We start from the raw sequence: 59,436 nt of genomic DNA, 5'->3' as shown, positions 1-59,436 counted from the left end.
CAAGAGCTGACGAAGAGCTTGGGTCAGAAGTTTTAAAGTTCCAGCATATGACTGGATAAAGGGAATGCACATGCATGAGATGAAAGGTAAGTGGTAAAGGATTATGCAGAGTCACAAGATTTTCAGATTCAATGAAGTTATGAGTATTCCCTGGATCTATGTTTTGCTTGATTGACTTGTTAAGGCTCGTCATGATGATGAATTCTAAAGTTTTTCAGAATTTTGAAAATGAATACATGCATATGGGTGATTGGAGATGGCGTTCTGGGATTTAAAAGAAATTTTGCAGGTACCGGTTGTTACGACTCACGTAGAGTGGGCTAAACTCACCGGAACTAAGGTTTGATGGCACAATTGTAGCTTATTCCGTGATTTTTGATGCAACGACTGGGGCCAAACTTATTACGTTTTTATATAAATAGAAATCGTCAACTCCAATGACCCGTATGTTAGATTAAAATGTTTACTTAAAGAAAGAAATTAACGAGCAAGCATTCGTTTGATTACGCAAAACATAGTACGCGAGAATACAAGAATACAATGAAGTATGATCAAGAAAAGTATGTATGAATTTATGATAAGTCTACTATGGGAATCCTATGGGAATTCAAGATTTCTCATAAACAAGTTTATGTATGATAAGTGTATGTTATGAGGTGAACTCAACTAGTGAGAAAGTAAGGTCTATTCCCAAGTAAAGTAATATGGTAATTCGACAAGTCTACCGCGAGATCCAATCTTGCAAGGTATTGTGAGGTGCATGTTTATGGCAAAGTTCGCCACATGAAAGGTTTTGAGGAAGAGTTCAAGAAGATGATACTCATATGTGAAGTTTTAGTTGTCTTAATGGATTATAGTATTGGTTAAGGCCAACTGGTGGGAATCAGAGTGGCGCAACGAAAGTTAAATTGACATAGTTGTTAATAGTAATCATGGAACATGGACTAAGATAGTAAAAGCCTTCGTTAGAGCATTATGGGACAAGCGAGAAGTTCTCGAAATGTTAAGTAAGAAAGGAGACTTATGTAGTCAGTCATGAAAAGGGTTAAGGTATGTGGATGTGTCTTCATCTAAGTAAGATAGGAAAGGCTAGAGTCACCATAAATGAAGAGTATGTGCTATGATAAGAGAAATACATGTAAAAGTCGAGAGGTTTCTTTTTGTGACTCAAAGTAATGATTGAATTATCAAGTGTGAAGCTGGTATTTAAAGAAGAAGTGTTATGTAGGATAAGGTAACAATATGTGATCGTAACCGGACACGATGTTTTGAATATTCAAGTTTATTGTTCTTAGAACGAGGAAATGAGATAATGTTATGAGGGTCAAGGATCCTATATGATTTATGTTATGCAAGTATGTGAGTCTCCAAGGTATGTATGTAAGTCAAGAAAGAATAATATAGGAGTTACTTTTGAAGTTCAAGAATTTCATTATGGATGGAGATATAAACCATGAGTTATGCACGAGGAAGTGCATACTCTCCTATGTCAAACTTGTTAAATGATCACGATACTTGCTATGAAGATTTTGAACTATGATTTATAACTTTTAAAGTTAAAACGGGTAGTAAGGGACTTTGGGGCGATGATTATTTTAAAAACATGATTTCATATTTTCTTTTGAGTTATACAATTATTCGTTCCAAGGACCCAAATACTCAAGGTTTAGAAAATTTCCTTAATCAAGATGTTAGAACAAGTATTGCTATTATCTAACAAGGTGCGACACTTGAGAGTATGTAGGACACTATGTAAGGTAAGATTTGATGAAGTAAACAACAGTTTTTTTTTGAAAAGTCTTATGAGACGCACGAGTATATGCTAAGAGTATTCGAATGTAAGTGGCCTAAGTCGGAAATTTTGAGAACATACGAGCAACAATACTGGTTGTCAGATGAGAGATGTATCGGAGTGTATAAATTATGCTTCTCTATGACAAGTTATATGAGTTACCATGAATTCGAATGCTAAGAGAATGGTTATGAGATCAGAAGGTTTAATAAGACTCTAAAAAGAGACAAGAGATTCGTGGAATCGTCAAGATAAGTAATGTGTAAAAGAGGAGTATGTCTCAAGGTGCTATGAGGAGAATTATGTTTTAACTATGTATATGTATAATAAGATGTTTTATGTTGCAATAAGCACTACAAGGCAAACCTGGTATCCGATAGGATTCCAGTTAAAAAAAGCAAATCCTGAGTGTTTATGTTAAGATACCTTTATGAATGGTTTATGTTAAGTGGGTAAGTTCCAAGTCATGATATACAAAGAAAGCTTTAAGTTTGAGTGATAATAAGATCAAGAAGGCTATGTTCAGTTATATGCGGGTTAAGAAACATTATGAGGACATGATGCGATGAACCCTTTGGTTATGTATGAATGGAAAATGTTTGGCTCAGACCATAGATGGTAAGTTTTTGTCATGACGATTAGTAGTCGATCTCTAAATTTCGAGGACGAAATTTTTTTAAGGGGGGTAGAATGTAATATCCCGCTCGTCAGCTAATGGAATTTTATCGGCTAAATGTATCAGAACGTTATCAGTCGATCGTGCCAGAGGATTAATGTTGCGGAAATAAAGTTTGAAGGAAACATTAATTAAGAGATGTCAGTTTAATACGACTTATGCATTAGTGTCAAGCTAGACGCGATTAAGACTAAGGGTATTATGGACTTTTGAGTTTGAGGAGTATATAAGTAAATTTGGACCCAAAATCTTCATTATTTCCTTTGTCTTTCTCACTCTAGGTTAGAACAATTTTCTTGTGCTCTCTCCTCTCTCTAAGAACCGATCCTCCTTCTTCTTTGGGAGTAAACCAAAGTTCAAAATCTTACAAGCAAGAGAACAAGCAAGCTTTGGGTGTGTAGGAACAAGTCTCATCATCTTGTTTTTCCTTTTCTTCAATAGTAGAGATTTTAGGGTTTGGTGTAGAGCTTGAGGAAACTTGAAGTTCACTTCATTTGTGCAAGGTGAGTTCCATAGATAGATATTCTACCCTTGGGTTTACTCAATCTTGTGTAGTAAAACATGATTTAATGTGAGTTTAGCTTATATGAAAATTTAGTACCCCAAAGTAAATCTTGTTGATTATATGTTAATATTGCCATGAGATGTCTTAAATTAAGTCCATACATGTTGTTGGATGAGTTTGGTGCATTACAGGGTCTAATTGGACGAATTTTGGGTCGAAAATGGCGAAAACCCGCAGCCGAAACATTCGAAAACTCAAGCTTCGGAGCGCTGCGCCTGTACAAGGGCGCTAGGTGCCCACACACAGGGAGCTAGCGTTAGGCGCCCTACTCCTGGCGCCAGGCGCCCCAGACAGGACAACGTTCGCGTTGTTCTGCGTTCGGGTGCTTGGGGGCAGTCGTGTGGGGGTCCGTAGCGATCGTTTCGACGTGTTCTTTTGCTGTTTTCACTTATCTTTCTACTGGAACAAGTTTGGCTTTATCAAATCATGGAATTTATAAACGGCTTGAAACTTGGGTTTATGGCATTTTCGGTCTTTAGAAATTATTGAAAATTTGCACACATCGTCAATTGATCCTTGCATCATTAATCGTGGGAATCTTAGCATGTAACATAAGGATGGCTCAAGAGAGTTTAAGCATGATGGGGTAGCAATGAACTAAGAAAGGGAATGTATGTAGAGCCTCGGCTTAGCTAGTCGAGAACTAGAAAATAGCAAGAATCCCTAGAATGATAAGACGCGAAGTGTAATCTCTTCGCACATGAGCTAGAATGGCTTAGCAAATATGTAAGTTGTGGATTGATAGGTTAGACCCCTCCACTATGTTAAGTATGAATAAGTATAAGTTATCGCCAATCGAATCGACTAAGGTTCCGAGGTAAATAGGCGAATATGTATATGTTTAACTTATATGCACAACAAGACCATGATTTAATATGTGTAGGTGACATGTCTCTTGATATCCACATCAAGGGGATACAAGGGGTTCTCGTAATGAGAACGATTTAAGCTGCAAGGGACCCGCATGTCACTGAGTAACAAGACGTAGGTGCTCGTGTCTCTTGTTATCCACGCCAGTGGGATACGGGAGGTTCTCGACCTAAGGGGAACGGTTTAAGCCGCAAGGGACCCGCACGACACCGAGGGAGTCCGATGTACGTACATCGGTCATGTATGGGATTGATCTCGGGGTTACTCCACCCGGGACTATCCATAAAAATGAATCAAGATAATAACTGTTTGTTCAACGCTAACCAATTAATGAACTTAGACACGATTATGTTTATTATGATTATGATTATGTTATGTTTATGCTCATGATCGAGCCCATGTATGATTATGTATAAGAACAAGAACAAGAGCATGATATGCTATTAGACGAGAGCTAGATATGTATAGGACAAGTAAAGAAAGATATGCCGTGACGACCTTAGGTTTCCCCAATCGTCCGGTTTAGAATCATGTCATGAATATGCTATGTTATTTATGTTTAGGCCATGTTACGTAAAGCGTATGCTTGGCAATGCGGTTTAGGTTCCCTTAACCGCCATGACATGTATAGATGAGAAACCTATAACAAGTTAAGATATGATTATGACGGCTCTAGTATGCACTACCGTCTAAGCATGCAAGTCCCCACACACGTATAATCAACCGTCAGGTTGTAATGTAGACACGTGGTGACCGTAGGTTTCCCCTTGAGGTTGCCTATAGCCTAGGATTTAGGGGAACTCACTGAGACATTATGTCTCATCCCAATCCTTATTTGTTTCAGATAAGCAGGATGTTTATGCATGTTCGGAGCCGGATGGATATTACTTCAAGGGTTCGTTCGTAAAGCTGCAGGACGTTATGGACATCAAGGATGTATTTTTATGTATGGATGAGTTGTGTTGTATTATTATTCATACGAACGTAACTTGATGTAAATATTATTCATTTGAAGTTTTTAATTGTTGTATATTTTAATGTATCCAGTACTAATATTAACGCACGTGCTAGACTTTCTAGACACGTCTGGTATGGGTGTTACAATGGCAGTTCAAGAGGAAGGCAACTCTGAAGCTTCAGAAGAGTTTCTATCTTTTTCTTGATTTTCTAGGGTATGTTTTTATCTTTAGTAATTTGTTTTTAGTTACCATGTGTAACTAATTCTTTTTAGGTTAGAGCTCTAAGATGAACCTCTATTTTTATTTTTTTTTGTTGGATATTTATTTATTTTAATGTCGTTTTTTATTTTATTTATCTTTTGTTCGCTACTAAGTTTTATTAGGAAATTCCTTAGTTTATTTCTGTAGTTGGTGCAACCCTAGATTAGATACTTAGGTTGTGACAGAGCCTAATATTGATATTACTATTTTGATGCTTATATCTTGATTTTTATTTCTTGCTACTAATATTTATCTATTTAGGAAGTAATTAGTTAGTAACTAGCGAAAGATACCGAAAGCGAGTTGACCATAGTAGTAAGTACTTAGGAGGTGACATTACTAATACTGAGTAAAATCTGCTGAACCTAGAAGGTAACTAGTTAGTGATTAAGGAAACAAGTACCTACTTGAAGGAAATAATTCATAGCCTAATAGAACCTCTTAAATCCTTAGTAAGGCGAGACAGGGTTTCCCGTTTGTAGAACTACTAATTAGTGCGAGAGATAGTGTGCTATGAGTGTCTTAAGATTCATAGATGGATAGACCTATAAGAACCTTGGCCTTTATTGCCTTGGGAAATCTTGTAAAGCCAATATAAAGTCTATGCTTTCAATTACCTTAGAGACGGTAAGACCCCACACGTAAGGATCACCGTGTGATCAACAAGTTTAATCAGACTTCGGAGGGATAGACCTAGATAACCGAGATTTATAGACCCCACACATAAGGATCACTGTGTGATCAACATGTGCAATTTCCAACCTTCTAGATTAGCCACGTCCCAACAGCCTCATCACTTGTATAGTCTACCTAAGATAAATAAACGTGACATCACTGTTATTTAATATCCAACAATATAAATAGAGGGGATTCGAAGAATCCTAACCGCTGCTTACTTTTTTTGCAACCAAAAACAGGTAAACTTGCTCTGTTGCAAACAGATAAAAATTTCAACTCTCTAAACCTTAACTTTTATTATATCTCCAACTTAAAAATAACTAACACGATTTGTTTGGACTAAACGACAGTCCCTGTGGATACGATACTCTACTTATCACTTTATTACTTGGTAAACGATTTGATACACTTGCCTAATCCGCACATCACCTAGCATTGGTATTAACGTGTTGATGTCGTAAAACAATGATGAAATATTATGAGTATGATTGTAAAAGATGACCAACGATGCTAAGACTTTTGTATCTATTCATTTATTCAAATTTAATGTCATGATGAATATTCTCATCCCTTTGCTGTTGTGTTTTATGGTGACTGTACTCTTGCGGTACAAATACTCAGGTTGAAGAAGACTAGTTATGGGACGACTTAGAAGGTGGCGATGAAAATATTTTCCGTCTATTCCCTTTTATATTAGTAGATGAATAAACATGCATACAAAACGATGCTCTGGTATGTAACACTAAGGTTGGTCTTTAACATTGAAATTTATTTCCTTTTGAGTTAGAATCTTATGGAACTCTTGTTATTTTATCATTGATGTTGAAGACATGAATATTCTATTGTTGAATCTTATGTTGATTAATTTCAACAAGGCAACAACGTTAATTGTTAAGATCAAAAACTTGATACATAATTAGCAAGTGTACTAATCAATATCGGAGTAATAAATAATTCGTATCCTCAGGGACTGTTTTGATTTCTACTAAACAAGAACGTCTATGTTAAGATGTGATTAAATAAGGGGGTTGCCCTAGGCAGTTGGATTTTTAAGTGCAATTTGTAATTTAAAACGAAAGAATATAAAATTGGTTCTTAAAATGTTTAAAGAGATGACTAGGTCAATCGAATCATCTATACATCACCCATTAAGTAACCTGTAATCTTTACTTTACGAATTTCACAAAGTCAACGACAAATTAACAATTTAACTTAGGTCAATCCCTTGATCCTAAGTCCTCTTATCTAATTATAATTCCCTAATCCCTTAGGTGAACCTATAATCGTCAAAGGCTAATTGATTCGTTAATTTCAATGATCACGGTCTAACAACGCTCTATCCCTAGATTGTCCGTTAGAAAGAACAGCATAAATATTTCCGAGATAAACGCTATTGTCAGTAGTCATAAAATCTCTTAAATCAATTATATCTGGTCAGGATCATAAAAGCAAGGAGAACAACATATGCTGAATAAACTAGATTGAAATTCATAAATGTAAAAGTTTCAGGTTACATCAAATGAGCTAGTACAGAGTCATCTCATGACCTAATCACAATAGATCTAGCTACTCATAGCTAAAGCACAAATCACAAATGAAAAAGAAGAATTCATTACATTCAATTGATGACTGACTATGAGTTTTGATGGTTTCCCACCGTCGGCTCAATGCTTCAGACTCCAATTCAAGCTTTTCTCCGTAAAAATTCCGAACCCTTTGCAAAGAGAACATTCTGGCTTTTATAGAAAAATTGTAACACGCCAAAATCGTACTACGATGCTGGTAGATCGTAGTACGATGCCTCATTAAACCCAGATCATCAATCAACGCTCCTTGATATCGTAGTACGATGAAAACACATCGCACTACGATTTTTCCAGTAACTTCAGCCTTCCAAAATGCCTTCAAATCGTAGTACGATGCTACAGATCGTAGTACGATGGTTTATGTACTTGTGCACTTAAATTTTCACCTCTCTGTGGCTCATAACTCATGCAAATCACCTGAACTTAACTGAAAGTACATAGAAATCAAAGCAAAAGTGCTATATGACCTAGTGTCATCACAACCCCAAACTTGCATCGTTACTTGTCCTCAAGGAACTTACTTTATAAATGGATTTTAACAGTAAAATAGCACCTACCTCATCAATGGTAAATCAAAAGTTCATCTTCCAGTCAGCAATAGTGGGCTAACTTGCTTGCCAAATCCTTCACTCCACAACTTCACGCAACATCATTGAAAGGGTTCACACAGTCGACAAACTAATCACTATATTACCGAAACTTGGAAACCTTCTGAACATCAATCAAAGTCACATTGCCATACACACATTTAAGGACTTTTAGGGTGTAACGGGGCTAAGGTCAAAGGTGGGATAATTTGGGAAGTAGGCTTAAACATGACGCTTTGGAGTTAGACACTTCCTACTTATTTTGACTGTTCACCCCCACTTCAACACCATATGCACAAATTTAAGGGTTAGAGAACACCATATGATTCAAATCACTACATTTACAAGAAACGTCTCAATTTATTTTACAAAAGAACTTCTCTTTTTTTTTGAGTTGATTTTTTGTATCAACTTGATTGACATTTTTTTTTTTGTATATATATGAGAGACATTAAATTTGAAACATTTGTGATCATAAACTCATGTTCTCTGTAACCCTCACCCCAAACTTAAATTGTTGCTATCCCATGAGCAACCCCAAACTTAGAATCAAAACCACATCACAATTTGCCTAACTCCAACATAACATTGGGATAAAATCCTATGGTCTCTAGGCTTAAAAACATGGTTCGTCACCGAAACAACGGGGTCTAACCTACTGGCTCAAAATTGGCTTAAAAATGGGAAAAATTACATTCAACAGGTAGGCTTGAAAGGCTCAAGGTACAAACACTTTGACTTAGTGTGTAAGCAACATTATCCAATCGACATAAAGAACATCCGCAAGTCTCAGAAATAGCATCAGTATGGAACACTCATATTTGGTGAAAATTGAAAAATAAAAGTTTTGGCTGTGGAACTTACTGGTTGAGGTTTATGGAAGTTGTTTCACATTGCCGTACACTTCAACCGAGACCTTCGTGCAAGCTCTTCCTCCTTGAACTTTTGATATACCATGGATGAATAAATGCTACTAAACTGGTAAAATTCAAAAACAAAGCAAATTCGTTAATAACAAACAAACGCAGATGCAATTACAAAAGAGGGTATACAGAATTAATACACTAGCAGTAGTCACAACACACAGTTTTTTATTGTGCAAAAACAACGAAAACAAAAATGTAAAGCTAATAAACTACTGCTTTGTGAGTCTGGAGTCAACCCTCCTCCTCATCCATCTGGTCTTGCTGATCGTCTCCAGACAAGTCGGGAGGGTCGGTACTTAACATGTTTGCAATCTCCACATTCTCTCCGTACTCAAAGTCTTCTCTAATATCCTTCTCAAGCTGAACTGCCCTGTTTCTAGTAGCCTCAAAATAACCCTCCATGCGATCTTTAGAGCCACCAAACCTCTTATAAGAACCCGTCGGTTTCCTCTTGTACTGAAGTGCCATCGCAGCAAATTGTTCCGAGAACCGGGGAGGCTCAAGTAACAGCTGAGATGATGCTTCCTCCTGCCAATTTGCTGATGTGTAGATATACTCCGCCAATGCAGGGTGCATAGGTGGGTACTCAGCCTCAGGTGCGCCCTGCACTTCTGGTTGCTCTCCTTGTTCATTCTGGATACCTCCGCCTTCTCGCATCTTCTTCTCATACCCCTCCAATGTGGTGTCCGTAATAGGGTTCTGAGATTTAACAAACACATCCAATGGCTCAGTTTGGACCCCAGCCTTTTCACATAAAAGATTTATCAAACAGCTGTGACCCAATGTCGAACTCTTCGTTCTCACCATTTCCTTAATACTGCGAGAAATCAGCCTTCCAACATTCATCTGCTCATGTTCTGAGAGGAGAACTAACAATATAAACACTCGATTCAATATCATTTGAGCAGCAGCAGAAGTACCTTCAATTGTAGAATTGATGAAAGATGCCCATGCTCTATAGGTTGGCAACAAGTGTGCTGTGTTAATCCTTTGAGGATTGCTGGATGGGGTCTTCCTCCTCCACCCTTGTCCTTCTTTCATTATCCCGACCAGTAGTTCATCCCATTCTTCCTGGGTCTTGGGCCAGTTTGCAGTGGAAATTCGCCGTACCACATCACAGCTTACCGGAACAGGCAACCCCAAGGCAGCGTTGATGTTACCTGCGTCATACACTACCTTCTTCCCCCTCACAATTGCAAGATTTCTATTCTCCTCTTTCGCATAAGCATTTGCGAAAAATTCTAAAGCAATGGACTTATTGCTTGTCTTTGTCACCATGCCAGTCAAGCCTTCCCAACCTTTTTCCCTCAGTGTTGCTTCAAAAGTGGGATGTCCGGTGAGATTGATAACATCAAATGCTCGTTCTCCAACAAACTCCCTCTCCTTAATCTCTTGGTATCTTTCCTCTGCCTTTTCCGTTTTAAAACGTTGGTAAGTGGTTGATTGTGTTGGTTGTGTTTGAGTTGGGGGTTGATTTGGTGGTGGAGGGTTTGATGAGGATGCTTTGGATTGGTTTCGGGTACGTTTTCGTGGTTGAATTTCGGTGTTTTCTGAAGTTCTAGCCATTTGTGTGGGTTGGGGGAAAGAAATTGACTTGTACGGAAGGTGTTTGATGAAATGTGTGAGAGAAGTGTTGAGATTGTTGTGGGTTGTTGATGGTTTGTTTGATGAAGATGATGATTTGTTGGTGGATTAGTGAGAAGAGATGAGAATTTGGTGTAGATTGGGTTTGGTTTAAGGTATTAAGAGCATTTGGGAAAAAATGTGACAGAGCTTCGCTAGGTTGGGGCGAAAATGGAATGACAAGGTGCGGCTTCAGGTTTTATAGGAGAATAGAATCGTAGTACGATGGTTAATATCGTAGTACGATGTGTTTTGTAACCGTTAGGAACACAGAAAATTTTTTGGATCGTAGTACGATGTCCCTGTATCGTACTGCGATATTTCCAGAGACGAGCAGTTTTCTAAAGTTTAAATATCGTAGTACGATATATGATATCGTAGTACGATTTTTATTGCTCGTTTGACTTTTCTTGACTTCACTATCGTAGTACGATTTCTGGATATCGTACTACGATTTTTCCAGAAGGAACCACTTTTGTTGGCTTCTCACATCGTAGTACGATGTGAAATATCGTAGTACGATTCTTTGCTCTGAAAATTTTTCTAAAGCCTCTTTGAAAATATTTGCAGTTGTTCCTTCTGTATCACATTGAAAACATTTTTTTTTATCATGTATATCTACACAGAAAATGAAAAATTACCTGAAACATAATTCAGTGGGTTGCCTCCCACTCAGCGCTCGTTTTCCGTCATTAGCTTGACTTCTGACGACCTTTTAAAGGTCGGTGAGTACCAGGCCCACTCTTTCCTTGGGCAAGTCACCTCCATGATAGGGCTTCAGCCTTTGCCCGTTCACCTTAAAGCTTCTTTCACCATCCGGTGTCATCACCTCCACAGCTCCATTTTGGGACACGTTCTTCACAATAAACGGTCCGGACCACTTGGACTTCAACTTTCCTGGAAACAAATTTAACCTGGAATTGAACAACAACACTGGTTGCCCAGCATAAAACTCCCTAGAAACAAGGTTGCGATCATGATATTTTTTTGTTCTTTCTTTATAAATCGACGCATTCTCATACGCCTGCAACCTCATTTCTTCCAATGCATTTAGTTTAAGAAGTCTTTCCTTACCAGCCAATGTGTGATCAAAGTTTAAAAATTTAATCGCCCAATAGGCCTTGTGTTCCAATTCAACTGGTAAATGACAAGACTTCCCATAAACTAACTGAAATGGTGAGAAACCAATGGAAGTTTTAAACGCAGTTCTGTAAGCCCACAATGCATCATCAAGTTTCTTAGACCAATCTTTTCTAGATGATGCAACCGTTTTCTCTAGGATTTGTTTCAATTGTCTATTAGACACTTCTACCTGCCCACTAGTTTGAGGATGATAGGGAGTAGCAACTTTATGCTTCACATTATATTTCGCAAGAACACTTTCTAAGTATTTATTGCAAAAGTGCTTCCCCCCATCACTGATCAAAACTCTAGGGGTCCCAAACCTAGGAAAAATGTTTTTCTTAAGAAAATTAACGACCGTATGGGCATCATTAGCTATGCATGCTACAGCTTCTACCCACTTGGTCACATAATCCACACAAACAAGGATATAGAGATTAGAGTAGGAGGACGGGAATGGACCCATGAAATCGATGCCCCAACAATCAAATGGTTCAATCTCAAGGATTCCCTTGAGGGGCATCTCATTCCTCCTAGAAATTTTACCTGTTCTCTGACACTTATCGCATTGTTTGACAAACTCGTGGCAATCCTTAAATAAGGTTGGCCACCAAAACCCGCTTTGCAATATCATGGCTGCGGTCCTTTCACCGCTGTGGTGGCCTCCATAAACTGAGCTATGGCAGTGCCACATGATACTGTTCACCTCATCACCTGCAACACATCTACGCAACAAACCATCAGCATTAGTTCTAAATAAGTATGGGTCATCCCACACATAAAAATTTGCCTCCTTGAAGAATTTCTTCTTCTGCTGATATGTAAAATCCTCGGGGATCAAGTTCCTCTGCAAACCATGGCCTTTCAGCTACCACAAATAACTGTTCGTCAGGAAACTCGGCCTGAATGGCCTTCTCTTTCTTAGTAACCGCCTCATTTTCCAAACGGGAGAGGTGGTCAGCCACCACATTCTCCACTCCCTTCTTATCACGGATTTCCAAATCAAACTCTTGTAATAAGAGTATCCATCTCAGCAACCTGGGTTTAGAGTCCCCCTTTGTAAGCAAAAATTACAGGGCTGCATGATCTGTGAAAATAACAACTTTGGATCCAATGAGATACGAGCGAAATTTTTCCAAAGCAAAAATTATAGCAAGCAGTTCTTTTTCAGTAGTTGCATAATTGACTTGATTTTCATTCAGAACTTTACTTGCATAATAGATGGCATGGAAAAATTTCTCATGGCGTTGGCCAAGCAATGCTCCAACCGCGTAATCACTTGCATCACACATGAGTTCAAATGGGAGGTCCCAATTTGGTGCAATGATTACCGACGCAGTGACCAACTTTTTCTTAATTAATGAAAATGACTCCAAACATTCAGCATCAAAAACAAAATCATTTTCTTTAACAAGGAGGTTACAGAGGGGCTTAGCAATTTTTGAAAAATCTTTTATAAATCGCCTATAAAATCCAGCATGCCCCAAAAAACTCCTCACCCCCTTCACATTGATGGGAGGAGGAAGTTTCTCTATAACCTCAATTTTTGCTTGATCAACTTGGATGCCTTTCCCAGAGATTTTATGGCCCAAAACTATACCTTCCGTCACCATAAAGTGACATTTTTCCCAGTTTAAAACAAGGTTAGTTTCAATGCATCTCTTAAGAACAACATCCAAGTGATGTAAACAATCATCAAAAGACTTACCGAAAACAGAAAAATCATCCATAAATACCTCTATGTTCTTCTCCAGCAAGTCTGCAAAGATGGCCAGCATGCACCTTTGGAAAGTGGCTGGTGCATTGCACAATCCAAAGGGCATTCTTCGATAGGCGAACACACCAAATGGGCATGTGAACGCTGTCTTCTCCTGATCTTCCGGCGACACCGCAATCTGGTTGTACCCCGAATATCCATCCAAGAAACAATAGAAGGCCTGTCCAGCCAACCTCTCCAACATCTGGTCCATGAAAGGTAACGGAAAATGGTCCTTCCTAGTAGCCTGATTCAGCCTTCGGTAGTCGATGCACATCCTCCAACCTGTCACCGTCCGAGTGGGAATCAACTCATTCTTTTCGTTTGCCACCACGGTCATCCCTCCTTTCTTGGGTACCACATGCACCGGACTCACCCATGCACTATCTGAAATTGGGTAAATCATGCCTGCATCCAACAACTTAAGGACTTCTTTCTTGACCACCTCTTTCATTGTGGGGTTAAGGCGCCTTTGGGGTTGGACCACCGGTTTATATTCAGCCTCCAAATGAATTTTATGCATACAATAGGCTGGACTGATTCCCTTTAAATCTGATATGTGCCACCCAAGAGCTGCCTTGTTTTCTTTAAGAACTCTCATCAACTTTTCTTCTTCAAGAGAGGATAAGGTGCTACTTATGATAGCTGGATGGCTGGCATCTTCACTTAAAAACACATACTTCAAATGGGATGGGAGTTCCTTCAATTCTGGTGCAGTTGTTTTCTCCTCACATTTTGCTGCTAAAACTTCAAATTTTCTGCTTGAGGATTCAACTTTCAATGCCTTCAATTGCTGCACACACTCATCAACTTCATCATTAGTATTCCTCTCATCAACTTCAATCGAATTTGCCATCACTCTTTCTAATGGTTGCACAGGAGTTTCTTCTTGATTTGTTTCATCAACTAGGCTATCAATCACATTAACCTTATAGCACTGAGGATGATCATTCCTATGCTTCATGGCCTCAAAGATATTAAATACAACTTGTTCATTCTGAAACCGTAGTATCAACTCACCCATTTCAACATCAATCAAGGCTCTTCCCGTTGCTAAGAAGGGTCTTCCCAACAACAAAGGTGTCTCCTCATCTTCCTCCATGTCTAGAATAACAAAATCAGAAGGAAACATCAGCTCATTTACCTTCACCAACACGTCTTCCAACACTCCATAAGGATGAGAAATAGAACGATCGGCTAGTGTGAGGGTCATCTTTGTTGGTTTGGGTTCCCCGCATCCTAACTTTTTCATCATAGAGAGCGGCATCAGATTAATGCTAGCCCCCAAGTCACATAATGCTCTTCCGACATTCACCTTCCCAATAGTGCAAGGAATGGTGAAAGCGCCTGGGTCTTTCAATTTAGGAGGTAGTTTCTTCTGAAGGATGGCACTGCAATTTTCTGATAGGGCGATATTTTCACCATCTCTAGGTTTCCTTCTTCCGGTTAGCAAGTCTTTCATAAACTTGGCATACAACGGCATCTGTTCAATGGCCTCACTAAAAGGGATGTTAACTTGGAGTTGAGATAGCAGCTCCATAAACTTTTTGAATTGACCAGCCTCCTTCTCTTTCTTCTTTGATAGATGCGGATAAGGCAATTTCACATACGGAGGGACAACTTGTTTCTTCTCACCATCTTCAAGGAGCTGGCTCTTCGTCTTCCTCAACATAGACTCCTCATCAATCAACTTCTCACTTTTTTCTCCCTCTTTATTTTTTTCTCCCTCTGAATTTTTCTCTTCATGTTCATTTTCAACTACGCCTTATCATTTTCAACTACTTCTTGTTCATACTCCTCCACCTCAACTGTTTCATTCTTTTTAGTCACCTTTGGGGGTAAAGGTGTCAACACCTTCTTACTTCTCAACTCAATAGCCTTGCAACTCTCATTGTTCTTTGGATTGTCTTGAGTGTTGCCTGAAAATCCTCCCTTAGTGTGCTCAGCCATCTGTTTTGCCATCTGCCCAATTTGAGTTTCAAACATTTTTCGGGCTGCCTCATTATTTTTCCTTTCAGCTTCCTGGCTTGCTTTCATCTCCTCCAAATTGGTTTGAGTCATTTGCATGAATTTAGTCATGGCCTCTTCCCAAGCTGCTGGGGGTCTTTGTTGTTGCTGCGGTTGTTGGCGTTGAGGGTTAGGAAGAAGAGGGTTAAGGGTATTTGTGTTGGAGTAACTCAGGTTAGGATGTTTGGCATATCCAGGATTGTAAGTGTTAGAGTAGGGATTATTTTTTTGATAATTTCCCATGAAATTTGCTTCCTCACTGGATCCCTCTAAGGTACACTCACCATTTGGATGATCTCCTTGGCAAAAATCACACCTTTGTTGCACTTGTTGTACTTGGGCATGTTGGGCTTGTGTTTGTCCCAAGGTTATGGCTTGGACTTGTTTAGACAAGGTTTCCAGGTGTTTGTTCATGGCTGCTTGATTGGCCAAGATAGCAGTGTTGTCACTCACCTCAAACATTCCCCTCTTCTTTTTCTCAGCATCAGCTCGATGCTCATTTTGGGTCATGTTCTCTATCAGGTCTCGGACTTCATGATCAGTTTTGGTTCTCATACTCCCACCTGAAGATGCATCTAAGAACATTCTATGGTTAGCGGTTAACCCTTCGGTAAAGACTTGGAGATAAGATTTTTCATCTAAGCCATGTGCAGGACATCTCTTAAGCAAAAGGTTAAAACGCTCCCAAGCATCATACAAGGTCTCACCCTCCCCTTGTTTAAAGTTGGTTATCTCATGTTTCTTCTCCCAGTATTTTGACATAGGGAAAAATCTCTTAAGGAATTTAAGCTCAAGTTCATCCCACGTTTGAATGGTTCCACTAGGTATGGACAGCAACCAATCTTTGGCTCTACCGGTTAGAGTGAAAGGGAATAATCTAAGCTTCTTTTGGCTCTCAGTGATATGAGCAGGGGGCACACAGAACTGACATGTTTCATGGAAATGGCTCAGGTGCTCATGAGGGCTTTTGTCATCACGCCCATCATATTGGTTCTCCATAAGGTTTTGTTGGACAGAACTCTTAATGTCAAAAGCTACCGGGTTGGCTGGTTGGAAGACATGAGTTAGATGACCACGGTTGGCATCCAATCCATAGTCCCCCATCATAGGTCTTTGTGGTGGTGGCGGTTCTTCCATAATTATGGTTTCCGGTTCAGGTTCAATGTCCTGAATTTCAGCTGATGAAGAACCTTGGCTTGTATTCTCAGCTAGTCTTGCTAACCTAACTGCTCTTCGATTAGCTCTTGCGGCCTTTTTGATCTCCGGATTGAACTGCAAGTCCTCAGGTTGGACTCTACCTCGCATACACAGCAAAAGAATACCTTAGTAGCACTGCACCACAAAAAATCAATAGATATTTTTAAATACAGACAAAAATTTAAATGACAGAAATCTTAACAATTAACGTTGTTGCCTTGTTGAAATTAATCAACAGTCCCCGGCAACGGCGCCAAAAACTTGATACATAATTAGCAAGTGTACTAATCAATATCGGAGTAATAAATAATTCGTATCCTCAGGGACTGTTTTGATTTCTACTAAACAAGAACGTCTATGTTAAGATGTGATTAAATAAGGGGGTTGCCCTAGGCAGTTGGATTTTTAAGTGCAATTTGTAATTTAAAACGAAAGAATATAAAATTGGTTCTTAAAATGTTTAAAGAGATGACTAGGTCAATCGAATCATCTATACATCACCCATTAAGTAACCTGTAATCTTTACTTTACGAATTTCACAAAGTCAACGACAAATTAACAATTTAACTTAGGTCAATCCCTTGATCCTAAGTCCTCTTATCTAATTATAATTCCCTAATCCCTTAGGTGAACCTATAATCGTCAAAGGCTAATTGATTCGTTAATTTCAATGATCACGGTCTAACAACGCTCTATCCCTAGATTGTCCGTTAGAAAGAACAGCATAAATATTTCCGAGATAAACGCTATTGTCAGTAGTCATAAAATCTCTTAAATCAATTATATCTGGTCAGGATCATAAAAGCAAGGAGAACAACATATGCTGAATAAACTAGATTGAAATTCATAAATGTAAAAGTTTCAGGTTACATCAAATGAGCTAGTACAGAGTCATCTCATGACCTAATCACAATAGATCTAGCTACTCATAGCTAAAGCACAAATCACAAATGAAAAAGAAGAATTCATTACATTCAATTGATGACTGACTATGAGTTTTGATGGTTTCCCACCGTCGGCTCAATGCTTCAGACTCCAATTCAAGCTTTTCTCCGTAAAAATTCCGAACCCTTTGCAAAGAGAACATTCTGGCTTTTATAGAAAAATTGTAACACGCCAAAATCGTACTACGATGCTGGTAGATCGTAGTACGATGCCTCATTAAACCCAGATCATCAATCAACGCTCCTTGATATCGTAGTACGATGAAAACACATCGCACTACGATTTTTCCAGTAACTTCAGCCTTCCAAAATGCCTTCAAATCGTAGTACGATGCTACAGATCGTAGTACGATGGTTTATGTACTTGTGCACTTAAATTTTCACCTCTCTGTGGCTCATAACTCATGCAAATCACCTGAACTTAACTGAAAGTACATAGAAATCAAAGCAAAAGTGCTATATGACCTAGTGTCATCAATCGTGCCAAAAGGTGGCCGGTGAACTAATCAAGCACAAGTGTGAATCCTCCAGGAATGTAAGGCATGTTAAGAAAGAACGTTCCGACAAATTCGAGTATGATGTTAGTGATACTTCATGTATCTGTAAGTGAAGAGGTTGGATATATATATATATATATATATATATATATATATATATATATATATTCTGGAACGTAAGTACAAGACTACAAGTTAAGGATAAGTCGATATGTGTTGATGGAGTTAGTAAGCTCTCATGAATTGAGATATGAGAACGGAAGATCAAGATTTATATGTTCAGCGAGAATAAGGTTCTAATATTGAATGAAGTTGAGCACATGTATGTTGGATGAAGTTGAAGTCTTATGTGGAATTTTTATGTCAAGTGATATGATGAACAAGACAATGGTTTCTAATGTGCCGTGAATTGAATTGATTGGTGTTAATGCTTGTCGTGCAACAGTTATGAAATTATTTTTTTATGATGACCAGAATGAATGATGTGCATCAGATTACTTGAGAAAATGATATTTTTATGTGAAGTATGTTTTCTTGAAAACTAATTTTTAGAAAATACGCCAATAGCGAAACTGGGGCGAAAATTTTCAGTTTTTCCAAAAACTGTCATTTCGTCTCTAGGGCCTTAGTAGCTATTGGGGGTTGTTTTTACAATCTTTTAGGTAACCAGCACTCTCTATAACATCAAGTATTGAATGCACATCACATCCTATGATTTCTAAGGAAGAAAATGCATGGACAACTATTAACGGAATCAATCCGGTTCAAGGTAACATTAGAAGTTAACGTAGCAAGAGCTGACGAAGAGCTTGGGTCAGAAGTTTTAAAGTTCCAGCATATGACTGGATAAAGGGAATGCACATGCATGAGATGAAAGGTAAGTGGTAAAGGATTATGCAGAGTCACAAGATTTTCAGATTCAATGAAGTTATGAGTATTCCCTGGATCTATGTTTTGCTTGATTGACTTGTTAAGGCTCGTCATGATGATGAATTCTAAAGTTTTTCAGAATTTTGAAAATGAATACATGCATATGGGTGATTGGAGATGGCGTTCTGGGATTTAAAAGAAATTTTGCAGGTACCGGTTGTTACGACTCACGTAGAGTGGGCTAAACTCACCGGAACTAAGGTTTGATGGCACAATTGTAGCTTATTCCGTGATTTTTGATGCAACGACTGGGGCCAAACTTATTACGTTTTTATATAAATAGAAATCGTCAACTCCAATGACCCGTATGTTAGATTAAAATGTTTACTTAAAGAAAGAAATTAACGAGCAAGCATTCGTTTGATTACGCAAAACATAGTACGCGAGAATACAAGAATACAATGAAGTATGATCAAGAAAAGTATGTATGAATTTATGATAAGTCTACTATGGGAATCCTATGGGAATTCAAGATTTCTCATAAACAAGTTTATGTATGATAAGTGTATGTTATGAGGTGAACTCAACTAGTGAGAAAGTAAGGTCTATTCCCAAGTAAAGTAATATGGTAATTCGACAAGTCTACCGCGAGATCCAATCTTGCAAGGTATTGTGAGGTGCATGTTTATGGCAAAGTTCGCCACATGAAAGGTTTTGAGGAAGAGTTCAAGAAGATGATACTCATATGTGAAGTTTTAGTTGTCTTAATGGATTATAGTATTGGTTAAGGCCAACTGGTGGGAATCAGAGTGGCGCAACGAAAGTTAAATTGACATAGTTGTTAATAGTAATCATGGAACATGGACTAAGATAGTAAAAGCCTTCGTTAGAGCATTATGGGACAAGCGAGAAGTTCTCGAAATGTTAAGTAAGAAAGGAGACTTATGTAGTCAGTCATGAAAAGGGTTAAGGTATGTGGATGTGTCTTCATCTAAGTAAGATAGGAAAGGCTAGAGTCACCATAAATGAAGAGTATGTGCTATGATAAGAGAAATACATGTAAAAGTCGAGAGGTTTCTTTTTGTGACTCAAAGTAATGATTGAATTATCAAGTGTGAAGCTGGTATTTAAAGAAGAAGTGTTATGTAGGATAAGGTAACAATATGTGATCGTAACCGGACACGATGTTTTGAATATTCAAGTTTATTGTTCTTAGAACGAGGAAATGAGATAATGTTATGAGGGTCAAGGATCCTATATGATTTATGTTATGCAAGTATGTGAGTCTCCAAGGTATGTATGTAAGTCAAGAAAGAATAATATAGGAGTTACTTTTGAAGTTCAAGAATTTCATTATGGATGGAGATATAAACCATGAGTTATGCACGAGGAAGTGCATACTCTCCTATGTCAAACTTGTTAAATGATCACGATACTTGCTATGAAGATTTTGAACTATGATTTATAACTTTTAAAGTTAAAACGGGTAGTAAGGGACTTTGGGGCGATGATTATTTTAAAAACATGATTTCATATTTTCTTTTGAGTTATACAATTATTCGTTCCAAGGACCCAAATACTCAAGGTTTAGAAAATTTCCTTAATCAAGATGTTAGAACAAGTATTGCTATTATCTAACAAGGTGCGACACTTGAGAGTATGTAGGACACTATGTAAGGTAAGATTTGATGAAGTAAACAACAGTTTTTTTTTGAAAAGTCTTATGAGACGCACGAGTATATGCTAAGAGTATTCGAATGTAAGTGGCCTAAGTCGGAAATTTTGAGAACATACGAGCAACAATACTGGTTGTCAGATGAGAGATGTATCGGAGTGTATAAATTATGCTTCTCTATGACAAGTTATATGAGTTACCATGAATTCGAATGCTAAGAGAATGGTTATGAGATCAGAAGGTTTAATAAGACTCTAAAAAGAGACAAGAGATTCGTGGAATCGTCAAGATAAGTAATGTGTAAAAGAGGAGTATGTCTCAAGGTGCTATGAGGAGAATTATGTTTTAACTATGTATATGTATAATAAGATGTTTTATGTTGCAATAAGCACTACAAGGCAAACCTGGTATCCGATAGGATTCCAGTTAAAAAAAGCAAATCCTGAGTGTTTATGTTAAGATACCTTTATGAATGGTTTATGTTAAGTGGGTAAGTTCCAAGTCATGATATACAAAGAAAGCTTTAAGTTTGAGTGATAATAAGATCAAGAAGGCTATGTTCAGTTATATGCGGGTTAAGAAACATTATGAGGACATGATGCGATGAACCCTTTGGTTATGTATGAATGGAAAATGTTTGGCTCAGACCATAGATGGTAAGTTTTTGTCATGACGATTAGTAGTCGATCTCTAAATTTCGAGGACGAAATTTTTTTAAGGGGGGTAGAATGTAATATCCCGCTCGTCAGCTAATGGAATTTTATCGGCTAAATGTATCAGAACGTTATCAGTCGATCGTGCCAGAGGATTAATGTTGCGGAAATAAAGTTTGAAGGAAACATTAATTAAGAGATGTCAGTTTAATACGACTTATGCATTAGTGTCAAGCTAGACGCGATTAAGACTAAGGGTATTATGGACTTTTGAGTTTGAGGAGTATATAAGTAAATTTGGACCCAAAATCTTCATTATTTCCTTTGTCTTTCTCACTCTAGGTTAGAACAATTTTCTTGTGCTCTCTCCTCTCTCTAAGAACCGATCCTCCTTCTTCTTTGGGAGTAAACCAAAGTTCAAAATCTTACAAGCAAGAGAACAAGCAAGCTTTGGGTGTGTAGGAACAAGTCTCATCATCTTGTTTTTCCTTTTCTTCAATAGTAGAGATTTTAGGGTTTGGTGTAGAGCTTGAGGAAACTTGAAGTTCACTTCATTTGTGCAAGGTGAGTTCCATAGATAGATATTCTACCCTTGGGTTTACTCAATCTTGTGTAGTAAAACATGATTTAATGTGAGTTTAGCTTATATGAAAATTTAGTACCCCAAAGTAAATCTTGTTGATTATATGTTAATATTGCCATGAGATGTCTTAAATTAAGTCCATACATGTTGTTGGATGAGTTTGGTGCATTACAGGGTCTAATTGGACGAATTTTGGGTCGAAAATGGCGAAAACCCGCAGCCGAAACATTCGAAAACTCAAGCTTCGGAGCGCTGCGCCTGTACAAGGGCGCTAGGTGCCCACACACAGGGAGCTAGCGTTAGGCGCCCTACTCCTGGCGCCAGGCGCCCCAGACAGGACAACGTTCGCGTTGTTCTGCGTTCGGGTGCTTGGGGGCAGTCGTGTGGGGGTCCGTAGCGATCGTTTCGACGTGTTCTTTTGCTGTTTTCACTTATCTTTCTACTGGAACAAGTTTGGCTTTATCAAATCATGGAATTTATAAACGGCTTGAAACTTGGGTTTATGGCATTTTCGGTCTTTAGAAATTATTGAAAATTTGCACACATCGTCAATTGATCCTTGCATCATTAATCGTGGGAATCTTAGCATGTAACATAAGGATGGCTCAAGAGAGTTTAAGCATGATGGGGTAGCAATGAACTAAGAAAGGGAATGTATGTAGAGCCTCGGCTTAGCTAGTCGAGAACTAGAAAATAGCAAGAATCCCTAGAATGATAAGACGCGAAGTGTAATCTCTTCGCACATGAGCTAGAATGGCTTAGCAAATATGTAAGTTGTGGATTGATAGGTTAGACCCCTCCACTATGTTAAGTATGAATAAGTATAAGTTATCGCCAATCGAATCGACTAAGGTTCCGAGGTAAATAGGCGAATATGTATATGTTTAACTTATATGCACGACAAGACCATGATTTAATATGTGTAGGTGACATGTCTCTTGATATCCACATCAAGGGGATACAAGGGGTTCTCGTAATGAGAACGATTTAAGCTGCAAGGGACCCGCATGTCACTGAGTAACAAGACGTAGGTGCTCGTGTCTCTTGTTATCCACGCCAGTGGGATACGGGAGGTTCTCGACCTAAGGGGAACGGTTTAAGCCGCAAGGGACCCGCACGACACCGAGGGAGTCCGATGTACGTACATCGGTCATGTATGGGATTGATCTCGGGGTTACTCCACCCGGGACTATCCATAAAAATGAATCAAGATAATAACTGTTTGTTCAACGCTAACCAATTAATGAACTTAGACACGATTATGTTTATTATGATTATGATTATGTTATGTTTATGCTCATGATCGAGCCCATGTATGATTATGTATAAGAACAAGAACAAGAGCATGATATGCTATTAGACGAGAGCTAGATATGTATAGGACAAGTAAAGAAAGATATGCCGTGACGACCTTAGGTTTCCCCAATCGTCCGGTTTAGAATCATGTCATGAATATGCTATGTTATTTATGTTTAGGCCATGTTACGTAAAGCGTATGCTTGGCAATGCGGTTTAGGTTCCCTTAACCGCCATGACATGTATAGATGAGAAACCTATAACAAGTTAAGATATGATTATGACGGCTCTAGTATGCACTACCGTCTAAGCATGCAAGTCCCCACACACGTATAATCAACCGTCAGGTTGTAATGTAGACACGTGGTGACCGTAGGTTTCCCCTTGAGGTTGCCTATAGCCTAGGATTTAGGGGAACTCACTGAGACATTATGTCTCATCCCAATCCTTATTTGTTTCAGATAAGCAGGATGTTTATGCATGTTCGGAGCCGGATGGATATTACTTCAAGGGTTCGTTCGTAAAGCTGCAGGACGTTATGGACATCAAGGATGTATTTTTATGTATGGATGAGTTGTGTTGTATTATTATTCATACGAACGTAACTTGATGTAAATATTATTCATTTGAAGTTTTTAATTGTTGTATATTTTAATGTATCCAGTACTAATATTAACGCACGTGCTAGACTTTCTAGACACGTCTGGTATGGGTGTTACAATGGCAGTTCAAGAGGAAGGCAACTCTGAAGCTTCAGAAGAGTTTCTATCTTTTTCTTGATTTTCTAGGGTATGTTTTTATCTTTAGTAATTTGTTTTTAGTTACCATGTGTAACTAATTCTTTTTAGGTTAGAGCTCTAAGATGAACCTCTATTTTTATTTTTTTTTGTTGGATATTTATTTATTTTAATGTCGTTTTTTATTTTATTTATCTTTTGTTCGCTACTAAGTTTTATTAGGAAATTCCTTAGTTTATTTCTGTAGTTGGTGCAACCCTAGATTAGATACTTAGGTTGTGACAGAGCCTAATATTGATATTACTATTTTGATGCTTATATCTTGATTTTTATTTCTTGCTACTAATATTTATCTATTTAGGAAGTAATTAGTTAGTAACTAGCGAAAGATACCGAAAGCGAGTTGACCATAGTAGTAAGTACTTAGGAGGTGACATTACTAATACTGAGTAAAATCTGCTGAACCTAGAAGGTAACTAGTTAGTGATTAAGGAAACAAGTACCTACTTGAAGGAAATAATTCATAGCCTAATAGAACCTCTTAAATCCTTAGTAAGGCGAGACAGGGTTTCCCGTTTGTAGAACTACTAATTAGTGCGAGAGATAGTGTGCTATGAGTGTCTTAAGATTCATAGATGGATAGACCTATAAGAACCTTGGCCTTTATTGCCTTGGGAAATCTTGTAAAGCCAATATAAAGTCTATGCTTTCAATTACCTTAGAGACGGTAAGACCCCACACGTAAGGATCACCGTGTGATCAACAAGTTTAATCAGACTTCGGAGGGATAGACCTAGATAACCGAGATTTATAGACCCCACACATAAGGATCACTGTGTGATCAACATGTGCAATTTCCAACCTTCTAGATTAGCCACGTCCCAACAGCCTCATCACTTGTATAGTCTACCTAAGATAAATAAACGTGACATCACTGTTATTTAATATCCAACAATATAAATAGAGGGGATTCGAAGAATCCTAACCGCTGCTTACTTTTTTTGCAACCAAAAACAGGTAAACTTGCTCTGTTGCAAACAGATAAAAATTTCAACTCTCTAAACCTTAACTTTTATTATATCTCCAACTTAAAAATAACTAACACGATTTGTTTGGACTAAACGACAGTCCCTGTGGATACGATACTCTACTTATCACTTTATTACTTGGTAAACGATTTGATACACTTGCCTAATCCGCACATCACCTAGCATTGGTATTAACGTGTTGATGTCGTAAAACAATGATGAAATATTATGAGTATGATTGTAAAAGATGACCAACGATGCTAAGACTTTTGTATCTATTCATTTATTCAAATTTAATGTCATGATGAATATTCTCATCCCTTTGCTGTTGTGTTTTATGGTGACTGTACTCTTGCGGTACAAATACTCAGGTTGAAGAAGACTAGTTATGGGACGACTTAGAAGGTGGCGATGAAAATATTTTCCGTCTATTCCCTTTTATATTAGTAGATGAATAAACATGCATACAAAACGATGCTCTGGTATGTAACACTAAGGTTGGTCTTTAACATTGAAATTTATTTCCTTTTGAGTTAGAATCTTATGGAACTCTTGTTATTTTATCATTGATGTTGAAGACATGAATATTCTATTGTTGAATCTTATGTTGATTAATTTCAACAAGGCAACAACGTTAATTGTTAAGATCAAAAACTTGATACATAATTAGCAAGTGTACTAATCAATATCGGAGTAATAAATAATTCGTATCCTCAGGGACTGTTTTGATTTCTACTAAACAAGAACGTCTATGTTAAGATGTGATTAAATAAGGGGGTTGCCCTAGGCAGTTGGATTTTTAAGTGCAATTTGTAATTTAAAACGAAAGAATATAAAATTGGTTCTTAAAATGTTTAAAGAGATGACTAGGTCAATCGAATCATCTATACATCACCCATTAAGTAACCTGTAATCTTTACTTTACGAATTTCACAAAGTCAACGACAAATTAACAATTTAACTTAGGTCAATCCCTTGATCCTAAGTCCTCTTATCTAATTATAATTCCCTAATCCCTTAGGTGAACCTATAATCGTCAAAGGCTAATTGATTCGTTAATTTCAATGATCACGGTCTAACAACGCTCTATCCCTAGATTGTCCGTTAGAAAGAACAGCATAAATATTTCCGAGATAAACGCTATTGTCAGTAGTCATAAAATCTCTTAAATCAATTATATCTGGTCAGGATCATAAAAGCAAGGAGAACAACATATGCTGAATAAACTAGATTGAAATTCATAAATGTAAAAGTTTCAGGTTACATCAAATGAGCTAGTACAGAGTCATCTCATGACCTAATCACAATAGATCTAGCTACTCATAGCTAAAGCACAAATCACAAATGAAAAAGAAGAATTCATTACATTCAATTGATGACTGACTATGAGTTTTGATGGTTTCCCACCGTCGGCTCAATGCTTCAGACTCCAATTCAAGCTTTTCTCCGTAAAAATTCCGAACCCTTTGCAAAGAGAACATTCTGGCTTTTATAGAAAAATTGTAACACGCCAAAATCGTACTACGATGCTGGTAGATCGTAGTACGATGCCTCATTAAACCCAGATCATCAATCAACGCTCCTTGATATCGTAGTACGATGAAAACACATCGCACTACGATTTTTCCAGTAACTTCAGCCTTCCAAAATGCCTTCAAATCGTAGTACGATGCTACAGATCGTAGTACGATGGTTTATGTACTTGTGCACTTAAATTTTCACCTCTCTGTGGCTCATAACTCATGCAAATCACCTGAACTTAACTGAAAGTACATAGAAATCAAAGCAAAAGTGCTATATGACCTAGTGTCATCACAACCCCAAACTTGCATCGTTACTTGTCCTCAAGGAACTTACTTTATAAATGGATTTTAACAGTAAAATAGCACCTACCTCATCAATGGTAAATCAAAAGTTCATCTTCCAGTCAGCAATAGTGGGCTAACTTGCTTGCCAAATCCTTCACTCCACAACTTCACGCAACATCATTGAAAGGGTTCACACAGTCGACAAACTAATCACTATATTACCGAAACTTGGAAACCTTCTGAACATCAATCAAAGTCACATTGCCATACACACATTTAAGGACTTTTAGGGTGTAACGGGGCTAAGGTCAAAGGTGGGATAATTTGGGAAGTAGGCTTAAACATGACGCTTTGGAGTTAGACACTTCCTACTTATTTTGACTGTTCACCCCCACTTCAACACCATATGCACAAATTTAAGGGTTAGAGAACACCATATGATTCAAATCACTACATTTACAAGAAACGTCTCAATTTATTTTACAAAAGAACTTCTCTTTTTTTTTGAGTTGATTTTTTGTATCAACTTGATTGACATTTTTTTTTTGTATATATATGAGAGACATTAAATTTGAAACATTTGTGATCATAAACTCATGTTCTCTGTAACCCTCACCCCAAACTTAAATTGTTGCTATCCCATGAGCAACCCCAAACTTAGAATCAAAACCACATCACAATTTGCCTAACTCCAACATAACATTGGGATAAAATCCTATGGTCTCTAGGCTTAAAAACATGGTTCGTCACCGAAACAACGGGGTCTAACCTACTGGCTCAAAATTGGCTTAAAAATGGGAAAAATTACATTCAACAGGTAGGCTTGAAAGGCTCAAGGTACAAACACTTTGCCTTAGTGTGTAAGCAACATTATCCAATCGACATAAAGAACATCCGCAAGTCTCAGAAATAGCATCAGTATGGAACACTCATATTTGGTGAAAATTGAAAAATAAAAGTTTTGGCTGTGGAACTTACTGGTTGAGGTTTATGGAAGTTGTTTCACATTGCCGTACACTTCAACCGAGACCTTCGTGCAAGCTCTTCCTCCTTGAACTTTTGATATACCATGGATGAATAAATGCTACTAAACTGGTAAAATTCAAAAACAAAGCAAATTCGTTAATAACAAACAAACGCAGATGCAATTACAAAAGAGGGTATACAGAATTAATACACTAGCAGTAGTCACAACACACAGTTTTTTATTGTGCAAAAACAACGAAAACAAAAATGTAAAGCTAATAAACTACTGCTTTGTGAGTCTGGAGTCAACCCTCCTCCTCATCCATCTGGTCTTGCTGATCGTCTCCAGACAAGTCGGGAGGGTCGGTACTTAACATGTTTGCAATCTCCACATTCTCTCCGTACTCAAAGTCTTCTCTAATATCCTTCTCAAGCTGAACTGCCCTGTTTCTAGTAGCCTCAAAATAACCCTCCATGCGATCTTTAGAGCCACCAAACCTCTTATAAGAACCCGTCGGTTTCCTCTTGTACTGAAGTGCCATCGCAGCAAATTGTTCCGAGAACCGGGGAGGCTCAAGTAACAGCTGAGATGATGCTTCCTCCTGCCAATTTGCTGATGTGTAGATATACTCCGCCAATGCAGGGTGCATAGGTGGGTACTCAGCCTCAGGTGCGCCCTGCACTTCTGGTTGCTCTCCTTGTTCATTCTGGATACCTCCGCCTTCTCGCATCTTCTTCTCATACCCCTCCAATGTGGTGTCCGTAATAGGGTTCTGAGATTTAACAAACACATCCAATGGCTCAGTTTGGACCCCAGCCTTTTCACATAAAAGATTTATCAAACAGCTGTGACCCAATGTCGAACTCTTCGTTCTCACCATTTCCTTAATACTGCGAGAAATCAGCCTTCCAACATTCATCTGCTCATGTTCTGAGAGGAGAACTAACAATATAAACACTCGATTCAATATCATTTGAGCAGCAGCAGAAGTACCTTCAATTGTAGAATTGATGAAAGATGCCCATGCTCTATAGGTTGGCAACAAGTGTGCTGTGTTAATCCTTTGAGGATTGCTGGATGGGGTCTTCCTCCTCCACCCTTGTCCTTCTTTCATTATCCCGACCAGTAGTTCATCCCATTCTTCCTGGGTCTTGGGCCAGTTTGCAGTGGAAATTCGCCGTACCACATCACAGCTTACCGGAACAGGCAACCCCAAGGCAGCGTTGATGTTACCTGCGTCATACACTACCTTCTTCCCCCTCACAATTGCAAGATTTCTATTCTCCTCTTTCGCATAAGCATTTGCGAAAAATTCTAAAGCAATGGACTTATTGCTTGTCTTTGTCACCATGCCAGTCAAGCCTTCCCAACCTTTTTCCCTCAGTGTTGCTTCAAAAGTGGGATGTCCGGTGAGATTGATAACATCAAATGCTCGTTCTCCAACAAAATCCCTCTCCTTAATCTCTTGGTATCTTTCCTCTGCCTTTTCCGTTTTAAAACGTTGGTAAGTGGTTGATTGTGTTGGTTGTGTTTGAGTTGGGGGTTGATTTGGTGGTGGAGGGTTTGATGAGGATGCTTTGGATTGGTTTCGGGTACGTTTTCGTGGTTGAATTTCGGTGTTTTCTGAAGTTCTAGCCATTTGTGTGGGTTGGGGGAAAGAAATTGACTTGTACGGAAGGTGTTTGATGAAATGTGTGAGAGAAGTGTTGAGATTGTTGTGGGTTGTTGATGGTTTGTTTGATGAAGATGATGATTTGTTGGTGGATTAGTGAGAAGAGATGAGAATTTGGTGTAGATTGGGTTTGGTTTAAGGTATTAAGAGCATTTGGGAAAAAATGTGACAGAGCTTCGCTAGGTTGGGGCGAAAATGGAATGACAAGGTGCGGCTTCAGGTTTTATAGGAGAATAGAATCGTAGTACGATGGTTAATATCGTAGTACGATGTGTTTTGTAACCGTTAGGAACACAGAAAATTTTTTGGATCGTAGTACGATGTCCCTGTATCGTACTGCGATATTTCCAGAGACGAGCAGTTTTCTAAAGTTTAAATATCGTAGTACGATATATGATATCGTAGTACGATTTTTATTGCTCGTTTGACTTTTCTTGACTTCACTATCGTAGTACGATTTCTGGATATCGTACTACGATTTTTCCAGAAGGAACCACTTTTGTTGGCTTCTCACATCGTAGTACGATGTGAAATATCGTAGTACGATTCTTTGCTCTGAAAATTTTTCTAAAGCCTCTTTGAAAATATTTGCAGTTGTTCCTTCTGTATCACATTGAAAACATTTTTTTTTATCATGTATATCTACACAGAAAATGAAAAATTACCTGAAACATAATTCAGTGGGTTGCCTCCCACTCAGCGCTCGTTTTCCGTCATTAGCTTGACTTCTGACGACCTTTTAAAGGTCGGTGAGTACCAGGCCCACTCTTTCCTTGGGCAAGTCACCTCCATGATAGGGCTTCAGCCTTTGCCCGTTCACCTTAAAGCTTCTTTCACCATCCGGTGTCATCACCTCCACAGCTCCATTTTGGGACACGTTCTTCACAATAAACGGTCCGGACCACTTGGACTTCAACTTTCCTGGAAACAAATTTAACCTGGAATTGAACAACAACACTGGTTGCCCAGCATAAAACTCCCTAGAAACAAGGTTGCGATCATGATATTTTTTTGTTCTTTCTTTATAAATCGACGCATTCTCATACGCCTGCAACCTCATTTCTTCCAATGCATTTAGTTTAAGAAGTCTTTCCTTACCAGCCAATGTGTGATCAAAGTTTAAAAATTTAATCGCCCAATAGGCCTTGTGTTCCAATTCAACTGGTAAATGACAAGACTTCCCATAAACTAACTGAAATGGTGAGAAACCAATGGAAGTTTTAAACGCAGTTCTGTAAGCCCACAATGCATCATCAAGTTTCTTAGACCAATCTTTTCTAGATGATGCAACCGTTTTCTCTAGGATTTGTTTCAATTGTCTATTAGACACTTCTACCTGCCCACTAGTTTGAGGATGATAGGGAGTAGCAACTTTATGCTTCACATTATATTTCGCAAGAACACTTTCTAAGTATTTATTGCAAAAGTGCTTCCCCCCATCACTGATCAAAACTCTAGGGGTCCCAAACCTAGGAAAAATGTTTTTCTTAAGAAAATTAACGACCGTATGGGCATCATTAGCTATGCATGCTACAGCTTCTACCCACTTGGTCACATAATCCACACAAACAAGGATATAGAGATTAGAGTAGGAGGACGGGAATGGACCCATGAAATCGATGCCCCAACAATCAAATGGTTCAATCTCAAGGATTCCCTTGAGGGGCATCTCATTCCTCCTAGAAATTTTACCTGTTCTCTGACACTTATCGCATTGTTTGACAAACTCGTGGCAATCCTTAAATAAGGTTGGCCACCAAAACCCGCTTTGCAATATCATGGCTGCGGTCCTTTCACCGCTGTGGTGGCCTCCATAAACTGAGCTATGGCAGTGCCACATGATACTGTTCACCTCATCACCTGCAACACATCTACGCAACAAACCATCAGCATTAGTTCTAAATAAGTATGGGTCATCCCACACATAAAAATTTGCCTCCTTGAAGAATTTCTTCTTCTGCTGATATGTAAAATCCTCGGGGATCAAGTTCCTCTGCAAACCATGGCCTTTCAGCTACCACAAATAACTGTTCGTCAGGAAACTCGGCCTGAATGGCCTTCTCTTTCTTAGTAACCGCCTCATTTTCCAAACGGGAGAGGTGGTCAGCCACCACATTCTCCACTCCCTTCTTATCACGGATTTCCAAATCAAACTCTTGTAATAAGAGTATCCATCTCAGCAACCTGGGTTTAGAGTCCCCCTTTGTAAGCAAAAATTACAGGGCTGCATGATCTGTGAAAATAACAACTTTGGATCCAATGAGATACGAGCGAAATTTTTCCAAAGCAAAAATTATAGCAAGCAGTTCTTTTTCAGTAGTTGCATAATTGACTTGATTTTCATTCAGAACTTTACTTGCATAATAGATGGCATGGAAAAATTTCTCATGGCGTTGGCCAAGCACTGCTCCAACCGCGTAATCACTTGCATCACACATGAGTTCAAATGGGAGGTCCCAATTTGGTGCAATGATTACCGACGCAGTGACCAACTTTTTCTTAATTAATGAAAATGACTCCAAACATTCAGCATCAAAAACAAAATCATTTTCTTTAACAAGGAGGTTACAGAGGGGCTTAGCAATTTTTGAAAAATCTTTTATAAATCGCCTATAAAATCCAGCATGCCCCAAAAAACTCCTCACCCCCTTCACATTGATGGGAGGAGGAAGTTTCTCTATAACCTCAATTTTTGCTTGATCAACTTGGATGCCTTTCCCAGAGATTTTATGGCCCAAAACTATACCTTCCGTCACCATAAAGTGACATTTTTCCCAGTTTAAAACAAGGTTAGTTTCAATGCATCTCTTAAGAACAACATCCAAGTGATGTAAACAATCATCAAAAGACTTACCGAAAACAGAAAAATCATCCATAAATACCTCTATGTTCTTCTCCAGCAAGTCTGCAAAGATGGCCAGCATGCACCTTTGGAAAGTGGCTGGTGCATTGCACAATCCAAAGGGCATTCTTCGATAGGCGAACACACCAAATGGGCATGTGAACGCTGTCTTCTCCTGATCTTCCGGCGACACCGCAATCTGGTTGTACCCCGAATATCCATCCAAGAAACAATAGAAGGCCTGTCCAGCCAACCTCTCCAGCATCTGGTCCATGAAAGGTAACAGAAAATGGTCCTTCCTAGTAGCCTGATTCAGCCTTCGGTAGTCGATGCACATCCTCCAACCTGTCACCGTCCGAGTGGGAATCAACTCATTCTTTTCGTTTGCCACCACGGTCATCCCTCCTTTCTTGGGTACCACATGCACCGGACTCACCCATGCACTATCTGAAATTGGGTAAATCATGCCTGCATCCAATAACTTAAGGACTTCTTTCTTGACCACCTCTTTCATTGTGGGGTTAAGGCGCCTTTGGGGTTGGACCACCGGTTTATATTCAGCCTCCAAATGAATTTTATGCATACAATAGGCTGGACTGATTCCCTTTAAATCTGATATGTGCCACCCAAGAGCTGCCTTGTTTTCTTTAAGAACTCTCATCAACTTTTCTTCTTCAAGAGAGGATAAGGTGCTACTTATGATAGCTGGATGGCTGGCATCTTCACTTAAAAACACATACTTCAAATGGGATGGGAGTTCCTTCAATTCTGGTGCAGTTGTTTTCTCCTCACATTTTGCTGCTAAAACTTCAAATTTTCTGCTTGAGGATTCAACTTTCAATGCCTTCAATTGCTGCACACACTCATCAACTTCATCATTAGTATTCCTCTCATCAACTTCAATCGAATTTGCCATCACTCTTTCTAATGGTTGCACAGGAGTTTCTTCTTGATTTGTTTCATCAACTAGGCTATCAATCACATTAACCCTATAGCACTGAGGATGATCATTCCTATGCTTCATGGCCTCAAAGATATTAAATACAACTTGTTCATTCTGAAACCGTAGTATCAACTCACCCATTTCAACATCAATCAAGGCTCTTCCCGTTGCTAAGAAGGGTCTTCCCAACAACAAAGGTGTCTCCTCATCTTCCTCCATGTCTAGAATAACAAAATCAGCAGGAAACATCAGCTCATTTACCTTCACCAACACGTCTTCCAACACTCCATAAGGATGAGAAATAGAACGATCGGCTAGTGTGAGGGTCATCTTTGTTGGTTTGGGTTCCCCGCATCCTAACTTTTTCATCATAGAGAGCGGCATCAGATTAATGCTAGCCCCCAAGTCACATAATGCTCTTCCGACATTCACCTTCCCAATAGTGCAAGGAATGGTGAAAGCGCCTGGGTCTTTCAATTTAGGAGGTAGTTTCTTCTGAAGGATGGCACTGCAATTTTCTGATAGGGCGATATTTTCACCATCTCTAGGTTTCCTTCTTCCGGTTAGCAAGTCTTTCATAAACTTGGCATACAACGGCATCTGTTCAATGGCCTCACTAAAAGGGATGTTAACTTGGAGTTGAGATAGCAGCTCCATAAACTTTTTGAATTGACCAGCCTCCTTCTCTTTCTTCTTTGATAGATGCGGATAAGGCAATTTCACATACGGAGGGACAACTTGTTTCTTCTCACCATCTTCAAGGAGCTGGCTCTTCGTCTTCCTCAACATAGACTCCTCATCAATCAACTTCTCACTTTTTTCTCCCTCTTTATTTTTTTCTCCCTCTGAATTTTTCTCTTCATGTTCATTTTCAACTACGCCTTATCATTTTCAACTACTTCTTGTTCATACTCCTCCACCTCAACTGTTTCATTCTTTTTAGTCACCTTTGGGGGTAAAGGTGTCAACACCTTCTTACTTCTCAACTCAATAGCCTTGCAACTCTCATTGTTCTTTGGATTGTCTTGAGTGTTGCCTGAAAATCCTCCCTTAGTGTGCTCAGCCATCTGTTTTGCCATCTGCCCAATTTGAGTTTCAAACATTTTTCGGGCTGCCTCATTATTTTTCCTTTCAGCTTCCTGGCTTGCTTTCATCTCCTCCAAATTGGTTTGAGTCATTTGCATGAATTTAGTCATGGCCTCTTCCCAAGCTGCTGGGGGTCTTTGTTGTTGCTGCGGTTGTTGGCGTTGAGGGTTAGGAAGAAGAGGGTTAAGGGTATTTGTGTTGGAGTAACTCAGGTTAGGATGTTTGGCATATCCAGGATTGTAAGTGTTAGAGTAGGGATTATTTTTTTGATAATTTCCCATGAAATTTGCTTCCTCACTGGATCCCTCTAAGGTACACTCACCATTTGGATGATCTCCTTGGCAAAAATCACACCTTTGTTGCACTTGTTGTACTTGGGCATGTTGGGCTTGTGTTTGTCCCAAGGTTATGGCTTGGACTTGTTTAGACAAGGTTTCCAGGTGTTTGTTCATGGCTGCTTGATTGGCCAAGATAGCAGTGTTGTCACTCACCTCAAACATTCCCCTCTTCTTTTTCTCAGCATCAGCTCGATGCTCATTTTGGGTCATGTTCTCTATCAGGTCTCGGACTTCATGATCAGTTTTGGTTCTCATACTCCCACCTGAAGATGCATCTAAGAACATTCTATGGTTAGCGGTTAACCCTTCGGTAAAGACTTGGAGATAAGATTTTTCATCTAAGCCATGTGCAGGACATCTCTTAAGCAAAAGGTTAAAACGCTCCCAAGCATCATACAAGGTCTCACCCTCCCCTTGTTTAAAGTTGGTTATCTCATGTTTCTTCTCCCAGTATTTTGACATAGGGAAAAATCTCTTAAGGAATTTAAGCTCAAGTTCATCCCACGTTTGAATGGTTCCACTAGGTATGGACAGCAACCAATCTTTGGCTCTACCGGTTAGAGTGAAAGGGAATAATCTAAGCTTCTTTTGGCTCTCAGTGATATGAGCAGGGGGCACACAGAACTGACATGTTTCATGGAAATGGCTCAGGTGCTCATGAGGGCTTTTGTCATCACGCCCATCATATTGGTTCTCCATAAGGTTTTGTTGGACAGAACTCTTAATGTCAAAAGCTACCGGGTTGGCTGGTTGGAAGACATGAGTTAGATGACCACGGTTGGCATCCAATCCATAGTCCCCCATCATAGGTCTTTGTGGTGGTGGCGGTTCTTCCATAATTATGGTTTCCGGTTCAGGTTCAATGTCCTGAATTTCAGCTGATGAAGAACCTTGGCTTGTATTCTCAGCTAGTCTTGCTAACCTAACTGCTCTTCGATTAGCTCTTGCGGCCTTTTTGATCTCCGGATTGAACTGCAAGTCCTCAGGTTGGACTCTACCTCGCATACACAGCAAAAGAATACCTTAGTAGCACTGCACCACAAAAAATCAATAGATATTTTTAAATACATACAAAAATTTAAATGACAGAAATCTTAACAATTAACGTTGTTGCCTTGTTGAAATTAATCAACAGTCCCCGGCAACGGCGCCAAAAACTTGATACATAATTAGCAAGTGTACTAATCAATATCGGAGTAATAAATAATTCGTATCCTCAGGGACTGTTTTGATTTCTACTAAACAAGAACGTCTATGTTAAGATGTGATTAAATAAGGGGGTTGCCCTAGGCAGTTGGATTTTTAAGTGCAATTTGTAATTTAAAACGAAAGAATATAAAATTGGTTCTTAAAATGTTTAAAGAGATGACTAGGTCAATCGAATCATCTATACATCACCCATTAAGTAACCTGTAATCTTTACTTTACGAATTTCACAAAGTCAACGACAAATTAACAATTTAACTTAGGTCAATCCCTTGATCCTAAGTCCTCTTATCTAATTATAATTCCCTAATCCCTTAGGTGAACCTATAATCATCAAAGGCTAATTGATTCGTTAATTTCAATGATCACGGTCTAACAACGCTCTATCCCTAGATTGTCCGTTAGAAAGAACAGCATAAATATTTCCGAGATAAACGCTATTGTCAGTAGTCATAAAATCTCTTAAATCAATTATATCTGGTCAGGATCATAAAAGCAAGGAGAACAACATATGCTGAATAAACTAGATTGAAATTCATAAATGTAAAAGTTTCAGGTTACATCAAATGAGCTAGTACAGAGTCATCTCATGACCTAATCACAATAGATCTAGCTACTCATAGCTAAAGCACAAATCACAAATGAAAAAGAAGAATTCATTACATTCAATTGATGACTGACTATGAGTTTTGATGGTTTCCCACCGTCGGCTCAATGCTTCAGACTCCAATTCAAGCTTTTCTCCGTAAAAAATCCGAACCCTTTGCAAAGAGAACATTCTGGCTTTTATAGAAAAATTGTAACACGCCAAAATCGTACTACGATGCTGGTAGATCGTAGTACGATGCCTCATTAAACCCAGATCATCAATCAACGCTCCTTGATATCGTAGTACGATGAAAACACATCGCACTACGATTTTTCCAGTAACTTCAGCCTTCCAAAATGCCTTCAAATCGTAGTACGATGCTACAGATCGTAGTACGATGGTTTATGTACTTGTGCACTTAAATTTTCACCTCTCTGTGGCTCATAACTCATGCAAATCACCTGAACTTAACTGAAAGTACATAGAAATCAAAGCAAAAGTGCTATATGACCTAGTGTCATCAATCGTGCCAAAAGGTGGCCGGTGAACTAATCAAGCACAAGTGTGAATCCTCCAGGAATGTAAGGCATGTTAAGAAAGAACGTTCCGACAAATTCGAGTATGATGTTAGTGATACTTCATGTATCTGTAAGTGAAGAAGTTGGATATATATATATATATATATATATATATATATATATATATATATATTCTGGAACGTAAGTACAAGACTACAAGTTAAGGATAAGTCGATATGTGTTGATGGAGTTAGTAAGCTCTCATGAATTGAGATATGAGAACGGAAGATCAAGATTTATATGTTCAGCGAGAATAAGGTTCTAATATTGAATGAAGTTGAGCACATGTATGTTGGATGAAGTTGAAGTCTTATGTGGAATTTTTATGTCAAGTGATATGATGAACAAGACAATGGTTTCTAATGTGCCGTGAATTGAATTGATTGGTGTTAATGCTTGTCGTGCAACAGTTATGAAATTATTTTTTTATGATGACCAGAATGAATGATGTGCATCAGATTACTTGAGAAAATGATATTTTTATGTGAAGTATGTTTTCTTGAAAACTAATTTTTAGAAAATACGCCAATAGCGAAACTGGGGCGAAAATTTTCAGTTTTTCCAAAAACTGTCATTTCGTCTCTAGGGCCTTAGTAGCTATTGGGGGTTGTTTTTACAATCTTTTAGGTAACCAGCACTCTCTATAACATCAAGTATTGAATGCACATCACATCCTATGATTTCTAAGGAAGAAAATGCATGGACAACTATTAACGGAATCAATCCGGTTCAAGGTAACATTAGAAGTTAACGTAGCAAGAGCTGACGAAGAGCTTGGGTCAGAAGTTTTAAAGTTCCGGCATATGACTGGATAAAGGGAATGCACATGCATGAGATGAAAGGTAAGTGGTAAAGGATTATGCAGAGTCACAAGATTTTCAGATTCAATGAAGTTATGAGTATTCCCTGGATCTATGTTTTGCTTGATTGACTTGTTAAGGCTCGTCATGATGATGAATTCTAAAGTTTTTCAGAATTTTGAAAATGAATACATGCATATGGGTGATTGGAGATGGCGTTCTGGGATTTAAAAGAAATTTTGCAGGTACCGGTTGTTACGACTCACGTAGAGTGGGCTAAACTCACCGGAACTAAGGTTTGATGGCACAATTGTAGCTTATTCCGTGATTTTTGATGCAACGACTGGGGCCAAACTTATTACGTTTTTATATAAATAGAAATCGTCAACTCCAATGACCCGTATGTTAGATTAAAATGTTTACTTAAAGAAAGAAATTAACGAGCAAGCATTCGTTTGATTACGCAAAACATAGTACGCGAGAATACAAGAATACAATGAAGTATGATCAAGAAAAGTATGTATGAATTTATGATAAGTCTACTATGGGAATCCTATGGGAATTCAAGATTTCTCATAAACAAGTTTATGTATGATAAGTGTATGTTATGAGGTGAACTCAACTAGTGAGAAAGTAAGGTCTATTCCCAAGTAAAGTAATATGGTAATTCGACAAGTCTACCGCGAGATCCAATCTTGCAAGGTATTGTGAGGTGCATGTTTATGGCAAAGTTCGCCACATGAAAGGTTTTGAGGAAGAGTTCAAGAAGATGATACTCATATGTGAAGTTTTAGTTGTCTTAATGGATTATAGTATTGGTTAAGGCCAACTGGTGGGAATCAGAGTGGCGCAACGAAAGTTAAATTGACATAGTTGTTAATAGTAATCATGGAACATGGACTAAGATAGTAAAAGCCTTCGTTAGAGCATTATGGGACAAGCGAGAAGTTGTCGAAATGTTAAGTAAGAAAGGAGACTTATGTAGTCAGTCATGAAAAGGGTTAAGGTATGTGGATGTGTCTTCATCTAAGTAAGATAGGAAAGGCTAGAGTCACCATAAATGAAGAGTATGTGCTATGATAAGAGAAATACATGTAAAAGTCGAGAGGTTTCTTTTTGTGACTCAAAGTAATGATTGAATTATCAAGTGTGAAGCTGGTATTTAAAGAAGAAGTGTTATGTAGGATAAGGTAACAATATGTGATCGTAACCGGACACGATGTTTTGAAGATTCAAGTTTATTGTTCTTAGAACGAGGAAATGAGATAATGTTATGAGGGTCAAGGATCCTATATGATTTATGTTATGCAAGTATGTGAGTCTCCAAGGTATGTATGTAAGTCAAGAAAGAATAATATAGGAGTTACTTTTGAAGTTCAAGAATTTCATTATGGATGGAGATATAAACCATGAGTTATGCACGAGGAAGTGCATACTCTCCTATGTCAAACTTGTTAAATGATCACGATACTTGCTATGAAGATTTTGAACTATGATTTATAACTTTTAAAGTTAAAACGGGTAGTAAGGGACTTTGGGGCGATGATTATTTTAAAAACATGATTTCATATTTTCTTTTGAGTTATACAATTATTCGTTCCAAGGACCCAAATACTCAAGGTTTAGAAAATTTCCTTAATCAAGATGTTAGAACAAGTATTGCTATTATCTAACAAGGTGCGACACTTGAGAGTATGTAGGACACTATGTAAGGTAAGATTTGATGAAGTAAACAACAGTTTTTTTTTGAAAAGTCTTATGAGACGCACGAGTATATGCTAAGAGTATTCGAATGTAAGTGGCCTAAGTCGGAAATTTTGAGAACATACGAGCAACAATACTGGTTGTCAGATGAGAGATGTATCGGAGTGTATAAATTATGCTTCTCTATGACAAGTTATATGAGTTACCATGAATTCGAATGCTAAGAGAATGGTTATGAGATCAGAAGGTTTAATAAGACTCTAAAAAGAGACAAGAGATTCGTGGAATCGTCAAGATAAGTAATGTGTAAAAGAGGAGTATGTCTCAAGGTGCTATAAGGAGAATTATGTTTTAACTATGTATATGTATAATAAGATGTTTTATGTTGCAATAAGCACTACAAGGCAAACCTGGTATCCGATAGGATTCCAGTTAAAAAAAGCAAATCCTGAGTGTTTATGTTAAGATACCTTTATGAATGGTTTATGTTAAGTGGGTAAGTTCCAAGTCATGATATACAAAGAAAGCTTTAAGTTTGAGTGATAATAAGATCAAGAAGGCTATGTTCAGTTATATGCGGGTTAAGAAACATTATGAGGACATGATGCGATGAACCCTTTGGTTATGTATGAATGGAAAATGTTTGGCTCAGACCATAGATGGTAAGTTTTTGTCATGACGATTAGTAGTCGATCTCTAAATTTCGAGGACGAAATTTTTTTAAGGGGGGTAGAATGTAATATCCCGCTCGTCAGCTAATGGAATTTTATCGGCTAAATGTATCAGAACGTTATCAGTCGATCGTGCCAGAGGATTAATGTTGCGGAAATAAAGTTTGAAGGAAACATTAATTAAGAGATGTCAGTTTAATACGACTTATGCATTAGTGTCAAGCTAGACGCGATTAAGACTAAGGGTATTATGGACTTTTGAGTTTGAGGAGTATATAAGTAAATTTGGACCCAAAATCTTCATTATTTCCTTTGTCTTTCTCACTCTAGGTTAGAACAATTTTCTTGTGCTCTCTCCTCTCTCTAAGAACCGATCCTCCTTCTTCTTTGGGAGTAAACCAAAGTTCAAAATCTTACAAGCAAGAGAACAAGCAAGCTTTGGGTGTGTAGGAACAAGTCTCATCATCTTGTTTTTCCTTTTCTTCAATAGTAGAGATTTTAGGGTTTGGTGTAGAGCTTGAGGAAACTTGAAGTTCACTTCATTTGTGCAAGGTGAGTTCCATAGATAGATATTCTACCCTTGGGTTTACTCAATCTTGTGTAGTAAAACATGATTTAATGTGAGTTTAGCTTATATGAAAATTTAGTACCCCAAAGTAAATCTTGTTGATTATATGTTAATATTGCCATGAGATGTCTTAAATTAAGTCCATACATGTTGTTGGATGAGTTTGGTGCATTACAGGGTCTAATTGGACGAATTTTGGGTCGAAAATGGCGAAAACCCGCAGCCGAAACATTCGAAAACTCAAGCTTCGGAGCGCTGCGCCTGTACAAGGGCGCTAGGTGCCCACACACAGGGAGCTAGCGTTAGGCGCCCTACTCCTGGCGCCAGGCGCCCCAGACAGGACAACGTTCGCGTTGTTCTGCGTTCGGGTGCTTGGGGGCAGTCGTGTGGGGGTCCGTAGCGATCGTTTCGACGTGTTCTTTTGCTGTTTTCACTTATCTTTCTACTGGAACAAGTTTGGCTTTATCAAATCATGGAATTTATAAACGGCTTGAAACTTGGGTTTATGGCATTTTCGGTCTTTAGAAATTATTGAAAATTTGCACACATCGTCAATTGATCCTTGCATCATTAATCGTGGCAATCTTAGCATGTAACATAAGGATGGCTCAAGAGAGTTTAAGCATGATGGGGTAGCAATGAACTAAGAAAGGGAATGTATGTAGAGCCTCGGCTTAGCTAGTCGAGAACTAGAAAATAGCAAGAATCCCTAGATTGATAAGAGGCGAAGTGTAATCTCTTCGCACATGAGCTAGAATGGCTTAGCAAATATGTAAGTTGTGGATTGATAGGTTAGACCCCTCCACTAGGTTAAGTATGAATAAGTATAAGTTATCGCCAATCGAATCGACTAAGGTTCCGAGGTAAATAGGCGAATATGTATATGTTTAACTTATATGCACGACAAGACCATGATTTAATATGTGTAGGTGACATGTCTCTTGATATCCACATTAGGGGGATACAAGGGGTTCTCGTAATGAGAACGATTTAAGCTGCAAGGGACCCGCATGTCACTGAGTAACAAGACGTAGGTGCTCGTGTCTCTTGTTATCCACGCTAGTGGGATACGGGAGGTTCTCGACCTAAGGGGAACGGTTTAAGCCGCAAGGGACCCGCACGACACCGAGGGAGTCCGATGTATGTACATCGGTCATGTATGGGATTGATCTCGGGGTTACTCCACCCGGGACTATCCGTAAAAATGAATCAAGATAATAACTGTTTGTTCAACGCTAACCAATTAATGAACTTAGACACGATTATGTTTATTATGATTATGATTATGTTATGTTTATGCTCATGATCGAGCCCATGTATGATTATGTATAAGAACAAGAACAAGAGCATGATATGCTATTAGACGAGAGCTAGATATGTATAGGACAAGTAAAGAAAGCTATGCCGTGACGACCTTAGGTTTCCCCAATCGTCCGGTTTAGAATCATGTCATGAATATGCTATGTTATTTATGTTTAGGCCATGTTACGTAAAGCGTATGCTTGGCAATGCGGTTTAGGTTCCCTTAACCGCCATGACATGTATAGATGAGAAACCTATAACAAGTTAAGATATGATTATGATGGCTCTAGTATGCACCACCGTCTAAGCATGCAAGTCCCCACACACGTATAATCAACCGTCAGGTTGTAATGTAGACACGTGGTGACCGTAGGTTTCCCCTTGAGGTTGCCTATAGCCTAGGATTTAGGGGAACTCACTGAGACATTATGTCTCATCCCAATCCTTATTTGTTTCAGATAAGCAGGATGTTTATGCATGTTCGGAGCCGGATGGATATTACTTCAAGGGTTCGTTCGTAAAGCTGCAGGACGTTATGGACATCAAGGATGTATTTTTATGTATGGATGAGTTGTGTTGTATTATTATTCATACGAACGTAACTTGATGTAAATATTATTCATTTGAAGTTTTTAATTGTTGTATATTTTAATGTATCCAGTACTAATATTAACGCACGTGCTAGACTTTCTAGACACGTCTGGTATGGGTGTTACAATGGCAGTTCAAGAGGAAGGCAACTCTGAAGCTTCAGAAGAGTTTCTATCTTTTTCTTGATTTTCTAGGGTATGTTTTTATCTTTAGTAATTTGTTTTTAGTTACCATGTGTAACTAATTCTTTTTAGGTTAGAGCTCTAAGATGAACCTCTATTTTTATTTTTTTTTGTTGGATATTTATTTATTTTAATGTCGTTTTTTATTTTATTTATCTTTTGTTCGCTACTAAGTTTTATTAGGAAATTCCTTAGTTTATTTCTGTAGTTGGTGCAACCCTAGATTAGATACTTAGGTTGTGACAGAGCCTAATATTGATATTACTATTTTGATGCTTATATCTTGATTTTTATTTCTTGCTACTAATATTTATCTATTTAGGAAGTAATTAGTTAGTAACTAGCGAAAGATACCGAAAGCGAGTTGACCATAGTAGTAAGTACTTAGGAGGTGACATTACTAATACTGAGTAAAATCTGCTGAACCTAGAAGGTAACTAGTTAGTGATTAAGGAAACAAGTACCTACTTGAAGGAAATAATTCATAGCCTAATAGAACCTCTTAAATCCTTAGTAAGGCGAGACAGGGTTTCCCGTTTGTAGAACTACTAATTAGTGCGAGAGATAGTGTGCTATGAGTGTCTTAAGATTCATAGATGGGTAGACCTATAAGAACCTTGGCCTTCATTGCCTTGGGAAATCTTGTAAAGCCAATATAAAGTCTATGCTTTCAATTACCTTAGAGACGGTAAGACCCCACACGTAAGGATCACCGTGTGATCAACAAGTTCAATCAGACTTCGGAGGGATAGACCTAGATAACCGAGATTTATAGACCCCACACATAAGGATCACTGTGTGATCAACATGTGCAATTTCCAACCTTCTAGATTAGCCACGTCCCAACAGCCTCATCACTTGTATAGTCTACCTAAGATAAATAAACGTGACATCACTGTTATTTAATATCCAACAATATAAATAGAGGGGATTCGAAGAATCCTAACCGCTGCTTACTTTTTTTGCAACCAAAAACAGGTAAACTTGCTCTGTTGCAAACAGATAAAAATTTCAACTCTCTAAACCTTAACTTTTATTATATCTCCAACTTAAAAATAACTAACACGATTTTTTTGGACTAAACGACAGTCCCTGTGGATACGATACTCTACTTATCACTTTATTACTTGGTAAACGATTTGATACACTTGCCTAATCCGCACATCACCTAGCATTGGTATTAACGTGTTGATGTCGTAAAACAATGATGAAATATTATGAGTATGATTGTAAAAGATGACCAACGATGCTAAGACTTTTGTATCTATTCATTTATTCCAATTTAATGTCGTGATGAATATTCTCATCCCTTTGCTGTTGTGTTTTATGGTGACTGTACTCTTGCGGTACAAATACTCAGGTTGAAGAAGACTAGTTATGGGACGACTTAGAAGGTGGCGATGAAAATATTTTCCGTCTATTCCCTTTTATATTAGTAGATGAATAAACATGCATACAAAACGATGCTCTGGTATGTAACACTAAGGTTGGGCTTTAACATTGAAATTTATTTCCTTTTGAGTTAGAATCTTATGGAACTCTTGTTATTTTATCATTGATGTTGAAGACATGAATATTCTATTGTTGAATTATTTGTGCTGCTAAAGTATGAATTAATATTGTTTTTTTTTAATGACACATGATGAGTTTTGTAACATCCTTTTTATATATTCTTATTTTTTAATAAATCAACATCGGGATTTAGCGTGTTATACCTAACACCTACGAGGATGGGATGTGAGAAAATTCATTCCATGATTGGGTTTTAAATTACTCCTTTCATTTCACAATACGTGCCATCTTTTCTAATTTTCTTTGTCTCAAAATATTTGTGCCTTCTACAATATCAATACAACATTTATTATTTTTTCCACTAACATACTCTTATATATTACAATTCAATCATCTATAACTACTCCACTAATTATAATTAATAAATGTGTTTAGTAAATGAAACATATTTTAACATTGAAATTAACTATATTAATCATTTTCGTAATACCCGTGTAAAACTAAAATGAGACACCTAATGAATTAAATAAATTTTTGTTGAAATGTAATGATATAAAATTATTTGTGAGACCTATTTAGTAAATTCTTTTATGGTGCTGGGTTGGAGAAAATTGATGCTTATTAATTAAGTATTATTGTAAAATGAGTGACGTGGACAAATGGGTCCCATTTAGGCACTTAAATCGGGTCTCTGTTGTGGATGATCTAATATGAGATGGAAGGAGTACATGGAACAAAACACATTTTATATTGTTTTAAATCTATTTTTAATTGTAATTTATTTTAGGATTAAATATGTATATTTTTCTTTTGAGAGGAGGATTAAATATGTCTATGTTTCCAATGACACTTGTTTTATAGGGACAAAAAAATAATCAGACGAAAAAACATATTTTAACTTTTTATTTTATTGATTTGAAAACATTGAAGATCAAATTATTCATGTTTTTTTTTATTGATTTGAAAACATTTAAAATCAAATTATAGATAGAACAGAACTAAGAAAAAGGAAAATTAAAACTAGCACACTAGCTAGTTTAGCTCTACTGGTTTGGTAATTACCACACTATGAAGGTAATCAACAAGTTTTGTAAGACAATTTTGTGATGATCCACCTTCTTGAACAGCTTTCCATGCTTTCTCTTTCATCTCTTTAGCCCTTTTTCTTATTTCTCCACCTTCACCATTACTATCCATCAATTTCTTCACAGCTTTCTCTATCCTTTCTGCACTCACCACAGTCTTCTTAGCATCATAAGGCGACATGCTCCACTCCGCGGCGCCAACCTCCACGCCAATGTGATGCACCTCAGTCACCAATTTCTCGTTGTAATATTGATCCCCGAATCCGGGCATTGTAACCATTGGTACTCCAGAGCTTATAGCTTCCACGGTCGCGTTCCAGCCACAATGCGTTAAGAAACCGCCTATAGATGGATGATCCAATATTAACGCTTGCGGAACCCATCCTTTGATCAACATTCCTCTCTTCTCTTCCTTCATCCTCTCTGTAAAACCTTTTGGTAACCAATTATCTTCATCTTCTCCTTCTTTTCCATGAACCACCCAAAGGAATTGATGCTTTGACGCTTCGATTCCATTAGCCATCTCCTTAAGTTGTTCGTTTGATAAACGACATAAACTCCCGAAGCTAATGTAAAGAACCGAACTTGGTTCCTTAGTATCGAGCCATGTGAGACTCTCGTGTTTCGTTTTAGAGGAATCATTTTCAGTACTTACTTCTTTCTTTTCTTTGGGGATTGCCACCATCAGAGAAGTCGGTCCCACGTGCCAAACCTTACGTCCGGTGAGATTCTCATAATATTCGGTGTAACCTTCATCAAGTTCAGCGAAGCTATTAACAATAACGCCATGAGAATCATTTTCAGCTTGTATCAGTGATTCTGTGAGTCTTGCGAAACCTGGTGATGGTTTAATTGGAAGTGTAAGTGGATGAGGAAGACCGGGAATTTGATAAGGTCCCGAATCAGAAACAAAAGCTTCAGGATGAGATTGTATAGCTTGAATCATACAAACATCGAAAATTGAAATCGGGTTAAAAACAAGCCGTGGAATTTGAAGGTTTTTAGCCGTGGATTCACTCCAGGTGAACATGATATCAGGAATGAAGACATCGGGCGGGTTTTCTTTCATGAAGTTTTCGATATCTGGTTTAATGAAATGAGCAGCCATGTGAATTTTACCGGCATTTTGGTTATCGGAAACAGCAAAAAGATTTTCAACGCCGGTAGGGAGGCCGAGTTGGGCTGATGGGAATTTGATGATATGGACGCGAATATGGTGGCCGAGGGCTTTCTCTTCTTCGACTGTTTTATCGAAGAGTTGTGCATTGGAAGGTGTTGTTATGATGGTTACATGTTGGTTTTTTGATGCTACTAAACGAGCTAAGTTTACAAGAGGGATTAAGTGTCCTTGTGCAAAAAATGGGAGCATGTAGATTTTCAAGGGCTTGGATTCTGTTCCCATTTTTAGCTTATGTGATTCTTCTACCTCTTTTTTTCTTCTTCTTGGTGTTAGTGCTCTATGTTCTTAATCTGTTGCAACTTATAAGTATTTATAAAAGGGGTTGATTGATGAATTATGAATGTATTATTGGTCACTATATCATTTATCTAAATTAAAGACGGTGCAAAGATAATGAAAGGATTCATTAAAAAAACATATACTTGCAATAGCGAGCTACACGCGCTGCATATTTTATTAGTTATTGTTTATATTGAGAAAACCATAGCTCGTGAACTGCGTGGATAATTTTTAAAATATTTTTTTTGTAAATGATTGAATCTTGATTCATTATTTTCTATATTTGATCTTTTAAGAATAAAGTGGACATCTTTTATAAGTACAATTCAAATGATAAAATTTGTAGAAATATTTAATATATTGAAGTACCGATTCAAACATATGATTTTTTTTACGTTTAACAAAACATTTAGTGTGAATGAGTTTCATCACACAAATGAGTCCCTGGCAAGAAATAATACCAAATTAGTCTCTCGTTTTTTATACAAGGGAGAAATTAGTCCCCAAACTCGAGATGAAATTTTTTGGTGTTGCTAAGAGCATATTTGAGAACAATATCGTGAAAACTAGGACAAGGATGAATTGTTCTTATCTCAATATGTTTACCTAAAGAAAGTGGTGGGACAACTCATAAAGAGTAGTGCTATGACCACTGACACTCCTTTGAATCATCAAACAAAACTTCTGACACATTATCCTCAATTTGAGGATGAGAAGATGGAGGGTACACCATATACAAGTGTGGTAGGAAGCACCATGTATGATATGGTTTATTGTAGATTGCAGGGCCGGCCTAATAATTTTTGAAAATAAGTGAGGCTAAAGCAAGATTGAATACATGGGCTTTTTTTTATTAGAATATGAGGCTTTTTTTCTTATAAAATCTAATGAAAAATGATTTTTTTTGTTGTGGGGAGTAAAGCGAGGGCATTGGTGGCTTTACCCTTAGGCCGGCCCTGGTAGATCGGATTTAAGGAAATTGTTATAGAGAAAGTTGTATCGGAAGAAAATTTGGTGGATGTTTTCATAAAGTCACTCCATAGATAAAAGTTCAAGCATTGCTTGGACCTAATAGATTTTTTTAAAGAGTGAACAAAGGATGGAGAGAGAAGTAATGTGGTTGATGTTAAAATTAGTATCATTACTGATTTGAAGGTCGGGGGAGAACTGTTGAGATTCTCTTGGGGGTTGAGAGATTTGAAAAAAAGGTAGAAATTAGAGTTTTCTCTTGGAATTGTTATGTGCGCCTTAAAATCACATCAAAAAACACTATCAACCTGGTTTGCCACTATCAAAACCGCAATGCGGATGGAGTTGGGCATGAGGCGTCCGTCTCGGTTTTTAAACCTTATAAATGAAATTTTATTCCTTTTGTGACTAATTTTAAGAGACCAAATGCAAGAACTTTTAGGAAACTTAAAGTTAAGGGTTGATTGCTTTTGAGTGAGATTCTAATGTTCAAAAACACTTTCTCTTGATTTCTCTCTTGATGTCTCTGGGAATCCTCCTGGGGGGAGAGATTTGGAAAAAATGTAAAAATTAGAGTTTTTTCTTGAAAATCACTTGATGTTAATTTTTTGAAACTTCTATGTATCTCATGTAGAGACTCATTCATAGTGTATATATCAAAGGACTGGTCTCCCCATAGATATATGTCAATTTGAACCGAATTGAGTAAACTATCTTGATACGTTTATTCCACTATGTATCTCATGTAGAGACTCATTCATAGTGTATATATCAAAGGACTGATCTCTCCATAGATATATGTCAATTTGAACCGAATTGAGTAAACTATCTTGATACCTTTATTCCACTACACTCTTATTTTTGTTCTTTGATTATAATTGCAGTTTTACTAAACACATAGATTGATAGATATGTTCTAGGTTAAATATTGTTGTTTGGACTATTTATTTGCCGGCTGTCATCGTTATTTACTAAAAAAAGGTGTTAAAATTCACAACTAAAATATGCATTAATAAACAATAAAATAGAAATGTGGGGACAGGTGCCCTAACTACTAAATTGTGGATCTGACCCTGTGTATCACACTATAAGACACTTTGAGATTCTATATGCGTGGCAGCAATGCGTAGAGCAAAGTCTAGTACTGCATAGCTCTTGAGTTTTGCAATTTCACACTTCAAGAAGTAAACACGGTTTCATGGTTCATGCTCTTTTAGAGTTCACATATATAGATAAATTAGGTTCACATAATCTAATTTATCTAATATATTTGAACCTAATCATGGTTCATGCTCTTTTAGAGTTCAACATAGGTTCACATATATTAGATAAATTAGATTATGAGGACTTGTATTTGGTGTATTTACTGCTTAAAACAGAAATGCTTTTGAACGGTATGATTAGGAATTTACGGCAAATAACTTTTAATGTTGGTTTTGTCACTATGTAATCTGAAGCGTCTGATTTCCAATTAACGATTGAGATTCAAAAATCAAAATAGTTTGAAATCGCGTGATTTTTGTACAACAGACAATCTGGTCCCAGGTTTAAGGGTTGCTATTAAGCTAAACAAATGATTTTTAATAGTTCTAGCCTCACTTTTTTTCTAAAGAGTTTGTCGGCGAAAGTCACGCACATGATGCAGTGAAGTGGGGAAATACATGTTCAAATCTAACCCTACATATCAAATGTCCATGTCGTCTTTTACCATCTAAGTTGTACTTATGAGTAGAGCTGTAAAAAATGGGCCGGGCTAATGAGCCGGCCCATTAGCCCATATTTTGGGCCGGGCCAGGCCTAAAAAACTAGCCCAAAAATGCACTAGGGCTTTTTTGGCCCAAGCCCATTTAGCCCATACAAAAGTGGGGCCGGGGCGGGCTGGCCCTTATTGTGATTTATTTATCATCTAATAGTATTTTTCCATTGCTATATCTCTATTTATTGCATTTCAACGCACCTACTCCACTATAACTACTACTTTAACATATTCTAATAAATGAAACTCATTTTATCATAAAAATTCTATTAGACACTCAATAGATTTTTTAGCAAGTATTCAATTATCTCAAAAACACGTAATATGAGGGGGATGAAGTAGTGTATAGATCAAAGAGGAAATTATTAAAACTAGCATGGACACCCGTGCCAAGCACGGGCTAGAATATCGTTATATTTGATGGAGGGAATATTGTGATGTATCAGGTGTTAGTTAAAATTTTAGATGGAGTTTTGGTTGTATCATTATCACTTGTGTGGTTTCTCTTTATCCAAATTGTCGATCTACATCAACGTAGGCTCCCACAGAAAGCCCAACGGTGGTATCACATCTGGGTTCGACGTTGTGGGGGATCGAGAGTTGTTCTTGGTGGTGGACTACATACACAAAGATCCTAACACTTAATAGAGAGATGTTAATGTCTCAAGTGTGAGTTAAAATTCCGTATTGTATTCAAGAGTAGATGTGAGAAACATATAAGTGAAATGACTCATATACATAATGCCTTAAGACTTTGAAAGAAGATAGGATGTGAATCTCACTTCTGTCATTGATCTTAGCTTAATGTGATAATACAATCCATTGTAGGATCCTAGCCTAATGTGGTGATTTGTTTCGTTATTTTTTGAGTGTGATTTGTTTAATTTTTCATCTTAAATTTTAGTTTTTGAATGTGATTAGCTTTCATGCACAAAAAAAAATAACCTTTGTCATTTCAAATTCCTTCACTTATGGTATTTCATGGGATCTTGCAATGGAAAAATATATATGTATGATGAGTTGACAAAATACATATTCGTTAGACATTTTAAATAGATGTACATATTTTCAATAAATCTAATATTTTGGTAGCATAATTGCCCAGTAATATTCAAATTCTTCAACAAATCCATAAAATCACCAGCAATTCATTATGTTTCCTATGCTCTCACGAATAAAACGCACACTCCTTATTTTTTTTTCTCTTTTCATTTCTATCAAGTTCAAATTCATTTTTAATCTTCTTTTCTTTTATAATTTACTTTATCTCTTCTCATGAAAGAAAGAAACAAACACCCCTCTATGAAACTGCCGCCAACCCACTTTTTTTTACCATGTCGTGTCTCTGACCTTATGTGATATCTCACCAGATCACATACATAATAGTCTCACACTTAAGGGAGAGATGTTTATGTTTCATATGTGAGTTAAACTTGTGTGTAATACATTGAGTAACATATAAGCAAGAAGAACAATATACCTAATGTCTTAAGATTTTACGCAAAGATGTGATGTCAATCTCACTTGTGGAGTTTCTCATAGTCAAATGTGATGGTCCAACCCATTGTAGACTCCCTCAGAACTCTAAACATTATAGTGAGTTAAACTTATGTGCAATAATATACATTGAGTAACGTATAAGCGAGAAGAACAATATACCTAATGTCTTAAGATTTTACGCGAAGATGTGTTGTCAATATCACTTGTGGAGTTTCTCATAGTCAAATATGATGGTCCAACTCATTGTAGACTCCCTCAGAACTCTAAACATTAATTTTTTTTTTTAGTTTTTGAATTTCATTTGTTTAACTTTTTATATCAAGTATAAGTTTTTGGATGTCATTTGCTTTCATACAATTTTTTTATCCAATCAATATTATATCAAATACCTCCATATTTGGTCTTTGGGTGAACGAACATGCGAATGGAAAAATACAAATGTGTTATGCTGAATTGAAAAAGTACATGATTATTAAACATTTTATAAAGATGTGGCGTTTTTTTAACCGAGTCTATTTTTTGGTGAAATATTTACTCTTAAATTTCCAACACTTTTTAACTGACCCATAAAATTGTCAGTAACTCGCTATATTTCCGATACTTCCATGGACAAAACACACTATTTTTTTCCCTTATCATTTCTTTCATGTTCAAATTTCTTTTCATATTCTAATTTAATTTTATTGTTGCTAAATTTATTTCTCTCGTTTCATGAAAGATGGGAACACAAACTTCCCTCCGCAAAAACACCATTAATCCAGTTTTTTTTAACCATGTTGTGCATTCGCCTAACCTTATTTGACTATCAACAAATTACAGACGCATTGAGTCTCACACTTTAGAGATATATGTTCATGTGTAAATTGTGACTTAAAGTTCCACATTATTGGATGCCAAAGTAGACGTTGAGAAACATATAAGTAAGATGACCAATACACCTAATGCCTTAAGGTTTTGGATAATGATGTGATGTCAATCACAATTGTGTGGTTTCACTTAGCCTAATGTGATAGTCCAACCTACTGTAGACACCCTTAGAACTCTCAACATTACGATAAACAGTTTCTTTAGTTTTGGGATGCCAATTATTTAATTTTTAAATCAAATTTATGTTTTTGGGTGTTGTTCACTTTCATGCAATATTTTTTAATCAATCTCTAAGATATTAAATTCCTTATCCTTTGATCTTTGGTGGAATTTAACCATAGATAAACACTTAAGTGTTATGTTGAGTTAACAAAATATGTGCTTAGTAAATTCTTTATATGTTGTTGCGTTTTTTTACCTGAATCTAACTTTTTGGTAAATTAGTTTTTTTAACGCAATCTAACTTTTTGGTAAATTAATTACACAAAAATCTTCAACTCCTTCAACAATTTCATAAAATCACTTGCAACTTACTTCGTTCTTTATGACCTCATGGACAAAATACACAATTCTTATTTTTTTTTAACCGGTATCAGTTCTCTCAATCTCAAATTTATTTTTCATCTTCTAATTTATTTGATCTCTTCTCATGAAATAAAGGAACAAAAACACACTTTTAGTAAATTACCATTAATCTACCTTTTTGATCATGTTGTACATCGGTTTGACCTTATTTGGCTATGTCACGTAATTACGGACACAGAGAATGTCACACTTGAGGGAGATATGTTATCGTGTAAAATAAGAGTTAAAGTTCTACAATGAAAGGAATAGTAGATTAAAGTTCTACAATGAAAGGAATAGTAGATATTGAATAAGATATAAGTGAGATGACTCACAAACGTGTGCCTAAATAATTTGGGAGAAATTGTGGTGTCGATATCATTTGTCTAGTTTCTTTAGCCTAATGCAAAGATACAAACCAATGTAGGTTACACTTGCAGTCCCGAAATTATGATGATTTGTTTTGTTAGCTTTTGAATGTCATTTGTTTAATTTTTTTATGTTAAATATTATATTTTGGAAGTCGTTCGCTTTCATGCAATTTTTATTTGTCAAGGCGATAACTTTTTTTTATTTAACCTCTATTATTTTAAGTTCCTTCACTTTTAGTCTTTAGTGGGATATGACAAAGGAAAAACGTTTATGTGTTATGCTGAGTTGAAAAATACATGTTTATTGTACATTTTAAATTGATGTGACATTTTTAATGAGTCTAATATTTTTGGTAGAATAATTACTCAGTAATATCCAACTCCTTCAACAAACTCATAAAACTACCCACAACTCACTCGTTTTCCTTGTCATTTCTTTCTAGTTCGAATAATTTTTCTAATTTAATTTCTCTCTTCTCATAAAATAAATGAGAAAAAAAAAACACATCTCTATGAAACCACCACCAAACCACCTTTTTTACCATGTTGTGCCTCTGGCCTTATTTGACTATTTCATCATATCATACACATAGAGAGTCTCACGTTTAAGGGAGAAATGCTAATTTGTCATGTGTGAGTAAAAATTCTATATTGCCAGCAAGATTTGATATTTATGAACATATAAATGAGATGAGTAATATACATATTGTCTTAAGGTTTTGGATGAATATGTGGGGTTTCTCATTTTGAAACACAATACCTTGGTATATGTTCCTCATCAACATCCAACTTTAAATCTTAATTTGTGGTTTGAATTATGCAACTGTTAATATCATTCAAGAACTCAATTGAATACCATTTGCTTTGTAGCTTTTTATTTTGGTCAGATTGACAAACCAAATCAAAGCTAATATTTTCCTTCTCGTTTTCTGGAAACAACGATAGAATAATATTGTTAAAGTGCTCAAATGGGTCCAAAGATTGAGAAAGTATCACTCGCTCTTGATTTTTTTGGAGATCTATATATTTTCCAAATTATTTGGATAAACAAAGTCAATAAGGGAACACAATGAATAAGTTTGATCTAACCCATTTGTTTTGGCCTGGGACTACTTTTAAGGTCTCGTGTTTGATTCTCTCTGCTGCCTTCATATCAATTTTAAGGTCTCGTATTTTCTTTTCAAATCCACGTATCAATGCTTCATTGATTTTCAATGGAATATTGAAGGATGAACCGGTTGTACGAACACCTGGAATTAACATGTAAGCTATGACCCTAGGAAAAAAATGGTCAAATTGATAATAGATTAGAGTCTCGTAAGTATGTGGATAGCAGTTCAATTTCTGCCTCATGTGTATGGAAAATATTCGGCTGAGATGAGAGAACTCGTCTTATGTATCCCACAGGTTTTCCAACTAAGATTAGTCACTGCTAAACGGTGATGTAAGCTTTATACCAATTTCATGATAACTCGAAAAAATATCAAATATAAAATTAGTTACCAAACTTAATTGATACAATTAATTAGTATATCTAATAAACATTAAAAATCAATATTTATTATTATTAATAATAATATAATAATAATAACAATAATATTTAAAAATTGATATATTATTTTCGACCAAAAATTTTCATCAATAAGTTAATCGATTGTTAGAGCATCCACAATGGACCTCTCCTTTTGGTTGCTTAAATGAGTCTCTATGTACATGTCACTTGCTCTTATAATTAATACTTAATAAGATTTAATCTTTCAAACTCTAGGAGTATATATGTTACCAGAATAACTCAAGGACTTTCTCTTACTTCGTTCCTTTTATTTTTCTTTTGGTTTTCTTTACTTTTTATTTTCTTGTTATTTACTTGCCCCTCAGCTTTTTGCTTAGCTTTATTGAGAAGGTTTTGGTCCATCCCCCAACTCCTTTTGTTCTTGTTTCCTTTTATTTATGCATTTATAAAGTGATGCAGCTGGTTCATAATTGAACCCCATTTAACTAAAAAAATAAAAAATCTCTCAAACTCAACACTTCAAAAAATATTAAATGGGTCTTAGTAATAAATAATTGTTGTGCATTTTATATTAAATGTGTAGTTTTTTAATAGTTGTTTTCAATAAGAAGTTATTACTTTCAGTTGCTTTAACATGTGCAATATTGCATCTAAAAACCCATAGGTCTAGCCACTGTATATGTTCTACACCTAATTTTCTATTTCTATATCTAGTGGAGGTTCGGTTTAAAATTAACATAAAAAAAAAATACACATTTGTTGGCTAGTGCCCCTTTTAAAATAGATATATTTTGATTAATGTGTATATACACTCTTTACAACTTTGTTTGTATGAAAGGTAGTACAATACTTATATTATTGAGTAAACGTGTTTTATTCAAAATATTGATTGTTATAATGATTTTTTTAAATTACCATTTACATGCTCTTCAAAGTCAAATGAGGTTTGGGTTTTATCATTTTTTAAAAGTGAAAACGAACCAAACTGAATCGATGGTGTACGGTTTGGTTCGACCAAAACTGCATTTAAATAAAAGAGGAATTCCCTCAAAAAAAATAAAAGAGGAATTTTTTTTCTTCAAATGTTTGTATTTATTTAATACTAAAAATAAAATATATGCAATTCCGTGAGAACACATAATTCAGAAATAAAGTTGCAATAAAAATTTAAATTTTTTTTAGCAAAATTCAGAAATAATCATAGTAATAAAATTCAGAAAAACTTTTGCAACGTAAGAATCTAGAATATGTCAAAAAAGAAACTTAAGAATCCAGAAGAGAAGCTGCAACAAAGAAAAATGAAACCCTAATTCAAAATTCTTATAATGTAACACTAATCCAAACAACACAAAGAAGAAAAATAAACAAAAGCCTTAAAAAGACTAAAATACACACTTATTACATTTGATTCGTGGTATAAAATGAGTAAATGACAAATTACCAAAAAAACTAAAGTTTGGCCCTGATAGTTAATATAGGATGCGCGACCTTGAACTGAATATATAGATAGGAAACTACTTTGTTCTCAATATTATAAAGGTCTCTGCAAAATAATGAACACATTGTAAACAAAACCGATAAAAGAAATTTCAATAATGTTGAGTTTCCTCCCAATTAGAAGAAACACAACCAAACTGGAAGGAATTAAAGTCGATTAAACTGAGATATACTTTAGTTATAAATCCGATAAGTTCTTTGTAAATTTGAGGAACATTGAGTAGCAATATGGTCATCCGCAAACAAATATATGGGAAAATAAATATGTTACATTAATAGCAAAAGAAATTTAATGAATAAGATCATATCGTTATATGATGAAAATAATGTCTCAAATGAAGCATTTTCAAAAATGATATATAGTAGACAATTATTTGGAACAAAATATAAATCAAGAGAGAATTGGAACAAAATATAAATCATGAGAGAAGATTCAAGATCCCTTTCGTTTATGCCTTTCTTCAGCTTCAAAATCAATTTCTCAACAAATTATTTGATAACTAACATTCTCCCTCTTATTTTCTCCTGCACAGCTAAAAATCCAACTATTAGCAATAAAATCCTAAACCATGGTCACAAACCATGATGAAGGGGAACGGTCTGATGCAATCAACAAAAAAAAATTGATGAAATTGTAGGAACTAAAGGTGTTCTTGATCTTCTTACCGTTCTCAAAACCATTTTTGAAAAATAGTAATAGTGATGAGAATAGGATGGGAGATAAAGATCTGAGCTATTTTATTTCCTTTTTGTGACAAAAAGAATCATTACCTTTCACTATTTTATTTTGGTTTTAATTTGATTTTAATAGGTGAGAAACAATTCAACGATAGTCTTGAATTAGACCAATTGTCAACATTCTTTTTTAGGACTATTATAAGTGTTGAATAATTTGAATTTAATTTCATTAATTGACAGTTGATAGTTTCTTGTTTGATTTTTTTATGGGCAGTTTCTTGTTTGATTTGATATCAGGCAATTAAATTTCTAGATATCATTTTGATCATAATAATAAATCGAATGATTTCTTAAAATAGAGGCAGTATATGGAAGTATGTGTTGAGACTGAAATACCAGGTGCTAAGCATATACCATGTAATGGAAATTTGAATTTTTCTAGCATTAATTAGCCTGACATTAATTAGAATGAGACTATAACATGCCACATGTACTTTTGAATGAAAATGGTTTCACTTGTTTATATTGTAGATGTAGATGTAGATTGTAGATGTAGATAAGGATACGGATAGAGATATTGATAGTTTAGCCGAGATTGTTGTCTTTTTTTTAATATAATTTTAAAATAAATAAAATAATATGGGCATGAAATAAAGGCAAATAAATATTATCGATGTTGATGAGTGACTCAAACAACCATAAGTATGTGTTTTATCATGCAATTTGTAAAAAAATTAACAAAGAAGTTTGAGTATGTGTTGATGGCAGAAATAAATAAATATGGGGAGATAAAAATGGAATGCTTGATTAGGTGATAAAAAGTATTTGATGCATGTGAACTAATTTATCAAATGAAATGAATGGATGAGATTTGATGTTAAAATAATTTATGTGAAATAATATATATCAACGCCCATGTTTAGTGAAAATGAGTGATTGACAATAGAAACGAAAAAACTTAATAAATTAAATCAGTTCTTTTGAATAGAAGCAAATGAAAATAATAAAGAAAATAGTGAGGTTTAGATAAAATTCATTGAAAAAAAATAACTAAAATAAATTTTCTACATTTTCGCAGGGGTCGGTCTTGTTCTACAACATACATGAATAGTTTGCACCACAAAAATGTAAGATAAAAATATAATATCTTGAGAACTATCAACTAATATGTTACCCAAAAATACTTGAGAATTCTTTTTTTTTTTAAGGAAAAATTCTCTTTTATATGCACAACTTCAACGTTGGAAGAACAAAACATTGACATGCCTTTAACATATCTCTCATTATTAATAGTGGCAAAAAAAAATAGTTTTGGAATGAAGAAATCTGATTCAAAACGTCTTTCAATTACGTCGCTTCAAATTAATAGAAAAATAATGAAATTCATTAAAACGTGAAGCAAACTTTTTCAAAAGGTGTAAATATATATGGGGATGAAAACCCTAAAATTAACAGAGCTGACAACTAAACCTATAAAAAAGTGCCTAAATCAATTTGATAATAATGAAATCAATAAAATTGAATTGGTCAGGAGGTAGAAATACTTGCATTTCAAATAAATGATATTATAAACAATTTGTACGAAAGGAAGATGCATATACAAATGATGAAAGACAAATTGACTATATATAGGAAAAAAAACTCAAGACTGGCCAACTTAATATGATGGTGTGTTGATTACAATTTGATTGGATGATAATTAAGAATTATGTACCAACATGTAATTGCTACATATCTTGTCATAAGCCGTTAGAACTCGAGGGTATCATAGGATGAATATGTGAATTTGAACAAAATACATGGATATATACAACATGTAGTGGAGTAATATCATAAATTGAATCAATTTTTGAAATTAGAGTGATGAAAAAAAATATGTTAAGAAGAAAAGTGTTTCAATAAAATAAAAGAGAGATTTTGAGAATAATTTTAAAATTTTGGTATGAATTCTAAATGATGTGAAGATGTTTGAGACGGACAAACAATATTTATAGGAAAAAAGAAGCAAGTAAGTCACATCAATTATGCCATTAATTTAGTAATGAAATTAGTAACACATTAAATAACAAAAATAATTTGAATAAAATATTCCATTTATTTTTTTGTCATTATAAGCCTTTTAGTCAACTTGCATAATCATGTTAATTACATAAGTCTTGCACAAATCACATAATATGTACCAATTACACAAAACATTAAATGCACCTTTCAATATAAGGATGCCATGTGTACTATCAAAATAAAATAGTGCAAATATATATAATAGAGATATATTAATATAGAGGTACAAATTTATCATTTCTTGCGACACACGCTAAAGTAACAAAATTGACATAACAAACAACATAATAAATGGCCAAGGGTTTCGAATGAAAGAAGCCTAATTTATTTGGTAAAATAATTAAACTACACTCTAAAGTTTATGCAAAATGAGATGTGCACCATGCTCAGGCTGAAGAGTAATAATAAAGGAAGGAGCATGAGTATAGGAAGGTGAAAACTCTAAAGAAAATTGTTTAAGGATCATGGACACAGCAATTTTAGCTTCTAATAAACCAAAGTTTTGTCCAATACAAAGTCTTGGACCCCATCCAAAAGGCAAGTAAGAAACTTTGCCATTTGTTGCCTTTGAAACTCCTTCAGAGAATCTTTCTGGTTTGAAATCTCCAGCATCATCTCCCCAAAATTCCTTCTCTTGGTGCATCATTGATACAGGTACTATGAGTTCTACTCCTGCAGGAAGTGTTAGGTCTCCGAGTTTTGTGTCTTTGCGAAGAAATCGAGATAGCATAATAACTGGTGGATATAACCTTAGACTTTCTTGTAGAATCATTGATACCTGTTTCATACCAAAATCAAGAATTATTAGAGGCAGGTTATACGGGGTGTTCGACATTGGCAGCTTCTTGAATGTATAAGCGGTCCTCCTC

At 36.5% G+C, this 59,436-nt stretch overlaps 1 protein-coding gene, 3 long non-coding RNA genes, 2 other non-coding genes and 1 pseudogene across 7 annotated transcripts in view; 5 read left to right on the top strand and 2 right to left on the bottom strand.

Moving 5' to 3' along the window:
- The first annotated feature begins 2,672 nt into the window (after positions 1–2,672).
- On the top strand, positions 2,673–4,966 carry LOC146927527 (uncharacterized). The gene is made up of 2 exons (XR_015008203.1): positions 2,673–2,971; positions 4,748–4,966. It is a non-coding gene; the product is annotated as an uncharacterized LOC146927527 (long non-coding RNA).
- Positions 4,967–16,048: 11,082 nt separating this feature from the next.
- On the top strand, positions 16,049–16,155 carry LOC146927526 (small nucleolar RNA R71). The gene has a single exon (XR_015009187.1). It is a non-coding gene; the product is annotated as a small nucleolar RNA R71 (small nucleolar RNA).
- Positions 16,156–21,509: 5,354 nt separating this feature from the next.
- On the top strand, positions 21,510–23,803 carry LOC146927525 (uncharacterized). Its single transcript, XR_015008202.1, has 2 exons — positions 21,510–21,808; positions 23,585–23,803. It is a non-coding gene; the product is annotated as an uncharacterized LOC146927525 (long non-coding RNA).
- Positions 23,804–34,884: 11,081 nt separating this feature from the next.
- LOC146927524 (small nucleolar RNA R71) lies at positions 34,885–34,991 on the top strand. Its single transcript, XR_015009186.1, has one exon. It is a non-coding gene; the product is annotated as a small nucleolar RNA R71 (small nucleolar RNA).
- A 5,354-nt stretch (positions 34,992–40,345) lies between these two features.
- Positions 40,346–42,639, top strand: LOC146927523 (uncharacterized). The gene is made up of 2 exons (XR_015005706.1): positions 40,346–40,644; positions 42,421–42,639. It is a non-coding gene; the product is annotated as an uncharacterized LOC146927523 (long non-coding RNA).
- Positions 42,640–45,171: 2,532 nt separating this feature from the next.
- On the bottom strand, positions 45,172–46,796 carry LOC146927522 (UDP-glucosyl transferase 73CC6 pseudogene; annotated as a pseudogene). The gene has a single exon (XR_015005702.1). The product of XR_015005702.1 is annotated as a UDP-glucosyl transferase 73CC6 pseudogene (transcript).
- An 11,966-nt stretch (positions 46,797–58,762) lies between these two features.
- Positions 58,763–59,436, bottom strand: part of LOC146927521 (cytochrome P450 72A15-like) — a 4,041-nt gene continuing 3,367 nt past the window's right edge. The window contains exon 5 of the mRNA XM_085700746.1: positions 58,763–59,345. Within this exon, the coding sequence (XP_085556872.1) occupies positions 58,920–59,345 (426 nt within the window). The 3' untranslated portion in view covers positions 58,763–58,919. The remainder of the gene's footprint in view (positions 59,346–59,436) is intronic.

The sequence above is a fragment of the Medicago sativa genome, chromosome 4 (genome assembly GCF_051527215.1).
Source record: "Medicago sativa cultivar Bolivia chromosome 4, Bolivia_mono, whole genome shotgun sequence".
Classification (NCBI taxonomy): Eukaryota; Viridiplantae; Streptophyta; class Magnoliopsida; order Fabales; family Fabaceae; genus Medicago; species Medicago sativa.
This window is presented reverse-complemented; position numbering and strand designations above follow the sequence as displayed.